Source organism: Megalobrama amblycephala, linkage group LG8 (assembly GCF_018812025.1).
Source record: "Megalobrama amblycephala isolate DHTTF-2021 linkage group LG8, ASM1881202v1, whole genome shotgun sequence".
In the NCBI taxonomy this organism is placed as follows: domain Eukaryota; kingdom Metazoa; phylum Chordata; class Actinopteri; order Cypriniformes; family Xenocyprididae; genus Megalobrama; species Megalobrama amblycephala.
Window position 1 is genome coordinate 9,140,558 of NC_063051.1, and position 56,734 is coordinate 9,197,291.

Consider the following 56,734-nt stretch of genomic DNA (forward strand, 5'->3'; position numbering starts at 1 on the left):
TGATGATGTGTTTACTGGCGCGAGGGCGGGGCAACCTGTCACTCACGTGAGATCCACCAATAGCAAGCCACAACCATCCAATCAATTATTGATGGACAAAATCAAGTCAACTTTTCATGAGGACTTTAAAGGGTTAGTTTACCCAAGAATGAAAATTCTGTCACCCTCATGTCGTTCCACACCCGCAAGACCTTCGTTTATCTTCGGAACACAAATTAAGATATTTTTGATGAAATCTGAGAGGTATATGATTCCTTCATAGACAGCAATTACATTTTTCATCAAAAATATCTGTGTGGAACGACATGAGGGTGAGTAATAAATGATAGAATTTTCATTTTTTGGAGAACTAACCCTTTAAAGGTATGCTATGAAATTCTGGGCTCTCTAATGCATTTATGTTTTTTTGCAAGTTTACTTGCAGAGAAATGTTTTTGTCTGTTTGCTCTTCTACATACATGAATCTGATGGTTTTGGGTACCCAGTCGCCTGTAATCACTAATTTCCTAGTAAGCACTAGAAAGAAGTCCCCCTAACATATTCATTCAAGTTAACAAGTTCAAGTTAATGAGATTATCCTACAGGGTGTTTTATCAAAAAAATCATTTCCAAGGACAAGGAAAAGGTCAACTTGTATCTTAAGTTTTAGTATTAGGCAGATCTTGTATTTCATATCTCACCTTTATGTTGTCATAAATCATCATCTATGGAAAACCTGCTTAAAAACATCAGCCTAATTGCAATGCCATAAAGCCCCTGAAGAAGTTTTAGTCAAAACCGATGCTAGGGTTTCCCCAGGAGTATAAGAGCACTCTAGATCACGTACATGATTAAACAAGCTTGAAAATGAAATTGAAAACACGTTCTAGCTCTCTGGCTGCAGTCGTCACCTTGACTTGCTTCAAGCTGAGGATAATGATTAAAATGCAATCCAAAGCAATTAGCTATATAGCTACTCGGTTTCAAAATATATCAGCCAATTTGTCAAGATTTCATCATATCTGAATGATTGGGCCAAATAGCGTCCAGTTGATTGAACTTTCTGGGAACTGAGATATGCATCAGGGTATTGGGTGACTAATTGTTAGGGTTTCCTTGGCAATGAAATTGGACTTGCATAACAATATGCGATCACAAGGTAGAGATCAGCTTTTTGACCTCCTTTTTACACATTTTGGGCTTGTTTTATTTAAACATTTTACTGTTTAAAGCTGTTCTTTGACTGCCAAACCTAAATGTGTTTATTTTCAGAGTGCATGAAGATGCATCACACTAGGTTTGACCTGATGATTTCAAGCTCATTGGTTGGTTCTCATGTTTTTTTTTTAACAAATTGGGATCATATGGGTTTCAGAAGTCTTTGAATGTTGTGTACAAGCCCGGTGGACCTACTTTTTAATTACTACTATGTTGCTTTTTGTCTTTTCAGAGCTTGCAAGTCTGGCAAGTTACATGTGGTAAAAAGTGTAAACAGTGCTAAACATGCGGATTTGAAATGACGTGAAGGTGAGTAAATGATGACAGAAATTTACATTTTGGATGAAATGAGAACAACAGGTAAGACCGTAGCATACACAACATAGGCAGTTGTCTAGGGCATAAAAAGTCGGGGGATCCACATGAGAGGTATGTCCTGTTCTCCCTCAAACAAAAGCAAGAGCACCCTCAGCTGATACTGTAATAATATCAGAGTGTAAAATATAGAGCATCAAATGGTTTATATTTAGTACAATGTGTGTTTGCACCGTTGAGCAATGAAGCCAATCACAGACAAATCTGTTGAGCTGTTGAATTCACTGACCAATCAGAGGTGTTTAAGTTAGTCAGAATCTACTCGCCACTCAAAGCTGGAGTTTTTGTTCAGTTCTGCACACTCACAAATCCTCTCATTATAATAAACAAAGTGTAGACACGATGCATGTAAGAGGCCCTGCTTACACCTGGTATTAAGATCTGTTTTGGGCGATCGTATCACAAGTACACAAGGGAGATTTTCTTTAATCAAAATAACTTCCCTCCCTCTTGCCCCTCCCTTCTTTCCTCTGATGATGTGTTTACTGCCGCAAGGGCGGGGCAACCTGTCACTCACGTGAGATCCACCAATAGCAAACCACAACCTTCCAATCAATTATTGATGGACAAAATCAAGTCAACTTCAACTTTTCATGAGGACTTTAAAGGGTTAGTTCACCCAAAAATGAAAATTCTGTCATTAATTACTCACTCTCATGTCGTTCCACACCCGCAAGACCTTCGGTCATCTTCAAAACACAAATTAAGATATTTCTGATGAAATATATGACTCCACCATAGACAGCAATTTAATTTTGCATCAAAAATTTCTGTGTGAGGGTGAGTAATAAATGACAGAATTTTCATTTTTGGGTAAACTAACCCTTTAAACTCCCTTTACACCTGTATTTAGCTTTTTCCACTTGTGATCGGAACGACCAAAATGCATCTTGATACCAGGTGGAAACAGGGCCTGAGATTTACTGTGTAGTGTAGACAGCTTCGATGATTATAATGGAACTTTATGAGATCGCGATGAACTGAGATGAGTGACAGCTTTTTAATGATTTAAAATGGAGCGCACTTTGCTTGCGTTTATTCCAATTAACATCTTTTTAGTACTTTAGATTACAATATGTTTACAATAACAATGCTGACATTAACGAAAAAATGTAATAGTTGACAACATGTTTTGTTGGACTAAGTTAAAAAACACTGCCTGCATCATGACGTTATTATAATACATCACCATAACGTGTGGATTATAATAATATGGATTATAATCCATTTCAAATCTGGAAGTTTTAATCCGTTTTAATCTGGAAGTGCAGTGTATTTCTTTTCTAAACGTAAGCTTCTGTAATGTATTTCAGTTATATTGCTACTTGCTTTTACTTGACCAAAAAACTCCAGAGTGTTTTCTTTTAAAAGGAAGCATGACTAGGACTGTAGTCTAAAGCCGGGCACACATTTAACGACTAGCTGAAACATTCTAAGACTGTGCTCAACATACAAGCGATTTTTTCCTGCGACTGAAGCCTATTTAAATACTTACACATGGAATTTGAACACAGACTGTAATCGCAGACTGAACGCAACTGGCTCTGACTGGACTCGTTTGAGTGCGATCAGTCATAAGTATCAAGTTACATTCATAATCGGCCTTAAGTGTGTGCACGGCTTAAAGCATTCATGAATTGCAATCATTTAAAGGACGTAGCACGTCTTTTCAAAAGATGTAATATAAGTCTAAGGTGTCCCCTGAATGTGTCTGTGAAGTTTCAGCTCAAAATACCCCATAGATTTTTTTAAATAAATTTTTTTAACTGCCTATTTTGGGGCATCATTAAATATGTGCCGATTCAGGCTGCGCGGCCCCTTTAAATCGCTCGCTCCCTGCCCTCCCGAGATCTCGACTATAAGTTCAGTTATACAGTGCATAAGTGCATAACAAAGTTCACACAGCTAATATAACCCTCAAATGGATCTTTACAAGATGTTTGTCATTCATGCTGCATGCATGCATCGATTCCTGTGAGTAGCCTATAGTATTTATTTGGATGTTTACATTTGATTCTGAATGAGTTTGAGGCTATATATGCTCTGTGGCTAACAGGCTAATGCTACACTGTTGGAGAGATTTACAAAGAATGAAGTTGTGTTTATGAATTATACAGACTGCAAGTGTTTAAAAATGAAAATAGTGACGGCTCTTGTCTCCGTGAATACAGTAATAAACGATGGTAACTTTAACCACATTTAACAGTAGCTACATTAGCAACATGCTAATGAAACATTTAGAAAGACAATTTACAAATATCACTAAAAATATCATGTAATCATGGATCATGTCAGTTATTATCGCTTGCTTGCTTACCTAGTCTGATGATTCAGCTGTGCACAGATCCAGACGTTAATACTGGATGCCAATGTTCCCTCTAAGCTGTTCGCGCGTGCGCGGCCGCGCAGAAGAAATAATTGCCGCGCAGAGAACATACATGAAAATGATTGTAGTATTTTAAATGATAAATAATTGCAGTGCTCTGGACAACCGCTATATAGTTATTGTCGCTATAGAGTTGGAACCGGTGAATGCGGTTTACAGGTATCATAGAAAGAGAACGATTGAGCGCGTGTGAGCTGGCTGGCCCTGAGCCAAAACAGTAGCGGTAAGAATACTGTAATGTTTGCGGACTAAATACCTCAATACGAGAGGCAACGCGAAGCGAAAAGAAATGTGAAATAAAACGTCATGTTTTAATGAAAAGTGGCGGAAATAATGGATGATGGGCACAGAATGAACAAAACTCTGAGACATTTACACTCACACACCCACCACAGGTGAAGCGTGCAAACTCAAAATACATCAGTGATATACCTCAGTCTAAACAGATTTTTGTGTGTGGTGGTGGTGTGGGTTTCAGGGATGTTTAGATAACTATAAAAGATTTAACATGTTCACTTTTCTTAAAATGATTTAGCTATCATCTGTTTAAATGCTTTAATTTGTTTTCACTTTATAATATATTAAAACAAATGGAAGCATTTAAACTGATATAATACTGTATATCAGTTTAAATACTGAAATATTATATTATATTTTATTATATTATAATGTAAGCCTAATAAAAAATTGATCTCACAAGGGGATTGTTTAGGGCTCCTTGCCACGAAAAATCTTGAAACCTCCTGGTATATAAAATCTGGGAAATTCATAAGCAATAAACATGTAATTTTGATGGTTTAACACTGTCTGTTGTTAATATCTGACTGTACAAAAACACATTATGGTTGTTCCAAACCATCATTGTAACTGCTCATATTATATTATTATAAAGAATTGAACTGTCCTGCAGGAGTAACCTAAAATGTGCTTAATTTAGTGACTGAACTGCTTGTTTTCAAACATATTATTTAATAAATCACTGAGTTACATCAAGGGTCAAATAAAATAGAAACGGCACATTAAAGTTGAATGTTACAGTTGCATAATAAAACCATTTTTGTGTGTGTGTGTGTTTACGTTCATTGTACAGGTCTGATATAAAGTATGTTTTTGCTCAGGTGGCCAAAATGTGCGCTCAACAGAGAAAAGTTTTGCCCAGCGAGAAAAAAAATTAGAGGGAACATTGCTGGCTGCCCTTGTGTAATGCCTTGAACATGAGCTGGCATATGCAAATATTGGGGTCATACATATTAATGATCCCGACTGTTACGCAACAGTCGGTGTTATGTTGAGATTCGCCTGTTTTCCGGAGGTCTTTTAAACAAATGAGATTTATATAAGAAGGAGGAAGCAATGGAGTTTGAAACTCAGCGTATGTCTTTTCCATGTACTGAACTCTTGTTATTCAACTATTCCAAGATAAATTCAATTTTTGATTCTAGGGCACCTTTAAGTATTTCATTTTCCAGTGCATGCTCAAAAATGCGCATGACAGGCTAGTTTATTGCACTTTTTCGTCAATTTGTAGTTTGTTTAATTCTTGTGTGATTCCTTTTTCCAGATTTTTTGTTGTTTATTATCACCATTTATTCATATTTATGTTACAGTTTTTCCCTATTCATGTTATATTATAGTAAATTGCAGTTCATAAGAGAAGCATTTGCAGTAATTTTTTGGGGGGTGGAGTTGGCTTGTCTATCTAAAATCTCACCTAGGGCACCAACAGAGCCTGGCTCGGCCCTGGATAGCAAGGAGATGATTAATTTATTTATTGAGCATTGCAATTCTAGCACTTTAATAAGATCTATTTTTAAAGCCTGCTCAGCAAAATATAAATTTCTGTCTTAGCCTAATGAAGGGTTTTATGAGGTCTTTAATGCATTACCATGGGCAATCATAAACGCTACTGATTCATCATAGGGGAAGTGAATTAATCATCCTTATCATCACACTCAGACAGCCCAAACTGAGACTGTCATACTGTTCTGATGGTTTTATTTTTGTAAGGCTTCAAGAGTGAGTGTGTGTGTATTTGTGCAGGTGGAGAACATTACTGAGAGAGTGAGGCACGTTTTGACCTAATCTTTGAAAATGAGAGAGAACAAGGGCGAAAAAGAAAGCACAGATTGCCTAAAAAAAGTATGATTATGGTTTATTCATCAGTATTGTTTTCAGTTCGTCTAATCTTTCTGACATAAATGCCGCCTGAATAAATCTTCACACGTTTGATCTCTCAAAGAATGATTTTTATGTAGGAGAAATGGCCTATATGTAAGCAAATATCTACTTAATTAGTTTTCAAATTTCACCATTTCTTACCTTTGGAGTCCAACAAAAAAATGCTGTTGCTTATGTTTCTGACACGTGATGGCAATTTTACGGGTTTCTTAAACATTTTAGCCGTATTTATGAGGTAATTCCTTTGAAACCGGTATCGGTACAACAAACCTCGCACATGTAAGCATGACCTAAATGTCATATGTGCTTCAAAATCACTGTTGTATTTCAACAAAGCACGCTTTGATTCAACAGAGGCTGAAAGGGGAAAATTAACCTTTAGGATAATTTACTATTATCATCATCTGTACTATAAACAATGTCGTAACTTGGAACCACGAACGCATGCATGATAAATCAGCAGATTACTGATAAATTATGCAGCCAATTGCTAGCTGGAAGCTAGCGGTCCCTTTAGGCATGATAAGAGCTTTCATTATGAGTACCAGCAGTGTTAATACTGCAGTGTCAGACGTCAGACCCCCAAAAAACATAACATCACATTTCCCCCAACAATTACCTTGGGTGGGAGTAGTTTTGGTCATGCCTCAAAGTTTGCCTTGTGCGATGGACTAAAGCAAGGTTATGTGTGCCATTCAGAAATCAAGTTAGAATAATTATTTAATTATTAAATTATTATATAATTTATATAGCACCTTTAAAGCTGGCTTCTCAAGGCACTTACACAGAAAACAGAAAAATGATGAAAATGAAAATAAACCTGCATAATAAGAGAATAAAATAAAAATACTAAAAATATATTTTAAGATGTAGATTTAAATAATTATTTTTTATTTACTTTTTAAATGAAATGGCAATTTAGATTACAAATAAATGAAATTTAAATAGAATGAAATTCAATTTAATTCATATAACTGACAAGCAAACAAATAAACACATCATATGGGGAATTTCTTAAAGGGTTAGTTCACCCAAAAATGAAAATTCTGTCATTTATTACTCACGCTCATGTCGTTCCACACCCGTAAGACCTTCGTTAATCTTCGGAACTCAAATTAAGATATTTTTGTTGAAATAATATTATAAAGCAACGAGAGCCAAATTTTTGGTGAGCCAAAAAAAAACTAAATAACAACTTATAAAGTGATGGCCGATTTCAAAACACTGCTTCAGGAAGCTTCAGAGCATAATGAATCAGTGTATCGAATCTGCTGTTCGGAGCGCCAAAGTCACGTGATTTCAGCCGTTGGCAGTTTGACACGCGATCTGAATCATGATTCGACACACTGATTAATTTATGCTCTGATGCTTCATGAAGCAGTGTTTTGAAATCGGCCATCACTAAATAAGTCGTTATTTAGTGTTTTTTTTTGCCGCACCAAAAATATTCTTGTCGCTTTATAATATTAATATTGAACCACTGTACTCACATGAACTGATTTAAATATGTTTTTAGTACCTTTATGGATCTTGAGAGAGGAAATGTCATTGCTGGCTATGCAGGCCTCACGGAGCCATCGGATTTCAACAAAAATATCTTAATTTGTGTTCTGAAGATTAACGAAGGTCTTACGGGTGTGGAACGGCATGAGGGTGAGTAATAAATAACAGAATTTTCATTTTTGGGTTTCCATGGTTTATACAAAATAAAACCGGAAACCGAGGGTAACGTGGGTATGATGTCATTGATTGATGATGCTGGGACATGGTCTCTGTGTCCTGGTAAAAATTGCTTATTTCTCTGGATTTAAACATTCTTGGAAACATTTGGGATAATGTAAGTACACAAGTCAACAAAATATATAACATTGTTCTAGTGGTTTTTGGATATTTTAATCCAAAAATCTTACATATTGTACCTTTAAATGATCTCAGTAATCAATATTTGAAATGCCAAATATAAAGTTGTGTCAGGAACTTTATGTAAAAGTAACAGAGGAACATCAGTGAAAACAGCTTACATCATCTGCACAATGCAAGACAAGAGGTCCTTCAGTCAGCTGAGACACCAACCAGTCACAGAGATCGATCATTGTCTGACAAATTGCCTTTGAGACATTTCATCACATTCTTGACCTGTACATTAACCCTTTTAATTGACTTAATATATTTTCTGGGTGTGAAACACCATATTAGGTTTATTTATACAAAATCAGGTCCCTATGATTAATATATGCCTTACATAACCGCTCTGTAAATCGCAAACCATTTACACAATTAATGCAATTAAATCCTACAGTTTGAGGGATGACAGGGGCTCCATAAAAGGACAACACTGGAACTGTCCGAAAAGATGACCTTGAGTGAATTTTCAGGGCAGATGATTTCTGACAGGGAGCTGTTTTTTTCTCCGCTGGTCATTTCTGGTCTGAATTAGGCTCTTTTTGTTGTTGTAGAACAAAAATTCTACATTAGGTAACTAAATCTAGTGTAGCCCTTACAAACCCAGCGGCCCTGACCGAATCAGGGCAACAGCCAAAGCAATACTCACAGACATGGCAGTTGTATTGTATAATGTGACATTTCCTGATTGAAGGGTAAGTGGGTGGCTGACAAATAACATGAACTTCTGTTCAACATCAAGATTTTAGGTTAAAGTAATTTGAATGTGTGAGGGAAAATATATAATTTACATGATTTGTAATCAGGTCGTTTTCAGGTGCTATTTATGCGCTGTGTGTTTCTGACTTGTGATATAATCAACAGGATACTGAACTAAATTGCATTATTTGATGTTTATCATAGATTTAACACAGTTTAGTGTGAAATGCAGAATTTAAAAAAAAGACAAAAAAAAATCTTTGTTAAAAGATTTAGGGGCCGTTGACACTACACCGTTTTCAACTAAAAACGGTTACTTTTTATGCGTTTTGGCTGTTCATTTGCACGAGAATGGCGTTTTGGGGAACTGAAAATGCAAACTTTTGAAAAAACGTTTTTTAAAACGATGCCGTTATCATGTAGATGTAAACTACAAAAACACGAATTTGTGAAAATGGTGACGTCATGCGCATGCGTATTACATGTTTAGTCTATCGATGTGTAGTGTTTCTTTACAAAGTGACATCGCCAACTACTGGCCTGGCAGCATAATACAGCGTTTTTAGTCATTTTCGCGGTTCTGTGTGAACGTCGTTTTTGGGAACGTTGTCATCTGTACACGAAAAATGCAAAGGAAAAACTTTTTCATCTTTAGTACATCGTTGTAAACTTACCCTTATTTTAAATGTTTGTTTTTCATTGGCATACCCGCCAATTTTTCATTTGCAAGTTGTATTCTATTTTATTAAAATTAAAATGTCATGCTTTCAGTGTCTATATGTATATTTCTTTCTAAAATGCTTTAAGTATTTTTTGGAGCTTTTTTGACCAAATGGTTCAAACTTTCATATATTCTACTCTCTCTCTCTCTCTCTCTCTCTCTCTCTCTATATATATATATATATATATATATATATATAGAGAGAGAGAGAGAGAGAGAGAGAGAGAGAGAGAGAGAGAGATTTAAAATGACAAAAAAATACTATAAATTTTTAAGTAATAATAAAATAACTTTCCCTTAACTTTTATGGCATGTTTCCTGAGAATAACCTGACAACCTTTTTTTCAGTTCACCTAAATATTCCTGCGGTGTAAAAAATAAATCACCTAAGTACACTGTGTAGTCTCTCAATTAATACAGCATGATCTCATAAAAACTGCATACATAAAATTATAAAACTGTTCTTTTAAAAAAGATGTTCAAACTAATTTTAGATGGTGTATAGCATTTCACTCTGCATATCAACCGCCCAGTTTACTCTTATTAAACTACATAACATTTAAAGGGCATTAATGTTGTCAATCCATGGCAATTACAAAAGGTCAGGATTATGCTGGAAATGGTTCAAAAATGCTGATCCGTATTGTAAAAGAGCCGTGTTAATCTTGCCAAGCACCTCACATAAAACTGAGTTGGAGGCTCAATAAAACACAGCTATCCTTGAGTGGAGCAGAGCTATGTGCAATGTGTGAAAACAAACATCAGATCAATCCGGCTGTGGTATTCCCAAAGGAAAGGTGAATAGCTACGTGTAAAGTTTCACCTTCGGAAAAGGGCCCTTAAGTTTCAGTAATTGCAAGGAGCGTTCTGGCATTGGCCCTCTCTCTCTCGTGTGTTTCCCATGAGAATGATTTCAGTCGGGGCAAAGAGTCACTCAGTTTGACCTCTATCCCCAAGAGCACAGCCTCACCACAAACTGAACCAAAATAAGAATTATGTAAAAATAAACAAGTGGGTAAGGGGCATAGTGCATTAAAAAGTCTCATGAAAAGTAACATCAGTCTGCAGACTGAAAAAAGCTTGCAGAACATTTGTATGTAATCAAAAAATGAAGTTGTACTTGTACAACCACTTAAAATGACAAATTGCCATTTCTGCTTCAGAATCCCGTCTTAAAACATTTTATATATATATAATATTTTATTCTGAATGACTGCAGATCAAATAATTTTGGCCAAACTATAAACCTGTGAACGTTTTTAAACGTGTACATCACTCATCTTCAAAGCAGGATTGTACAAAATTCTGAATTGAAGAACTGGCTCCCTTTTAAATCATTAGTGTAATTTTGGATTTAACTCCCACAGGAAGTTGAATTCCGAATTCCAATGGACTCGATGCACCACCGCTTCAGTATTTAGACTCTGCATCTATCCATCTGTCTGTCCGTTTGTCTGTCTGTCTGTCTGTCTGTCTGTTCATTCATCCATCCACCCACCCATCCATTCATCCATCCATCCTTCCACTTTCCATCCTCCCGTCCGTCCTTCCATCCATCCATCCATCCATTTATCAATCAATCAATCAATCCATCCATCCTTCCATCCATCCGTCTGTCCATCCATCCATCCATCCATCCATCCATCCATCCATCCATCCACTTATTAGTCAATCCATCCATCATCCATCAATCCATCCATCCATCCATCCATCCATCCATCCATCCATCCATCCATCCATCCATCATCCATCCATCATCCATCATCCATCATCCATCCGTCCATCCATCCATCCATCTGTCCATCCATCCATCCATCCATCCACTTATTAGTCAATCCATCCATCATCCATCATCCATCATCCATCAATCCATCCTCCATCCATCCATCCATCCATCCATCCATCCACTTATTAGTCAATCCATCCATCATCCATCCGTCCGTCCATCCATCCATCCATCTGTCCGTCCATCCATCCATCCATCCATCCATCTATCCATCCACTTATTAGTCAATCCATCCATCATCCATCAATCCATCCTTCCATCCATCCATACATACATCCATCCATCCATCCATCCATCCGTCCATCCATCATCCATCCATCCATCCATCCATCTGTCCGTCCATCCATCCATCCATCCATCCGTCCATCCGTCCGTCCGTCCATCCATCCATCCATCCATCCATCCATCCATCCATCCATCCATCCATCCATCTGAAATTCACTTCCTTTTAATTCTACTTCCTACATTCAAAATTAAATTACAATTCTGCATCTATTTTCCTACCTCAGTTCAAATTCCGGAATTGAATTAGAATTCCAAAGGCATTCCAAATCCCTATTTTAATGGTGCAGAACTAGACCACAAAATACTACTTTAGAAAGAATTTTGTTGTTGTTAATGAGCAAAATTTGACCCATAATCAGTTTTAGAACAGGGAGAATAAACTCTCTATATCCTTCAGGCTGTGGGGGTGAGGAGGAGACGAGAGACAGAACGTGTGTTAATAGACCTCCCTCAGGCTCCCCCCGCTCCTCCACACACTCCCTCGCTCCCAGATAAGAGGACAGAACTCTCTCACTCTGGTCATTTCACACACCGCTCTGGGATAGGAAGGAGAGTTCTCCTCTTTTGTTTACTTTTCTCTCGTGTTAAGAGCCTACAGATTGGAAGACTCATTTAGACGGGCTGTCTCTGTTTCTCCTTGAATTCTTTCATTGCCTTCTTATCTGTCTGTGAGAGTCTGTTGTAGTTACTCAAGGGTCAGTGCCTGTGCCCAGTTCCTCAGGGGAACCTCGTGGAAACCAGGAACTTCTCCAGCATCAAAGGTCCTGCAGCCAAGAACGCAGTCCAACTGTGAAGGAAAGAAGAGAAAAGAGTCAAAAAAGCCTCTTCATCTCCATCCAACCATGTTTTCCTTCATCAAAAGAGCGTGAGCTACTGAGTTGGCGCTTTCTCTTGACCACAGGTGGCCTTTCCTTTTGCTCTCGCTGCCATGAGGCTTGCCAGAGGCGGTTGGCATTTGGCACTGCTGCTGGCATTGATTGGCCTGGTGAGTTCCGGAAACGGGAACGGTCAGGGGAGACGTGGAGGAGGCGAGAGGCGGAGAAAGCTTCACCGCGTGCAGCACGGCCAGTGCAGCTACACCTTCATCCTTCCGGAGATGGAGAGCTGTCAAGGTGGAGCAGACCAGACCAGCGTGGTTCAGCGTGACTCCCCACCGGCGGACGGCGAATGGTCTGCTCAGAAGCTGCAGCATCTGGAGACGGCCATGGAAAACAACACGCAGTGGCTGCAGAAGGTGAGAATGACTTTATAATGAGACACAGGTGACTGGCGTCATTACGTCCTTCACTTCCTCAAACCTGGCAGTATTTCAGTAGAGGTGTAATGCTGCATTCATGTCATGTTGGGAATGATTGTATTTATGAGTTGCACACATTTTTTAAAGCCTCAAGTCTGAAGCATGCTGATTACAAAATCATGGCAGAAGCAATTGGTATTCATCATAATTAAGTTTAAATGGTTAATGTTGACGGTGCAGTTTAGATTATACACAATTTGGCATTCTGATGATGAAGAACTTGCCAGAAAATACTACTCATTTAGCCGGTTTGTGAAGCGACAGGCTTGTTCAACACAACTACACTTCCCATCATTCTCTGTGGCAGCACTAGAACACTAAAACACAGGATAATACATAAATTACTCAATCCACATCCTTTGGTGCACTAGTGCCAAAAAAGCTTCCTGTCTTTGAGGAAAAGGCAAAACAAATATGAAGTTGACCAATATTATAAATCTTCTCAGACCTTGAACATCATAATTATGACTTTTAAACTCATAAATAGGACTTCCCAGGAGAACTTGAAGGCAGCCTAACACTGCATTGATGCATTGCGATCTGACAAGCATCAGAATGTAATGATTGATTATAATTACTATAACAATATTCAATGAATTCTGCATTAATTTCTTATCCAAAATACAATTACTGAGCCTATAATTTTTGTGTAAAGTGAAAAGTTAATTGTCTGAAAAGTAAATTTAAAAAGGTAAAAGTAAATGATCTCCTTAGAGTGTCTTCAGCATAATAAAATAATGAACAAGCTGCAGATTTTATGATACATTGCATCATTTAATAAATGATCATAATCAAAATGAATGCCGGTCAGAGCAAACATTCACACCCCTTCTTCAGATGTAAAAACCTGTAGCCCATTTATATGCAGATGGGTGAACTGTTGCAGATGCTGGCCAAATGGCCAGAGTAGACGTTGGCTGAGTTGGTTTGAGAAGCTGAGCGATGCAAATACATTTATCAAAATAGGACGGAAAGAAAGATCTGGTTGAACACTCAATGCTGCATCGTTTCCAAAAACACAACCTGTTGAAAGCGACTCAGTCATTTGACGGATTCCAAGACCTCCAATGCTTTTGGAACTGTCATGTGTGATTCCCATTAACAGAACTCTATTTGCAATTTCAGCTAAGTGCATTGACTAAGCACCATTTCAAACATCAAAGTGAGCTTGCAAGAACTTTCACATCTGAATAAATAGATCAAACACTAATTTCACTAATAATGGAGAAGTGGCAATTAAACAGGAGCCAGATGACAAAACCAGAGAAGCATTTGATCTGCATAAGTGACTGCAGAATGATGTATTACTCCATTCAAATGTGAAGAATGCAAGTCTTGATTGGCACTTCAAGGGAACTTTGCTCGGTGACATTAATTGAGCTAATGAATAGATGAAGTGCTGCGATGTAGTGAAAGTTTGCTGTGTGTGTGCGCATGTTTTGCATCTGTGTCTATGTGTTCGGTGCACCACCCAAGTTGACAATCAATACGGCTCAAAGGGAGACAGCTTGCACCTCTACAGGAAAGAGACACGACCCTTGACTCTGTTTAAGAAGAGGTCAGATTGCGATAAGAGTCATTTAATTATAAACACTTGCTGCTTTCGTTGCATTCATGCCTTTATGAATTAAATCGGTGGTAAATAACAAGGAGCATGAAATGTTTAAACAGGCCTATATAATCAACTCAAAGAAGCTCTCATTTAACCCCTCAAGATGAGAGTATACAAATTTTTACCAAATTTATGCATTTACACACAGTGAGGTCCGAAAGTCAGTGACCATTTTAAGCAGAAAAATGTCAAATGAAGATTAATTTTTAAGATTTCTAAGTAATTTCTGAAATTATTTTACATTTATTTGCTGATAATGTAATATGTAATAAAGAAAAGTATTCAAACAGAAACAAGCAAAAAGAAGAGCTTTGACCCCACTGTATATAACTTGTACAAATAATATGTACATACATGTAAATATGAATATTTAAAACTCTTTATAAACTATATATTTAAACAGGCCCCTCACAGTGCTGACTTCAATGTTAGGTATTCCGCAAGCTTATTAAAATCCTTTGAGGGCTTGGTACATGTGTTGCTCTGGCTGTATAATTGGGCAAAATGTTTATGGAGGAGGAGTGTTTAGTTTACAGGCAAATGACTGAAACTAAACGGATATGCTCTCTTAGATTGCTCCTGCTGCTCACCCCTTACCTGATAACTGCATTCACAAGCAATGGGAGACATGCCATGTATTTGACTCCATTAACAGGAAGGCGAGGGGAGGGGAGGGGGGCCATATATAGACTATAGGAGTATATGGAAAGCATGAGGAGCCATTTGAAGTCTTTGCTTATTTTTTGTGTAATGGCCATGGACCAAATATCTCCCTGGAAAAGAGTTCTTCAAAGGCCAAGGGATTAGCGATAGTACGTCCCATTTAGAGCAGCTTGAGATATGGCAAAGCCTCAGACCCCTTTGAGTGGGAGCCTCATTGGATGCAGAATAACAAAAAAGAACCTTCTAAACTTCAATTCACAACATTTTGGCTCAATGCTTTGATTGGTATAGAAAAAAAAAATGTTGAAGCTGAGGAAAAGAAAAAATTGTTAATGTGAAGCTGAGAAAAAACATCTTCATATAACAACATTTTAGCCATTTTTAAAATCATATGCTCTCGTTTATTCTTTATCTAATTCTGTGCATTAGTGGTGGAGATTTTGCAGTGACTTTTCTGCATGTTACATCGTTATACCAGTAGGTGGCAACACCACGACCGTGACTGTATTTATGAGCGAATCTTTGAATAATTTATCAACCAATTCATTCAAAATGATTCATTTAGGAACGAAACAAGTGTCTTATAGGTGCGTCGCAATTCAGAGGCTGCATCCTTCAAAGGCTATATTTGAAGGCAGATTGTTTCAACTTGGCACGATCAGGGTTGTTCCAATTTGAAGTCTCCTTCAAATGCATCCTTCACTTTGCGGGCAATGAAGGATACAACAGATGGATCCTATGCGTCCTACCCTACCCCAGAATCCATTGCACAGTGGTGACAACAGGATTTTTTTTGAGAAAAATCGCCAGATTACTATTAAATGTAAGTATTGGGTACCAACTTACTTGAATAATCTAATGTATCAACAATATATATATATATATATATATATATATATATATATATATATATATATATATATATATATAAGCGGTTCAAATGTCTTACCAAGATGCAATTTTATATAATTTATGTTCTTTATTATGAACATAAAGGCAACAAGGTGAACATATTTAGACAGGTTTTGAACCCAGTTTTGTTATGAGGCAGTAGAATATAAAAAGTCCACAAACGTTACTACTGCTCATCAACAACAACTGTCAGATGCTAGGAGACTAGAACAGTCCTAGACTGTCCTATTTAACAATGCTTGGCCTGACCTTTCACAGCCTTCGAAGGATGCAGCCTCTGAATTGGGACTACCTTTGTTGTGTGTAGAAAGGTAGTTCTAAACAAAGCAGCAGAAGAACGCAGTGGTGTTGCGTTGCTGAAAGCAGAATCCATGTTTTTGAATGAATCAGTTGAATGAATGATTCAATGACTCATAAGCTGCATATATATATATATATATATATATATATATATATATACAGTATTGTGTATATATACTAGTTTTTTGCTTAAATCAAATGCAACTCTCCTCAATAAGCTGCAAGATTTGAGGTATGATTCATGTCTGTAGCGCAAATTGTGCAGGACAAGGATGCACCAAAGTTTAATACTTATTGTTAGGGGTTTGTTGAAATGCCTAACCCTAAGTTTGAGCAATAATAATTATGATGCTTGCCTAATTACTGACAATAAAACACGATGCCAATGGTCGACAGGCCTCACAATTGAAACAAGACCTGCAATTTAGTAACGGCTGTACATTCATCACTCTGCAATCAATGCTCTTTTCCAAGGACGCTGTAAAAACAACATTTAGAGCCAAACTTTAAACTTTTTGAAAAAAGGTGGCTCAATTATTATTTTATAAAAGAGCCACTTAGAAATGAAAGTTAGAAAGTAAATACTAAAAGAAGAAAATAACAGTAAAACTCAGCATGTGATTGGTTTTAGTACGTGCTGTTCCTCCTAATGCAACATTACATTAACAAGCCTCTAGCGTCTTGGCTAATGTTTTTTTTTTTTTTTCGTCTTCTTTTTTCTTTGGCCTATTGTGCATATCATTCCTCACTGGAGAAATGAGAGAGATAGACGGAATGAAGGATCGCTAGAGGAGAGGATGGGAAAACTCGAAGCCTGCTGAGTTTATAGTGTCTCGGCGCTGTCTTTAATGATCCTGTAAAACGCGGTTGCAGGGCTTCCTTGGGAGTCGAGCGAGGGCTGGACTGGTGATTACTCCCGCTATCAACGTGCCGAATCTGAGCCGTACACATCAAACGCTCACTCAGCACACATTATCCTGCGAAGAATGTTCTCTGAGAGCTCGAAATAAAAGTCTTACCCTTGTAGGAGACTCACAAATGTTAGCAAATCTGATTGTTGTGTTGATTGTGACCTAACCTTTGGTCCAGAAGTAATGCCATTTTTGATTAGCTGTATATTCACTCGAGTCTGCTGTAAAAAATTTTGACAGCTATGAATGATTCCTTAAACCAAATGCCTTTTAATTGCATTTAAGTATTATAATATCCTCTTTGAACTCTAAACGTTCTGGATCTCTGCAGAAGTCCAGTGGCACAGCAAGACATTGAGTTCGGATAATACTCACAACGGGAGTGATGTGTTAAATGTGTGTGTTCTTGTCTCTGATAAATGTCGTCTCTATTTATGCATGCTCGTATATTGAGTTTGGCTCAGATCACAGCAGAAGGCTTCGCTTTGTTAAACAAACATTGTGCTCGTGTTTATCATTCTTGGGGAAGTGTCTTTGAGAGCAAAGAGAGATGCCGGGCTTGGAGAAGAGCTGGACGTGGGCTCGCTTGTGTTGCCTTCACTGACATCAGTCAACATTAGGAGATCTCCCCTGGAGCCAGAACTCCTACAGAGCGACAACAGCCTCACTGATAGCGCTGAACTTTAACTTTTCAGGCGCTTTGGCAGCTGCATTGTATGCACTTCATCTACTGAACACATTCAGCTGTCAATATTAGTGAAATGGTGCTACGATTGGAGACCTTACATTGTTGTTTTGCTCCCTAATTGAAGTAACTAAGTAGATGTTTGCAGTTTCTAGAAAAATGTAAGTGGCGTTTGCTCATGCAAAAAGACCGTCATGATGGTATAGGGTGTTGGTATGCAGTTGTTATGGTATTTTTATCATAACAGTCACACTGGAAAGATATAGTCACATTTACAGGAAATAAAGTTGCAATTATGAGATATATACAGTATGCTGGAATTATGAGCCATAAGGTCATTTTGAGCTTTCACAGTTTTCAATTGTCTGTAAGTAAAAAGAAAAATAACATGTTATTCAAAAAAAGTAACTCTGGTTTGAAGAAAATTCTAAAAATCACATATAACTTGTTTCTTTCAGAGATTCAATTCTTACAGTAGCAACGGTGAAAAAAGTTCATATACGATAAGTTAATGTTAAATGTGTTTTGTGTTGCATTTGTACGTTTGTATGTGGTTTGACTTTGAACTAGTGTCAGTGTCCTGGCTCAAAATCGGATTTTAGGCTCAATTATGGAATATGGAAGCAAACGACAGCATTTGTAGAACTGAAAACGCTGTTTTTGGCTTGGTCGAAAGGATTTCATTCGTCCGCCCTTGAATGTACTTTTACTATTCCCTTTAGTACAGCAGATGCCTTTCAATGCAAAACAAGCCCTTCATCAAGTACAAAACTCATTTTTAAACTATGATTCATCTTTTGGCCTGTTAATCTTCTAAAACATCTTAATTAATCATATTCTATTACATTTTGAAGGCTAAACCATGGTACAGTGCTAATTAGAACATACAGCAATTATTTCTTCGACATACTTGATAAATGCGGTTCTGTAATGATTTTGCTATATGTGAATATTGACATTATTCTACTTCAAGGACTTTGTCACGGCATTTAACTACACAATCATGCTATAATATCATAATCCTACGTCCTAATCATGCTTATATCCTGGAGTTTGTCTCAGTAATGATATGAGGCCAAAAGCAAACATTGCTCGAGTAAGCATGTTCTTTGTCTAGCTTCACAAGTGTCCTGAGACATGAGGTTATGGGTTCTTGAGTCAGCACTTCTCATTCTTTGCTCTTGTGCATGCATCTACATTCAACATCATGCTATTCATGTAAAAGCTAAAAAACAACCTTATTGTTGCAGTTTCGGTTGGTAACACTAGATGCACAGAAACTGCACACTTAAAGCCGCGTGTAAATGATTTTTGCTGTTGTATGAGCTTGCAGACAATATTTTTCCATCAGGAAAAATTGTGTCGATTGTCGGTGCTCCAATTGTTGTGGCTGACATCATGGAAGAAGAATCATGAGCCAAACCGAGTACCTTGCGACCACCTCCCAAGCTCCCAATAATTTTTAAACATGTTTAAAAAAGTCAGCCTGAATTTGACTCTCCCTTATTCCCAAATCATACAACATACATACAAACCCGATTCCAAAGAAGTTGGGACACTGTACAAATTGTGAATAAAAAGGGAATGCAATAATTTACAAATCTCATAAACTTATATTTTATTCACAATAGAATATAGATACCATATCAAATGTTGAAAGTGAGACATTTTGAAATGTTATGCCAAATATTGGCTCATTTTGGATTTCATGAGAGCTACACATTCCAAAAAAGTTGGGACAGGTAGCAATAAGAGGCTGGAAAAGTTAAATGTACATATAAGGAACAGCTGGAGGACCAATTTGCAACTTATTAGGTCAATTGGCAACATGATTGGGTATAAAAAGAGCCTCTCAGAGTGGCAGTGTCTCTCAGAAGTCAAGATGGGCAGAGGATCACCAATTACCCCAATGCTGCGGCGAAAAATAGTGGAGCAATATCAGAAAGGAGTTTCTCAGAGAAAAATTGCAAAGAATTTGAAGTTATCATCATCTACAGTTCATAATATCATCCAAAGATTCAGAGAATCTGGAACAATCTCTGTGCTTAAGGGTCATGGCCAGAAAACCATACTGGATGCCCGTGATCTTCGGGCCCTTAGACGGCACTGCATCACATACAGGAATGCTACTGTAATGGAAATCACAACATGGGCTCAGGAATACTTCCAGAAAACATTGTCGGTGAACATAATCCACCATGCCATTCGCCGTTGCCGGCTAAAACTCTATAGGTCAAAAAAGAAGCCATATCTAAACATGATCCAGAAGCGCAGGCGTTTTCTCTGGGCCAAGGCTCATTTAAAATGGACTGTGGCAAAGTGGAAAACTGTTCTGTGGTCAGACGAATCAAAATTTGAAGTTCTTTTTGGAAAACTGGGATGCCATGTCATCTGGACTAAAGAGGACAAGGACAACCCAAGATGTTATCAGCGCTCAGTTCAGAAGCCTGCATCTCTGATGGTATGGGGTTGCATGAGTGCGTGTGGCATGGGCAGCTTAAACATCTGGAAAGGCACCATCAATGCTGAAAGGTATATCCAAGTTCTAGAACAACATATGCTCCCATCCAGACGTCGTCTCTTTCAGGGAAGACCTTGCATTTTCCAACATGACAATGCCAGACCACATACTGCATCAATTACAACATCATGGCTGCGTAGAAGAAGGATCCGGGTACTGAAATGGCCAGCCTGCAGTCCAGATCTTTCACCCATAGAAAACATTTGGCGCATCATAAAGAGGAAGATGCGACAAAGAAGACCTTAGACAGTTGAGCAACTAGAAGCCTGTATTAGACAAGAATGGGACAACATTCCTATTCCTAAACTTGAGCAACTTGTCTCCTCAGTCCCCAGACGTTTGCAGACTGTTATAAAAAGAAGAGGGGATGCCACACAGTGGTAAACATGGCCTTGTCCCAACTTTTTTGAGATGTGTTGATGCCATGAAATTTAAAATCAACTTATTTTTCCCTTAAAATGATACATTTTCTCAGTTTAAACATTTGATATGTCATCTATGTTGTATTCTGAATAAAATATTGAAATTTGAAACTTCCACATCATTGCATTCTGTTTTTATTCACAATTTGTACAGTGTCCCAACTTTTTTGGAATCGGGTTTGTACATCATAAAACTACATTATATAGGCTACGAGCAACCCTATAGAGTGCGCATACGGAATGACCATGCCGTTCGCTGTTATTCACCTAATCATTTACACAGCCGTCTTAGTATTTATTTTTTGATTTCTATCAGAAGCTATAGCAGCAATATTGAAAACTCAAATCTCTATATTTAGTGCCAAAACTCATATGATTGGCACTGGCTCGCCATGCAGTACAGTTGTGCCGTGTATACCAGCTGCTTTGACATGATTATCACGTTAACTGACTTGTAACGTGTGCAATGGTTCACAAGCTCCCAAGTTTCTAAACTTGCACAGTGTATGCCCGGCTTAAGATGTACAAACAATGTAAAAAATGCCTGAGACTACATTAAAAGTAAATATGTTGCATGTAAAGTAACATGTTGTGAACTAACACCTATGCATTCTTTAATTTAACCTCTTTAAGTAAAAGGCTCCAGTAAGACTGAACCTCAAAAAGCAAATTCCATCCCACACCTGGAACTATAGCTGACTCTAATTCCAGACCAGTGGCTCATTGGTCTTCTTTAAGCTGAGTTCTACAGATTACAGATGAGTGATTAGAGTCTTGAGGTTTGCTGTTTGTTCTTATGTGGCTCAGGGTTTTGTCTTGGGTTGATCAAAGGCATTTTTCTAAGTCAACTCATACTGGTAGCAGCAATTTACCCCCACCACCACCGCATATGCAGTAGCCTAAAACTGTGATAACATGTCTTCCTCGATTTCCTTTAAAAACCCAAAAAGGCATAATAATAACTAATAATAACAAAAGCGCAAGATAATAAATGTACATCCTGTTTTAGGGTCAAACATGGAGATCACATGGAAATAAATGCTTTCAACCTATCCTGTCCCCACTTGAAAACCCATTAGTGTTGCAACCCTCAACAAGCACAAAAAAGGAAAACCCTCAAGTACTGGACCATCTGTTGTGCTTTTCCTTGTGCTGAGTTACAGTTCTGTTCTTTTACAGTGTCTTGTTACACTTCTGTTTTTTTTCTCCTCGATGTGAAGGACTTTCGTATAAAATTTCAGTTTAGGCAAGTTCAGCCCAAATTTCCAACGGGACATTACACAATTGCAATAATCCATTATATGGAATAAAATGATGCTTTTACAAGAGATGCTACAGATGGGACTCTTATACCATTACCAAATATTGTAAAACTCATGTGTTTCCATGGCTGCACATCAATAATAATCACATTTGTAGATGTCTTTTCCATTACTAAAGTATCTATCTATCTATCTATCTAGCCATCCATCCATCCAGTATTTTTTTTATACCCCTTTAAATAAGAAAAGCCAGTTGCTAATGACATCATCCTCCAGGAAGTGACATCATTTTGGAGTGAAATCAGCACAGCAAAAATCAAAAAGGCTGCATCCAAAATCACGTAGTCTCTTGAGCAGGTACTTATTTTGAATAAGTAATTCTTTCATGACCGCTAAAAAAGTATGTTCTATATAGTATAAATGTGTGTAGTATGAATGTAATCCGGACGTAGCTACTACTTTCTCCATGCTGTCATTATGTCATTATCATGTGACCTACCAACGTCAGTTGTGTCACTTCACTACTGTTATTTACAAATTCTCCCCTGTGGCCTCATGGGATAGTAAAGTGTCCATCGTATGCACACTTCAGGATCTCGTCAGAAGTAGTAGGTCATAGTTTTGCCTACTCATTTGAGTACTGCGAATTTGGACATACTACTTTTGTCACATACTGTTTTTCACCTACTATATAGTAGGGAAGTATACAATTTCGGATGCAGCCTTCGTAAGTATTGAAACTGATAATTCCTGTGATGTTTTGTGATTAGATAGTTTCTGTCACTCGAAAATAAATACCCATCTTGTTTCAGTACAGAAATCAGTTTAAAAATGTCAAAACATTAGCTTCAAGCTGCCATCATCATAAGATAACTTTCAATCCCTCTACCTCTTCAGTTCCATCCTCTAAGAAATCCTGTTAGTCTAGATGTTCAGACCAAATGATGCACGTTTCTTAGCCATTTAGCCAATCGGCCTTCAGTCTCGTGTCGTCCATGTGGATGTTCCTCGGCCCTGAGCATTAGTGTTTGTTTATGTTAGCTCAGAGAGAGAGAGAGGAACCACAGTTCTCGCTGCACAGCTGCACTCCCGTCTGCCACAGGGTCAACAGCCACTCTCTGATTGGCTGCAGCTCGAGCTGAATTGCAAAGAAAACATGCTTGTCTTCTAGAGGAGCAGTAACTTTGATAATCATAATTGATGGTAGAGTCTGGCTCAATCAAATATAGTCTTAACCTATCCACCTCTGAGTAATCATAGGCCCAATATTAGAAAATGATAATTAAGCAGCAGTTTTGGAGTGGCTTGTTTATAGCATTAGAAATTTGAATAGAATTACATCATTACTAATTGTATTAAATCATATCAATATTTGCTGAGAAAGTGGGCAGTGATTAGGGGCATTATTCTGGCATGAAATAGATGAAAAGTTGCTTTAAATGTCATGTTTTATTTTGTTTTATATATATATACAGTACAGTCCAAAAGTTTGGAACCACTAAGATTTTTAATGTTTTTAAAAGAAGTTTCATCTGCTCACCAAGGCTACATTTATTTAATTAAAAATACAGTAAAAACAGTAATATTGTGAAATATTATTACAATTCAAAATAACTGTTTTCTATTTGAATATATTTCACAAAGTAATTTATTCCTGTGATGGCAAAGCTGAATTTTCAGGATCATTACTCCAGTCTTCAGTGTCACATGATCCTTCAGAAATCATTCTAATATGCTGATCTGCTGCTCAAGAAACATTTAATGTGTACAATTGTACAAAATATTTGTGTACAATATTTTTTTTCAGGATTATTTGATGAATAGAAAGTTCAAAAGAACAGTGTTTATCTGAAATCTAATCTTTTGTAACATTATAAATGTCTTTACTGGCACTTTTGATTGATTTAATGCATCCTTGCTGAATAAAAGTATTCATTTCTTTAATTTCTTTTCAAAAAAATAAAAATAAAAATTCTTACTGACCCCAAACTTTTGAACGGTAGTGTATAATGCTACAGAAGCTTTGTATTTCAGATAAATGCTGTTCTTTTGAACTTTCTATTCATCAAGGAATCCTGAAAAAAAAAGTACACAACTGTTTTCAACATTGAAAATAATCATAAATGTTTATTGAGCAGCAAATCAGCATATTAGAATGATTTCTGAAGGATCATGTGACACTGAAGACTGGAGTAACGATGCTGAAAATTTTAATTAAATAAATGTAGCCTTGGAGAGCAGATGAAACTTCTTTTAAAAACATTAAAAATCTTAGTGGTTCCAAACTTTTGGACTGTACTGTATATATATATAAATAAAAGCTAAAACTAAACTGAAAATAAAATAAATAAATAAACCTAAAAAGTAATATAAAAACAAATAGAGATGACAAAAATACATAACAAAATTAATAAAAATTAAACTACAATAAAAAATACATTAAAAATTAAAAAATAGAAGCAAATTCTTAATATAAAATAAAAACTACAATATAGAATATATATATAAAATATATATAAATATATATAAAAATACTAAAGTAACACTGGACCATTGTGCTGTGGCAATTTGTGAGTCCATGATGATGCAAAGTCAGCTTTTGCGCAAACAGAACTTTATTTGTTTATCTGAACATCGTGAACTTCACACTCACATGATGAATAGAACAACCTTTAAGCTATTAAAACAAACAAGGTTCTCATCAATAGTAACTAACTTTAACGGGTCAAACACTAACATTTCACTAACATTACACAAACAAACGTAAACTGAAAATACACTCTTCCCTGAATATAACAGAAACAATTGCACAACAGTCTGATAACTAAAATGAACAATGAACTAGGAATGCATTGCCTCATAATCCACTGCCACAGTCCAGTTTGTTAATGAATTGTTTCAATGAATCAATTGATTCAGTTAAGAAACTCAAATGATTCATTCAAATCAGCAGTCCTCAAGTTTGAATAATTTTGTTGATGTTATACTGCCAGTTGCAGATCGTTTTCAACCGTATCTGATTGCATTACCAGAAATGGCAACTTTATGCAATAAAAGTGTAAAATATGACATGATATGATATACACTATTTCCCTTTCTTGTATTCTAGTGAGTATGATTTATTGCTTTCTTCTCCAAAGGTCTCCTTAGCAGATTGCATTATCAGACTGTGCTGTAAAACATACATTTACTTTGACAGGCAAATCGTATATTTCACATCTTTTAGCACAACTCTGGATTTTGTATTTGTTTTCCATAATCTTTAAAGCCTCACCATCTGTGATGGGTTTACAGATGATAAAGTCATAACCAAATCCCTGTAATCGTAAATTTGGCTTACCACAAGTCCTTTTTGATTCATTTATGAATTCTAGTCTGAAGACGGAAGCTAATCCTGCTGTTTAATCCAAGTGGGAACAATTTATAACAGTTAACATTGAAAACTGCAGTTCCAAAAGTGATTTTTAAAATACGATGATGAACCATAACATTGTATAAGTATTTATAAGATGCAAGAGACCATGGCTAGTTGACATTCTAGTGGACATCACTCAGTTTGAGGTTATCATATTTTGAATTTTGACTTGTGTAAAACATATATTTTTTAATTTGTTTTGATTTTTTATGAAAGCTACATCATCTTCCACAACATATATCATATAATCTGTGGGGTGGGCACTTTTTTTTTCAGTGAATCTTTCTGCAGGTTACATCAATATGCCAGTAGGTGGCGACAAGGGAGTGTATTTATGAATGAATCTTTGAATTCCTATTAGTTCAAATCGCCACCCCTATAAATAGAGCACTATTTGAGGGGACAGCCATTTGTAGTGGTGTCCGAAACCATAGTGGATGTTATCAAGTGCACTCATTCAATCCCATAATGCACCACAATAACTGATGTACACTCAACGGCTAGAGAATACCCAGAAAGCACTGTGAGAGTCGCATTAAACATGCTAGTTTCCATGACAGAGTTCAAGATATATCTTTTCATTACTACTATTAAACAGCAAGCAAAAACTATGCAAAAGTCCTTCTGGCGCGCTCAGTGTTTGAATTCACTCTCTCGTTTTCATTCACTCCTTCAAGTGGACTATATTAGTGGAGTAATGTAGGGAATAGTGAATGAAGGTACATGGGGTGATTTCAAACACAGCTTTATTCTGTGATTGACTCACTACATTAGTAAGTCATTGAATTATTCATTCAACTGATTTGTTCAAAATGATTCAGGAACAGGATGCCACTACTAGGTTTGTTTGAAACTATTTGTTGGCAGAGCAAAAACAGACAAAATAACTGGTGATGTTTTGTGTAAAATGTACTCAATTACTCAAATTTTATTCAATTCTTACTGCATTTAACTTCTAGTATATTAATGACTTTTTGAGGTAACTAAAAACAATTCATGAAACAGTAAAAACAGTTGAAGCAGTTTTTGTGTGTGTGTTTTTTCTTAAACAAAATTAGACTTAAAACCTATAGGCCTGGTTAGTTCTTTCCCGTGTGACAACTAGCCCCAGTCTCTTTATACAGTATCAATTTGGAAATATTGTTTAGTCATCATAGTATCTGGTTGTGTATGAGTCAGTGGGAAGAATCTGTGCAAACGTCAGTGCTGTTGAAGTCTCCAGTGGCTGTGACAGTGGGGCAGCTCGCTGCAGCCATGCTGATTGAATTAGCAATAGGATGTTCTCAGACCCGAAGCTATTTTTGGGGCATTCAGTACAGAAGAATAGAGACAGGATCTTTGTGTTCTTTAAAAGCCTCTCTGTGTTTTCTGTGTGTGTAGATTCTCTTTGACCGGACTGCAAATGTTTGAGCAATTGGGTTGTAGTGTAAAGGGAAAATTGGAGGTATTCCAGACTCCACACATATGTACATGAACATTCACACAGGCGCACTCAACAGGGTTCCCCCTTTGACATCAGGCCAAACACTTTAGCTATTGAGGGACACATAATATCCCACTCTTTCCTTTTCTGAGTATCCGGTCTCTCTCTGGATGCTGCCTGTGTGATGAATGTTAATCGTATGCATATAGTGCAAAAACATATGATGCGTTATTAATGACCAGTGAGTATCTAATTGCTGTTGTCACATCAACACATGATTTTGAGGGCATGTTATTACTGTTTACAAATGAATTTAGCATATTTATCTGTCAGAAGGACAAGCTGGAAATATTCCTGTCCAGTCTGTTTCCTATGAGCACATTCTTGTCCCGTCACAGCACACTGTCATAATGGATTAGTGGCTCAATGCCACCATACACAGCCTGACCATCAACACAGTCATTCTTATGCACTGTTAATTCCCCATTTACAATAAACTGACACTCTGAGACCCTTTTGAAAAGATCTAGTGAAAGATGCCTATTGGAATTTCTATCATAATTTGGAACTAATCCTAAAGGGAATTCTCTTGTAGAATTTCAGTGTAGCACAAAACTAGGTCATTTAGGACACATAGTTCCCAAAAGGAGTATTACATTTTAAATACCCCTGAAGAACATTAAAAAGCAGTCTTTTAGGATTTTGTGCATTTTTACCCTACAAACTTTACAGTATTAGAATAAAGTATTAGTTCAACCTGAAATGAGAGGGTGTGTAAATGATGACAGAATTGTGAGAAAAAAGTCTAAATCGTGAGATAAAAATCATATTTACCTCTATTTTTTTTATTCAGTGGTAGAAACAGGCTTCCATAGTTTTCTACTTGAATATATTTTAAAATTTATTTAATTTCAGCAAGATTACCCCAGTCTTCAGTGTCACATGATCCTTCAGAAATCATTCTAATATGCTGATTTGCTACTAAAGAAACAATACTCATTATTATCAATGTTGAAAACAGTTGCACTGCTTAATATTTTTGTAGAGACTAATAATTTTTTTTTTTTGGATACAGGATTTTTTTGTTGAATGGAAGGTTTAAAAACAGCATTTATTTGAAATAGAAAAGTCTTAACTGTCACTTTTGATCAATTTAATGTGATAAAAGTATTAAGTTCTTAAAAAAAAAAGTAACTCCACACTTTTGAACGGTAGTGTATGCATTTGGCATATGTTTTATTCACAGTGATGGCGCACATTTATTCAGTATGTGCTTCTTCAAAATCAAACCTATGTGTTGTTATAGCATTATGCTTTGCAGGTTAAGCGACAAGAACTGTAGGATTTATTTGATTCTTAGGGGATTCAATCTCATTTGGATCCTTTAGGATTCCAAAAGGAATCCTGTGCATATTTATTTAGGAATTCCTTAATCATTCCTGTCCTTCTAAATAAGATGTTTTTCAGACACCTCTGAGTAACATTGTCTGGTACCTCTCTTGTAACAGACATTTTGGACTCTGATGTGGATTGCATGTGCAGATGTACCTGTAATGGCGTCTGTTTTACATCCTGAGCTGTGACATAAAGAGAAAAGTATTTGACCGTCTCAGACTGGTCAGTGGTGGTAACCTGGGAAATGGGATGTACACCAAATGCAGGTCTGCTCAGTACATTTGGTCTCATTCACTAATAATTGCATACATGTGTTCTTATTTATGCACTGTAAAACCAAAAAGTGAAATTAATTAAATGAAATGAGTTTGTTTCACTGAAATAATAATGAAAGTTCATGGTAAAAAGCTGCGTGAACTCAAAATTTGATTGTAGTAAGCTGAACTCAATATGATTGAGTTGCAGCAGATTTCTAATACCCAGCATGTTTTGCTTTAGACTGTATAGGGAAAATATTGAAATTAAAAGGATAGTTCACCCAAAAATGAAAATTTGATGTTTATCTGCTTACCCCCAGGGCATCCAAGATGCAGGTGACATTGTTTCTTCAGTAGAACACAAATGATGATTTTTAACTCCAACTGTTGCGGTCTCTCAGTTGTATAATGCATGTCAGTGGGAACTCCATCTATAAGAGTAAAAAAAACATGCACAGACAAATCCAAATTAAACCCTGCGGCTCGTGACGACACATTGATGTCCTAAGACACGAAACGATCAGTTTGTGCAAGAAACCAAACAGTATTTATATAATATTTTACCTCTAATACTCCACTATGTCCAACTACCTTGAGCATCCGGTGTGTGAGGTCTGAATGCACTCTGACGCCGGAAGTGATGTCTCGCACTCATTGACGTATACGCGCGAGAGATCACTATACAGCGCGTTTTCAGACCTCACACACCCGGATGCTCAAGGCAGTTGGACAAATGATGATGGAGTTCCCATTGACATGCATTATATGACTGACAGACGGCAACGGTTGGAGTTAAAAATCATCATTTGTGTTCTACTGAAGAAACAAAGTCACCTACATCTTGGATGCCCTGGGGATAAGCAGATAAACATCAACTTTTCATTTTTGGGTGAACTATCCCTTTATGTGTTATTTTGTGTATTTTTGCACAAGATTAACAGAGGGTTATTATGTGCCCTGGTGTCGGCTCTTGTGCATGCATGCATTTGCCCTTTTCTGTATCAATTTAAATGATCAATGACTGACATTTGTGACATCATTTAGCTTTTGTATGGGAAGTTAATGGAGAAAACGAAATGGCAGGTTGAAAAATCAATATGCCTCTTTAGCAAAGAGGCGAAATCGTGAAGAGCGAGTATAGACTCAACAGCACAGCATTTGTCCATCTGTTTTTAGTTTAAAAGCGAGATGTTCGAGATGATTGTTGCAGGAAATATTCCCCGCGGATCAGCCCCGGTTCTGCTTGTTGTGGCCTCGTTCAAGCCACAATTTAGTTCACTTGGTCCAAGTATTAACACAAACCTTCAACTCAGGAAGTCCTTGTGACTAAAGCAGTCCTGCTAAATTGAGCTCAAATCTAGTCATGTTAATCATGTTAGTCATGTTATTTGTTGTGCTCTTTGACCCTGAGTTTCTGTCCTAACACACAATGTCAAACTAAGGCATGAAAGGTCACGTTTGTCCAGTCATGTTTGAGAGCAGTGAGGCATGCTGGGATCTTAAAGTGGAAAGATAACATGATAAAATTGAAACTGGCAGCACACAGGGGTCTGTATAAATATCTCGTCTTCCGAGCCATATTTCTCACACCTACAGATTTACAAAATCAAATCCATAAAAGGATGTTCAAAACTCTGAATCCCGGAATATTAATAAATGGAAGGGGAAAAAAAGCTCTGTAGCTGGAATATTTTCAGTTTTTCCCAATAAAATCTAGAAGGCAGACAATGTTTGCAGACATTAAACAGGACATTATAAACACATATTTAAAAATATTTATGGAATGAATGTTTTTAGAATGAGGTTATATTTGTGAAGACAAGCAGTGGCGCTAGATGAACTTGTTTTGTTGTTGTAGGATGTTGAAAAGTTGAGCAATCCTAAAACAATGGCAAATTTTATAGTTTAGAAAGTGTCATGTATTATTTGTAATGAATACAGAATCTAACTGAAACACTTTAGCTAAGTTCCGTCAATTCAGCGAAAGGCCTTCAATTATAATCTTCAAAATAATTGAGCACTTTTAGATATTTTTCATTTTTAGATGCAATGTTTTGATTGTAATCTTTGAACAATGTTTGGAATTGCATATTACTACACTACACTCAAAAAATGAACTTTTACCAATGTTAGTTTCAAACAAACCATCCTTGTTCACATTACTTAAAAACTTAATTTAACTCACTTAATTTAACTGAGTTGTTTCTACTAAAAATGGGTATTGTCAGCTTTACTTAAAGGGTTAGTTCACCCAAAAATGGAAATGATGTAATTTATTACTCACCCTCATGTCGTTCTACCCCCAGTAAGACCTTTGTTCATCTTTGGAACACAAATTAAGATATTTTTTGATGAAATCTGATGGCTCAGTGAGCCCTCTATTGCCAGCAATGTCACTGAACCTCTTAAGATCCATAAAAGCGTCTAAAGACATATTTAAAACAGTTCATGTGACTACAGTGGTTCAACCTTAATAATATAAAGCGACGAGAATACTTTTTGTGTGGCAAAAAAAAAGCAAAATAATGACTTTTCAACAATATCTAGTGATGGCCGATTTCGGTTTTGAAGCTTCACAAATCTTTTGTTTTGAATCAGTAGTTCGGAGCACCAAAGTCACGTGATTTCAGCAGTTTGGCAGTTTGATACACGATCCAAATCACTGATTCGAAACAAAAGATTCGTAAAGCTTCTTACGGGTGTGGAACGACATGAGGGTGAGTAATTAATGACAGAATTTTCATTTTTGGGTGAACTAACCCTTTAAGTAAAGTGCTCTTACTAATTTTATGTGTGTAGAATATCTGAATTAAATATGGAAAAATATACTGTATTTCACAATCACAATGCAATATATTCACCTTAATGTTTTCCTCTTTATAATTGAACTATAACTTATATCAGCAATTTTATTCTTTTTTCTTGACTCATTATTCGATTGGGCTTTCAAAAGTTTTTACATAAAATGTTATTAAAATACAAAAGAACCATATTTATTTTCAAGGTGATAACTTGATTCCACAAGCTAAAATTGTTTGATTTAATTTAATTTATTCATTACATTAATTTGATTCATTTATATAGTTAATTTGATTTATTAAATTTCAATATTTAATTTATTGTTGGATACTGCATTGTGTTTTAAATACTTTTAAGAAAACAAATACAGCAGGCAGTATACAGTGTACTGTGTGTAATTGAACACTGCATTCCATACAAAATAGCCTGTAAGTGTAGTATTCCCTGCATTCCGAAATTTGCATACTGTGCACAGTATATCTAGTGCAAAAGTAGTATGATAGTATGAGAACATACTGTAGCTCTCCAGTAAATATGTATAACATCACAGCTGAAGACAGTCCCTTGATCAACTGCTTGGTTTTCTGCTTGTCAAAACAGACAGCAAGTTTACATATTTTTTTTTTTATAAGGGCGGAAAACCCTTCTTGTATAGACCACACAGATTTTATGGAAAAGATTCCAGAAGGACCTCGAGAACCGGTACTTTTCTCGACACAGCCTGTCAAAAATGTTTCTATATAGCGTGTTCCACCGAATATCCTGCTAAAATGCATACAGAAGATCAGTATCACTATTATTATGTAAAAGATGAAAATAATCAAGATACACATTCCCATTCACCCTCACAAAGAAAAACAGTTTCCCTCTGCAGGTCCTCTATCCTGTCAGAGCTAATTTGACATGATTTGTTGTAAAATCTGGAGTGCTGACCCCTAAAAGCACCAAAGTGAACAGTATGCACTATAGTTAGGGGTGAATAAAGGCTCTTCCTTTTTGAAAACCTGAGTAACATTGTCTGGTACCTAAAAGACAGTAAAAATAATTGACTCGTGTCAGACTCGTAAACTTCACTGTATAACTCATCTATATATCCTGCAAACCATACATTCAAAGAGGGACTCAAGCAATATCACATACTCTTTTGACTTGGACCAGTATGCAATCATCTAGCTATAGCAACTGCATAGCAACACCCTGGTAACCAGCCACAACACCTTAGTGTAGAGTTGCACCACTCGTTTTCTTCATTGTTGTGTTTTCACTGCATGGAAACAAAATGCACATATTAAATTAATTAAAGGTGCCCTAGAATCAAAAATTGAATTTACCTCGCATAGATGAATAACAAGAGTTCAGTACATGGAGAAAACATACATTGAGTTTCAAACTCCATTGCTTCCTCCTTTTTATATAAATCTCATTTGTTTAAAAGACCTCCGGAAAACAGGCGAATCTCAACATAACACCGACTGTTACATAACAGTCGGGATCATTAATATGTACGCCCCCAATATTTGCATATGCCAGCCAATGTTCAAGGCATTACACAAGGGCAGCCAGTATTAACGTCTGGATCTGTGCACAGCTGAATCATCAGACTAGGTAAGCAAATAAGGACAATAGCGAAAAATGGCAGATGGAGCAATAATAACTGACATGATCCATGATAACATGATATTTTTAGTGATATTTGTAAATTGTCTTTCTAAATGTTTCATTAGCATGTTGCTAATGTACTGTTAAATGTGGTTAAAGTTACCATCATTTATTACTGTATTCACGGAGACAAGAGCCATCGCTATTTTCATTTTTAAACACTTGCAGTCTGTATAATTCATAAACACAACTTCATTCTTTATAAATCTCTCCAACAGTGTAGCATTAGCCCGTTAGCCACAGAGCATAGCCTCAAACTCATTCAGAATCAAATGTAAACATCCAAATAAATACTATACTCACAGGAATCGATGCATGCATGCAGCATGAATGACAAACATCTTGTAAAGATCCATTTGAGGGTTATATTAGCTGTGTGAACTTTATGCACTGTATAACGGCACTTATAGTCGAGAGCTCGGGAGGGCAGGGAGCGAGAGATTTAAAGGGGCCGCGCAGCCTGAATTGGTGCATAGTTAATGATGCCCCAAAATAGGCAGTTAAAAAAAATTATTTAAAAAGCTGAAACTTCACAGACACGTTCAGGGGACACCTTAGACTTATATTACATCTTTTGAAAAGACGTTCTACGGCACCTTTAAAGATACATTCTATAAGCAAATAAATACTTTGACTCATGTGTAACACTGTGATTGACACTTTGGTCAGTATATGATGAATTCCTGACTTCTTGGGCAAAACACTGAACTGGGGCCAACACTTTTTCACAGCTCTGTGATTAGAGACCTGTCAGTAATGTATCTCCACCTCCATTATTATTATTATTATTATTATTTTACAGAATTTAAGAATAAAGTCTTTCAGATTAAAAACAATCTTTGGGCTTTCCAGACCTATATCAGTGGATGTCCAAGCAAATCCTGACAGGAAAAATAGAACTCAAGTTACACATCAGCCTCTATTTCACAGCCACTAAAATCTGATGGACATGCAAAATGCAGAATGACACTGGCTATTTCTGACAGTCTAAACCCAGTTTATAATGACAGTGAGAAACATGACACAATAAAACTAGAACATTCCCGTTATACTTCATGAGGTTGTCTACACTGCAGACCACGTTCTTGCCATGTAAACATGCGGTAAATCTCGGATTCCAAGATCATTTGATGAGTGAACACAATCAAATGTGTTAAAAAGGCTAAACATTGACAGCAGTTTTCCAGTGCATTTGTGCTGTTTTAGTCTGTTACAGTAACATGAAAGGAATAGTTCTGCCAAAAATTAAAATTATACATTCAATTTACTCACCCTCATGTGCTTCCAAACCCGCATGTCTCGAAAAAGAAGAAATTTATAGCACAATGTTCAACTGGTGAAAGTGAAGGGGTGACCACAATTGTCAAGCACAATTTTCACTGAAAAATGTCAGTCTGTTCCTCGGATGATTTCAGAAGACCTGAAAATATAGTGCACACATCATATGGACTAATGTTATTATGTTTTTATGATGCTGTTTAGAGACTGTCAGCCCCTAGTGATCATTGCATTGTATAGTAAAGAGCAGCGTGAACATTGTTCAGAACATCTTCTTTTATGTTCCATAGTTTAGTCAAGTCACCTTTATTTCTGTAGGGCTTCATACAATACAGATTGTTTCAAAGCAGCTTTGCAGTGATAACAGGAAAATGATTCAATGAGGCAAACAGAGTTCATTTCGGCTGTACAGCAGCTCTAAAAGAAAATAACGTCATTGTTCAGTGTTGATTCAGTTCCATTCTAAAGATAATCAAGTATTACATTAGTTCATTAGTTCATTTCATCTATAAAGCAGCTCTGCAGAAAACAGTGATGTCATGATCCAGCTCATTTCTCATCCAATAGTGTCTGTGAAAGAATTGGGCTAGTTTTCAGAAGCAATTGGGCACGTTTTGTTGTGAAAACCTGGCAACCCTGGCCACCACACATCGGCTGCATCTGAAAACTTAAAAATGCTGCCTTCGGAGGATGCATTCCAAGGTAGGAAGGCATCAAAGCACGTCTGAATCCAAAGTTAGCTTTACTTCCTGTCTCATGAGATGTCTTCATCTGATGGATTTTTGAAAGCAGTATAGATGTGTCCGTCCCTGCCTTTGACATCCCACAATCCTGTGCTTTCCATTCTGTGACAGCTGAGCTAAAAAAATAAAATAAATATGGCTTCTGAAAGTTGGGGTTGGTCATCAGTTTGTGTGTAAATGTACATTTTTGACCAATGTTTTCCACTTTTGATGTCATTTCTAGTGAGAAATAACTATTGTAGTAATAAAATATTCACTTATTTATCATCAAATCTCATGCTATTTTACTGTAGATCATAAAACCAATACGCTGCCTCAGAAGTCTGACCGTTTTATGGCTCTTTAATTTGTCGTGACAGATCGCTGTAGCACCTCAGTTCAAGCGGCTCGTGACCTGATCATCTCTTCCTACTAATTCATTTATACTTAATTTATATTAATTTATCTACTAACACCAGTTGACATTATAGTAGGTAAATGATGATGAAATTCTCATTTTTGGCTGAACTAACCTATTTTGAAATTTAAAGCCACGATTTTTCCTCTTTGTCGCCATCTCTTGTTTGAAACCTGCAATTGCAGTCAAATGCGGTTATCTGTATGTGCGTTGTGCCTCGGTACAGCTCGTCAAGCGCGGATGAATCTAATGCTTGCTGTCAGTCACCGCACCGGCGTGGATACTGTACTTTAGAAGCACAGATTCTGCGTCCTGAAAGTATGACCAAAATAAGAATTTTCACTGGAAAATATCATCTGAACAAGTAAGTAACATGTCAGCCACTTTTGTTCTGACCAAATGAGGAAAAAGACATTAGGCCTACAATAAATTGCGCTGCCAATGATGATTAAATCTAACGATCGCTTAGCTTGGATCATGCCAAACCATGCAAATTATTATTACTGTTATACTTTGTTCTCAAATTGTTAATGTTAACAACATCAGCATTACTATGACTATGTGTATATTAGCGTTACCTGTAGATTTCAATTTCTGTAGCCACTCAACAGTCCAAAGTCTTTTGCTGTTTGACTACGAGTGAATCTCCAGTTGTCACTGATGATTGTCATTTGGATCTTTCTGGATTACAATCCGCCATCAAAATGATAAGTTGAATTATTTCAGCTGCTGTGATAAAACCGATTAGCCTGGACTCCTTCCTTTCTGTTTACGGACGTGACGTAATGACGCACAGAGGAACCGCTGCATGCTCAAATTTCCCGCGGAAATCCACCATGTCGCTTTTATTATAAAACATTATTACAAGCTTACCGTTGTGATTCGAGCTAAGAAAATGAGATCGTTTTGAACACTGGCTGGTTATGTACTTGCTCAAAAATTGATTTTGGATAATTTTTAACCAAGAATACAAAAAAGGTATGCACTCTAAAAGAGACTTTAATAGAAGCTCACAGGAGATAAATCAACAAACGTTTCGGCTCTTCGCCTTCGTCAGTGTAACAATTTCATTCACTCTCAATGATTACATAGAAAATACACTCTAAATCCACAGGTGTTTACAATCATGATTAAAACAAATGATTAGTCCAAACTTCAGCTCAAGCGCATAACAGGTCACAATTAAATGACAAGAGTAAGCCACGTATGACAAGAAACTCACAAATCTAGCAATGATAAACAGTCAGAATAGATCCTTTGAAAACAAAAAACCAGAGTAGCTCCATCAACAACAAATGTAAATGGGGTACAATAACCCATCAGGCAGCAAGCCATTCATAAACATTGTACTCCCAAAAAAAAAAAAAAAAAAAAAAAAAATTATAAAAAACAAGAAAGGTCATAGTCTTCATTTAAACCAACAGGAGACATAGTTCTTAAATTGAACATCCAAAAAGCTTCTCTTCTCAAAAGTTTATTATCAATGTCACCACTACGGCGAGAATTCTTTACTATTTCGATACCTATACAAGTAAGTTGTTCAATGCGGTGATTAGATTCAATGAAATGTCTAGCAATCGTGGAAGTAACGTCGTGTCTGCGAATAGCTGATTTATGTTCACTAACTCGAACCCTTAGCGGTCTTGATGTTTTTCCAACATATCCCAGTGGACATGGGCACTGGAGTAAATAAATCACATTCTTACTTGAACATGTTATACATGATTTTATATGAAAAACTCTGTGTGTAGCAAGACACGTAAAGCTTTTGCATCTCAGAATAGATAATTTTTAACCAAAAAAAGTTACGGACTGCAGCTTTAAGGTTTAAACACAATTTGGCTTTTGAGCATTTCTACAGTATCTTTTGAACATGAACTACAGCAAATTTGTATGGCCCATTAGTTTTAACCAAACATTATCTTAGCATATTTCTATCTCTGTTTAGAAAGAGATTTGAGAATCCTCCTGTCTGTTATGCTCAATAATCCTCATTAGGAAATGAATACCTTACAATAATCCACTGCATTCCACCCACCATCCATAAACAAATTCTGCGGTTTGTGTCTTGGGAGGCTTTGCTAAGTGTGTCTAGAAATACCCCTGAAGGGAGAATAAGAAGAGTAGATTGAAAACTAAATGTTATGCTGGGCCAGAGAGAGAGGGTGGAAGAAAGCTGCTGATTGTTCTGTAGGTTGGCTAGTTTCTCGTGGTGTGTGGTGGATGTCGGATGAGGGGTGCGAGATGGTAGAGACGGATTCTGGATTAGAGGAGATTTATTTGATGTGGAGGTGCAGACGTCCTGCAGGGAGATCTTGCTCGGATGTTTGCTTTGCTACTGGTTTAATGAGAAGGTTAATCAAGTAATCTCTCTGTGTTCCTGTCGTTCTCTCTTTCTGAGATGTTCTGGTGGTAGAGGTTAAACTGGTTCTTTGGTTTAGAAAGAAAACAGCAGTCACAACACATTTTACTTCTACAATGATTAAAAATGTAATATAAGACTTTGTTTTATCCATTGGGAATGGATTAAATCAAGAAAAGTGGTGGCAGACCTGAATGTGAGTACAGAGGACTTTGACGTCACCCGAAAAAGAAAGTTGTTTCAGAGGCAGAGAAAGTTATTACATTTTGATGAAAGATTATGAAGACAAACAGTTTTTTTCTTTAAGATAACGTGCACTAATGAATCTTACGCAATAAGACCAGGAACATGTTTAATAAAGTAAATATAGAGTTTATTTTGATTTCATGTTGACCTAAGAGTGTATCGTCTCTCTTATTCTGTTGGTGAAAATAGATTCTGAAGGATGTTTATTTTGCTATTATTGATAGAATTTATCATTTAGTGATGATTATATAATTTATTTATGGGTGTACTATAAATCACCTTTTTTTAGCTAAATGACAAAATTGTAAAACAAAATGATGTTATAAGAGGTCCTGAATAAATACTGGAATTTATGCAGTTATTTGCATTTTATTTAAAGCTTATGAAACAGACCATACACTACAATATATATATATTTGTCCCCATTTAACCCTTAATATAGTCTAGTGGCTGAAAATCTGGGCTGTTAACAGAATAGTTATAGGTTGAAACCCCACGAGTGTTGATCCATTACCAATGTTCCCTTGAGCAAAACACTTAACCCCAGGTTGCTCCGTAAGTGTACTGTAAATCACTTTGTCAGCTAAATGACAAAATAGTAACTAGTGTTAAAACAAAACTATGATTCATTGTCATTGTGAGAGGCCATCACGAAACACTTACTGGAATTCATGCTGTTATGTTTTTGCAAATGATGTAATCTGAATGAATCTTTATGAAGCAAACAACCCAACACAATCTTTCTGAAGTGATCTCTTGTAAACATCTGCGGTACACATGAATGATCATCGTGACTGCATGCAGATTGCCTTGACTCAGCAACTCAAACTCCGAAGCGCTTTACCTTCATGTCGGTGGTGACTTACAGTACATTCTGTAAGGAAACATCCCAGGAAGCTCCAGTCAAAATGAGATGAAACATCTGGTTTTGGTTAATGCTCGTAAAGTTGATCCAACTGAATCCAGATCAGCGTTCCCAAGCTGAACTCGTCCTATGTGATTTTAATCCAAGGCAGGAAGCTCGGGTCAATTAATCGGTCAGGGCACACTGCGTCTTTGGGGAGTCAACAGCAACAGAAGAAAAACCCAACCTTTTGCATTCTTGTTTACGTTAATTAATTTTTCTAAACCAACCATCATGTCTTAATTATGACTATAATAAACAGAAGTGTATATGTCAGGGCACTGAATGTGCTTTGAAGCACTTGAAATTGAAATATGACTATTATATATTTCTAACAGACTGTCTCTACATCTTTATTCTGATGGACCACATCAAGCACATAACTTTCCCTCAGGGTTTAACCTGTTTATTTCCATTGTGATAAAATTATCCTTCATTAGTCCTTCTCTCAGGGTTCATGCGCTCTTGGTGATGCCATATTTATTTTTGCAGAGCTCAGAGTCTTTTGGGACTAAGAGGGTCACTATACCGCACCTTAGCCTGGCACTGGATCTTCTCCCTGAGGAGTTAAAAAACACTGTGTTCGATAAACTTTCCAGCTCTTGAGTCCACACTGTTGAGTGCTTCACAAAAGGGAGCATCAAAGACACATCATAGCCACAAAAGGGGCCCTTGTAAGCACCCTTCTGAATCATGCAATGACAAATGGGCCTTTACAGTTACATGCAAACGAAAACCATGAGACTGGAAATCCAAATAATATGTGACCATATGCAACAAATCTTGTTCATTCTTCTACATATTCACCAAACACATGAGAACCAATGAAGTTTATGCATGTTTTCCTCTTCCTCATGCTGTCAAGACATGTATTGTGCTTTGAGGGTCAATCCAAAATTTTCAGTTGAACCAAAAATGAAAAATCTGTCATTAATTACTCACCCTCATGTCATTCCAAACCTGTAAGAATTCCGTTTCAAAACACAAATGAAGATCTTTTTAATAAAATCTAAAAAGCTTTCTGTCCCTCCAATGACAGTTCACGCAACTGACACTTTAACGCTTCAAAAAGTGCATAAAGAGATCGCAAAAATAATCCATATGAATTGAGCGGTTTAGTCTAAATTTTCTGAAGATACTCGATCATTTTATTTGATGAACAGATTAAATTTAGGCTTTTATTCATATATAAACACTGATCAGCGAACATAAACAGATGCTCAACCACACCTGCTTGATGTGCGAGAACAAACCTCTTCTGGAATCTTGAACGTGCTGCGTAACACACGAGAATGAACCTCATTGGTTCAAGCAAAGATGCTTGAGCTTCCGTTGATGAATGTTTATATGTGAATAAAAGCCTAAGTTCAATCTGTTCATCATATAAAGTGATCGAGTCTCTTCAGAAAATTTGGACTAAACCGCTCAATACATATGGATTAGTTTTCATTGGAAAGTTTCAATTGCGTAGCTGTCCATGGAGGGACAGAAAGTTCTCAGATTTCATCAAAAAGATCTTCGTTTGTGTTCTGAAGATGAACGAAAGTCTTACAGGTTTGGAACGACAAGAGGGTGATTAAATAAAGAGCGAATTATAATTTTTCAACTTTTTCTTTAAGCAAAATGCAATATCATTATTTTCTCTTCCTTTACTCAACAGTTAGAAAACTACATCCAGCAGAAGACAGGGATGGTGCATATTCAAGCTGATGCTGTCCATAACCAGACGGCCACTATGCTGGAGATCGGCACCAATCTGCTCAGCCAAACCGCTGAACAAACCAGAAAACTCAATGTGGTTGAGGCCAAGGTAATCACATTTCACAACATAGAAATGCAGAAATGCATACTTCATCAGTGTCAATAAATACAATGAGTGCATATACATACAGTATATAAAATAACATTCAAAAGTTTGGAGTCGGTAAAATTTTTTTTCTTTTCAAAGGATCAAAAGTGACAGTAAAGACATTTACAATGTTGCAAAATATTTCTGTTTCAAATAAATGCTGTTCTTTTGAAATTTCTATTTATCATCATAGAATCCTGAAGAAAAATGTATCATGGTTTCCACGAAAATATGAAACAGCACAACTGTTTTCAACATTGACAATATTAAAAAATGTTTCTTGAGCGGCAAATCAGCATATGTGACCCTGGACCACAAAACCAGTCAGTTTTGGAAATTGAGATGTATACATCATCTGAAAGTTGAACAAATAAGCTTTCCATTGATGTATGGTTTGTTAGGATAGCACAATATTTGGTCGAGATATAACTATTTGAAAATCTGGAATCTGAGGGTGCAAAAAAATAAAAAATATTGATAAAATGGCCTTTAAAGTTGTCCAAATGAAGTCCTTAGTAATGCATATCCACTCACAAAAATACATTTTTGATATATTTACGGTATAGGAAGTTTACAAAATATCTTCATGGAACATGATCTTTACTTAATACCCTAATGATTTTTGGCTTAAAAGAAAAATCGATAATTTTGACCAGTACAATGTATTTTTGGCTATTGCTACAAATATACCTGTGCGACTTATGACTGGTTTTGTGATCCAGGGTCACATATTAGAATGATTGCTGAAGGATCATGTGACACTGAAGACTGGAAGACTGAAGACTGAAAAGGAATAAAATACATTTTAATAAATATATTCAAACAGAAAACAGTTTTAAATTGTACTAATATTTCACAATATATAACTGGGGTACAAAGGATATACTGTATATAAATATGCACTTTTCTGTCATTTTTTTCCATTGCTCTTTTCATTGTATTCCATCTGAAGGTTCTGAACCAGACATCAAGAATTGCAATTCAGTTATTAGAGAATTCACTGTCAACAAACAAACTGGAGAAGGAGCTCTTAACACAGATTTCAGAAATCTCAAAACTTCGAGACAAGAACAGGTAAGACTTTTAAAAATTTTATTAATGCCTTTATTTCTCTTATTTCTTCTTTTTCTGTTTCACAAAGTCCAAGAGCAATCTACACTAAAAACTGTAAATGAACTGTTTTAGTCAAGTTAAAGAGATTATTTAATGTGACTGTTTCAACCTAAACAATATACGTCAATGGCTGGTCCTAAAAAGCATTGAGATGGAGAGAAATTCACCAAATTCTTCCACATTCGTTTTATAGCTCTATACTTCTACTCTGTGTCGACAATTCTCTAATATTTGAGATTTTATTTCTCCCATGATATTGTAGTAGGAGAAGCATCAAAGACAAAACTGATACTTGAAAGAATCATAACTGAGGACTCCATTATGTAATTGTGCTCATTACAACTCCGAACAATCACAGAGCAATAAGATCATCCAGTGCAAGTCATTTTTAAGAGTCAGATCACATCTACAACTGCAGTGTAGAGCAACTTGTGTCTCTCTTGTTGTTCTCAAAACTATATTTTCCCATAGTCTGCCAGCTCTGAGAGCACAGCAGGGGGAAAGGCTTTGTAAAGGGAAATAATCAGCCACTTAATTGATTGTTTGTAATGTTTAATAACTACGGAGTAAGCACAGCACACAAAGCAGACCCCAGGCAAGTTTCCTTTGCACACTTCCAGAGCAGGACAAAGGGTTTTCCCAGAAAGCTTTGTACTCGGCTCTCGCTAGATTAAACAGATAACGCTTGTTGTCATTCAACTTTGTCGACCAATTGAACTGTGTTTCCAGTGATGTTTTGGTAGCTGCATGGGGGCATCAGACGTAATTATAGCAGACCGCTACGTTACAGACGAGTCAGAGCTATTCAATATTTCATGTTTGCTCGTATGAGTGAGAACAGAAAGTTTTCGACCTTTCCAAGGCAACTTACAACTGTGCAAGTGAAAGTGTTCGTAATTGCTCCCAGAATTGATGCGGGTTTAGCGAGGGTCAGCTTCATAGTATAATAGCAGCAAACAATTGCTCGGCATCGTGTACACATTACAAACTCTGGCAAGGGATTTCAACAGTCCTTGCCAATCGATTGTGTGAAAACTATTTGTGTAATCAATCATGAACAATTTATAAACATATAAGCATTGAGAACCACTAGCAACAAAAGCATGTTTAATGACTATATCTACTGTAATTTAACAAAGCAAGCATTCAGTTACATGCTCGATGGAGTTTTGATTTGCTTTCCAGTTATTTTCGGCCCCAAACCCTCGGGTGGTGTTATTTTTCAGCATTCACACACTCACTCTCTAAATCACACACAGATTGAAGTCGGCAGGATTTTGCGGAGTTCCTCAGGAACTCGTTTTTGTAGCAGTGGCTCATTGTTGTGCGGCTGTAAATTGTTTTGACAGCAGGCGTGATTGATTCATGCTATCTCCTCTGATCCAGACACTAAATCATGAACCTACATAAAGCTCAGCTGAGCGTTGATGGAAATCTGTATCTCCATTTCCCAAAGGCGCAAAGTTCAGTAGACTTATTTTACATGACATTGCAACCCGCTAGACAGTAGCAAGCAAAGAGCTAGAGTAACAATCTAACAATAGTTGGCCATTTCAAGATGACACTTTATAAGCTGTGAAAGTAAGTAAGTTGCTGGATAATGTTAACTACATTTTGACATTGCTAGGGTGTTCTGGGTGGTTGAATGTGGTTTTTAGCATTTTCCTCGATAAAATGATTACAATAGTTCAATCTTCCTGATATGAAGTGTTCGATATAATGTTTATGCACTTATATAAAAAAATTAAGCGCATACGTGTTGCAGACCTTTACACTGGTGCCAGTTCCAATTTGACAGATAAGCATTGCCGTTTCTGGTGCATACCAAAAGCGGAACGAAACTGAGCTTCTCGTTTGAACCCATGCCACATGGAGCATTTATCAGCTCGGCTCAAATCACATCGCTGTTCGAGCTAAGAGCATATGCATTTACTCGCTGACTGCCTCGATCACGTGACCACTAAACAGCACTGTGAGATCCTCGTGATTTAAACTAGTTTCTCAACAACGCTGATGCAGAGAACAGGAGAAACATTGAGCTACATCGATACACTTAGAAGGCTTTTCAATTCACAAATCACCAATATTTTGCATGCATTCACTCTAGTAACACTAACCGAAATCATTCATATTGAATTTTATTATATTATTAATGTAGACATTAAAGTCCCCCTGAAATCAAAATTTAGGTTTTCTAGCTTTTAGTATGAATATGTTAGCCTTAAGTTTATGAATAAACTGGTGTGTTCCAAAACAATGACAAAATTCACCTTTAGGAGATATAAGCATTCAAACTTACAGTCTCTCACTTCCACTAAAATGGATCACGGATTTTCACGACATCACCGCGGACTTCAGCTTTTCATCAAATCTTATGTCCAATCAAATGCTCTCTAGAATCTAAAGCGTCCCGCCCCCTACATTATAAATAGACGCTGAAGCTGCTGCTGAAATCGGTCACTTGTTCACACATATACTATTTTCTACATGTTGAATGGCACATAGTGCACTATATAGGGCATAGGGAACAATTAAGACAGTGTAAATATGCTTTCCATTGAGGCAAATGAAGTCTGGTTTCATGTTTGTGTCACGCGAATCGCAGCAGTCTGTTCCGGTCCAGAGACATGATAGCACAGAGCGGATCATAGTTAGCACAGACCACAAAATGTATCAGACCCATTTGAATTTTGCACCGAATGCTTTATTTTAAAGTGATATGGAGGAGATTTGGAGTAGAAACGGTTAGAGATTAGAAGGAAACTTAAAGGGTTAGTTCACCCAAAAATGAAAATTATGTCATTAATGACTCACCCTCATGTCGTTCCAAACCTGTAAGACCTCCGTTCATCTTCGGAACACAGTTTAAGATATTTTAGATTTAGTCCGAGAGCTTTCTGTCCCTCCATTGAAAATGTATGTACGGTATACTGTCCATGTCCAGAAAGGTAATAAAAACATCATTAAAGTAGTCCATGTAACATCAGTGGGTTAGTTAGAAGTTTTTGAAGCATCTAAAATACATTTTGGTCCAAAAATAACAAAAACTACGACTTTATTCAGCATTGTATTCTCTTCCGGGTCTGTTGTCAATCCGGGTTCACGACTCCGCAGTGACGCTGCTGACGTAAGACGCTGCTGACGTGTTATCCGGTGTGCCCGAGCTTCGTTTACAGTCTGAGGGAGACGCACGCTGTATTCAAGCTATTCTACATTGTTTGTATTTTGGTATTGCTATATTGTTTAAAATGGTGCGTAAGTGTGCATGTCGCGGATGTCCTAATCGCCAAAAACAACGACGTAAAAGTGCATTACCAACGCCGACAGATGAAAGGATTCAATGGAATCATTTCAATGGAAAGGATTCCGGAAGAGAATACAATGCTGAATAAAGTCGTAGTTTTTGTTATTTTTGGACCAATATGTATTTTCGATGCTTCAACAAATTCTAACTAACCCACTGATGTCACATGGACTACTTTGATGATGTTTTTATTACCTTTCTGGACATGGACAGTATACCGTACATACACTTTCAATGGAGGGACAGAAAGCTCTCGGACTAAATCTAAAATATCTTAAACTGTGTTCCGAAGATGAACGGAGGTCTTACGGGTGTGGAACGACATGAGGGCGAGTCATTAATGACATAATTTTCATTTTTGGGTGAACTAACCCTTTAAGCTTTACCGAGCTCAACACCAAGATATGATATAAACGAAACGCTATTGGCTATTTTAAAAAAGGGGAGGAGCTGTTCGATATGTCCCGCCATGTCTTCCTGTTTTAGTTAAAATTACGTCAACACATTGAAAAATGCTACCCGTTCCAAGGCACTTCAGTGGGCCTTTAAATGTATTAAAGGTATAATATAATGGAATATAATTACAGCATTTTTTGTTATTAAACTGTAGCAGTTTTTTCTGTTTTTCATAACAAATTTCCAACCACAGAAACAATATAGGTACTATTTACCATGGTAGTGAGGTGCAGTGTGTGGATTTACCTGTAATTGACATGATCTAAATATTATGGAAGACCAAATTTTACCCCATAAAATTTTACTTTATAAAAACAAGGGTGTTACCATTTTTACAGATTTACCTGTCTGGTTTCACCAACTTTCACTCAGGAGCGGAAATTTGCTTATAAACTAAGAAACTGAGAAATAAAGATTTGACATTGTGATTAATTATTGATATTGACTGATATGAACATTTTTATCTTGATATTTTTTTTTCATATATTTTTTTATTGCCCAGCCCTATATTCCAGCTATTTTGCTAGGTTATTCTAGAAGTAATATCACACTTCTTCTCAACAAAGCAAATGTTTTAAGGTCAATTTCATGTCTGTAGTACAAATGGCGAGGGATGGGTTAAGAGCCAAAGTTTAATAAATGTTTCGAAACAAACCCCTAATGGTTGCAAACACCATTAATTAGTTCAGAAATCTCCATCCTAATGTAAAAGTCCCAAGGTAGAGGCCCATTTGGCATTCATTCCTGCTCTCTCTAGGAATTTTGAAACATCTGGACATACTTTGAAAAGGTTTCTCTTTTGGGTTAAGGTTTTTTAATTACTACATTATATGTTGTTTCCATCAGTCGTTTGGAGAGTAAAGTCTTAGTCCTGGAGTCGCAGCAGAGGACAGAGTTGGAGGACATGAGGGAGGAGAAAGAGCGACTGCAGGACCTGGTGAAGAAACAGACAGCCGCCATTACGGCTCTGGAGAGACAGCTGAGAGCGGCCAGCAGCAATAACTCAGCCCTGCAAAGACAGCATCAGCAGCTTATGAAGTCCGTGCACACGCTTATTGGCATGGTGTCTTCTGGGACAGGTAAGAATACTCACCTCAACAAAATATACTTAAACACATCTCTACACACATACCGTCATTTTCATGTTTGCATTCGATTATCATCATAAACTGTGGGATATTAGTCCACAACAACCCAGATTGTCTATCATGCCATAGAAGTGTATGATGTCAAAGCGCAGATGTGCTGTTGGTTTCTAGTAGGCCTGTTTCACTCATGTCATATTACGGAAGCAAATGAAATACCATTTCATGTCAGTTTCAATGTTTGATTAGCTACTTTGCGGCATCGCTGCAACATTTCACTGTCTGTGAGGAAAGAGGCTACTTGTCTGAGAATGATGGTCATGTGTGAATCTTGGGCTTACAACAGCTTTTAAATCTGGTGGCAGATTCTTAACATGACCTGAAGGTTCTGGTTAATTAGCTGTTACACTAATGATAAATCGAGCAGCCGTGATTCATGGAGAGAGAGGGGATAAGCTCTCGCTAGTGATGTCTTTGGCAGCGTGCTTTCATGTCTTGGATGAAGTTCACATGCGTCACAACACACACTGATAAGCTAAATCAAGACTGCAGCATTTTATATGGACAGAAGGCATGTCAGTTTATAAATGTCTGTGTGGAGGTTCACTCGAAGAACCAATTTATTTTTAAAATAAACTCTCTCTCAGATGAACAAACACATTGTGTTTAATGTTTAAATGACTCATCCCAAAACTAGACCACTATGGACTTTTTATTTGAAAAGTTGAGGACATGTAATGAGTATGAATCTTGTTTTTTTGACAAGAGAAACCACATCGTTTTGTTGTCTCACACTATGTGGCGAATCCACAAAACAACTTAACGTGATGTTTCAGCACAGAAACCTTCATCATACTGTATGACTACTAATCATCAGCAGTTCAACTTGACCAGGGGCTAAATGTGCTGGTTTAGCACTGCACTACGTATATTTATCTTTATTTTAAGTCATTGCCATTTATTTGAGCATAAAACACCTTGTTTCTATGCTAACGAGATAAATTTCAAATCAGTGTTATTTTACTATTTTATCATTAATATACTATTGTAGTATTTATTCATGTTTTTGAATTAGATTTTATATTTTCTGTTTTCATTTGTCTTTTTTTAGTTTTTTTTTTTTTGTCTTTATAAAATTCTGTTGTTTGTTTCACTTTAAGTTTTAGTACTTCCACTTCAACTAAACAGAAAGTTTCTAAGCAACTAACTGCAATAAAATAAAGTTTTTTATATTATATTTTATTTCAGTCAACATAAGTGCAAAACACAAAATTGAAAGAATTGCAAGTTCACCCATAAATGAAAATTCTGTCATTATTTACTAACCCTCAAGCTGGGATACTCTGGGGGGTGTACTCTGGGTTCGGGCAAAATACCGAGCTCGGAGCCATCTCCTCGGACAGCACGCCAAATATGCATACTATTAGCTATCTGATTATTTGTAAGTGTGAACTTGTGAAAGAAGATATCTTGAAGAATGTGGGTAACTAAATAGCTGCTGGTCCCCATTGACTTCCTTAGTATGAAGAAAAAAAACTATGGAAGTCAATGAAGACTAGAAACTGTTTGGTTACTAACACTCTTCAAAATATGTTCAACAAAAAAAAGAAATTCATACAGGTTTGGAACAACTTGAGGGTGAGTAAATAAATGATGACAGAATATTCATTTTTGGGTGAACTATCCCTTTAAATGTTTTTAGTTAACAATAATAACACTGAAAACAGCTTTATGGGGCACAAGTTTATTATACAATGTACAGATGACGCATGCTGGATGTACACAAGAGTATATCATCTAAAGTAAACCGCTATGCCATAATGGCCTTTTCTTGGATGATTATCTTTCTTACCTTGTGAACCTCAGTGAACCTCATTATGTTTTTCCTTTACAGGCCTCTCACCAAACGAGCAGCGCTTCCGAGACTGTGCCGAGGCCTATAAATCTGGTCACAACACCAGTGGAGTCTACCACATTTTCATCGGAGACATGACTGAGCCAACCAAGGTGTGGGATGCGTTCTTTCACAAGTATGGGGAATCAGTGTGATATATCTTGGCTGTGACATACAGAACGAGGAACAGCGCAAATGTAAGAGAGTGAGACTGAGATGTATCATATGCTTCTGACAGGTCTTTTGTGATATGGTGACAAGTGGAGGTGGCTGGACAGTATTCCAACGCAGAGCTAATGGAAGTGTGAACTTCCAGAAAGGCTGGAAAGAATACAAACTGGTGAGTAGACATAAAACCAAAAATCACACAACGTTTACATGTGAACGTGAAAGACTGTCAAACAACCGCCCAGAACACTGTAGCATCATGCCATCACACTGACAAATGTTGCTCATTACATTTCTAGACAATGATGAAAATCTTTATAGATTATGTTTAAACAAAATGGTGACATTTTAAGAAATGTTTTTCTGCCTATGCTGGGAAGACTTGATTAAAAGCTTGAAATAATTCTGATGACACAGACTCAAAAACTGGCCAAAGCACAATGAAGCAAGAGTCTAAAATTGTATGTGGCAGATTGGCGCCATTGGCAGTAGATGAAATGTTTGGTACATTGTGTATTTAATAGCGGCACATTTTGCTGATATTTTAAGTGCTTAAATATGCTGAAATGGATTTAAAACTGGCAGAACTTTGTGAAACCGCAGCAGTGGAAATCAATACTGCAATTTTCTACCTTTATTGTTAATCTTGTGCCAAATGACCTTTATTTAAATAGCTGAAAAGGATAAGTTCCTTTTCTGGGAAGCAAGTAGTAATAAAAGACTGACAGTGTAGTGATTTATTTCAAGAAAACAAAACTGCCGACTTGTGTCTAATGCTGTTTGATTCAAAGTTGGATATGTGATATTACTACTTGATATCTAACCATAAATTTTTGTCCAATGATGAGAAGATGAAGTAAAAAGATCGTAGCAGAGATGATCATTTACTTTGTTTTGCACAAGAAACTTTGACTCTTTGATGCATGTTATTTGCTTAAAGTGTTTATCATTAACACCAATTATACACCAAACAGGCGTAACATTATGACCACCTTCCTAATATTGTGTTGGTCCCCCTTTTTGCTGCCGAAACAGCCCTGACCTGTAGTGCATCCTGGTGCCATGTGTTCCCTTGGTAAGAGACGCACACGCACTCGGCCATCCACGTGATGTAAAAGAAAATGTGGTTCATCAGACCAGGCCACCCTCTTTCATTGCACCGTGGTCCAGTTCTGATGCTCACGTGCCCACTGTTGGCACTTTCCGTGGTGGACAGGGGTCAGCATGGGCACCCTGACTGGGTTGCAGACCACTGCAGACCGGGAACACACCACAAGAGCTGCAGTTTTGGAGATGTTCTGACCCAATCGTCTAGCAATCACAATTTGACTCAAACTCGCTCAAATCCTTATGCTTGCCCATTTTTTCTGCTTCTAACACATCAACTTTGAGGACAAAATGTTCACTTGCTGCCTAATATATCCATCCACTAACAGGTGGCGTGATGAAGAAATAATCAGTGTTATTCACTTCACCTGTCAGTGCTCATAATGTTATGCCTGATCGGTGTATACAATCTTATGTTGGAAAATTTCCACTCAACTTCAAATGCAGTTTTATTGGTTTCCCAAATAGGAAGTTTGAAGTCCCAACTTTACAAGATGAATAGAACGCAGCATAAGTTTCGTCATATGTTGTTCTCACAGGGATTTGGTGATCCTAGCGGAGAGCACTGGTTGGGTAATGAGGCTGTTCACCTGATCACCAGTCAAGCCCAGTACTCCCTCAGAGTGGAACTTAAGGACTGGGAGGAGAATGGTGCCTATGCACTGTATGACAAATTTCAGCTGGCCAGTGAAAAACAGCAGTACAGGTATCACCTAAATACTGTAACAATTAAGATTAGTTTTAAGAGATATTTCAGATTACATGTCTTAATCGTAATCTTAAAAGTGTTTCTCTTTCTCCAGACTCTTAATAGGGAGCTACAGCGGAACATCTGGACAGCAAAGTAGCTTAGCAGCAAACGGCACAGGTTTCAGCACTCGTGATGCTGACAATGACAAGTGCGTTTGCAAGTGCGCCCTCATGATGACTGGAGGTGAGCTACTGCACATTACCTTATTCAAAAACATAGATTTAAAATATTAAATATGAAAAGCATTATTGAATGCACTGATGTAATGTTGAGGAGTACTTAACGAAAAGTAGATAATGTGACCACATTTAACCAGCTACTTTTTTCAATAAATAACAATACAGCATAAAATATTTAGTTTTTTTTTTATTATTAATATTGCATTGTATTCAAACTAATTATGGGCTACATGCTGTAAACATGATCCAAAATGTGCACTCTTTCTTTTATAATTCATTTTAGTCATTTGGTTTGTTCAGAAATTTCATTTAAAGGGATAGTTCACCTAAAAATGAAAATTGTTTATCTTTAAAAAAATAAAATTATGTTTATCTGCTTACCCCCAGGGCATCCAAGATGTAGGTGACTTTGTTTCTTCAGTAGAACACAAATAATGATTTTTAACTCCAACCGTTGCCGTCTGTCAGTCAAATAATGCTAGTGGATGGGAACTTCTACTATAAGAGTAAATAAAACTTGCATAGACAAGTCCAAATTAAACCCTGCGGATCGTGACGACACACTGATGTCCTAAGACACGAAACGATCGGTTTGTGCGATAAACCGAACGGTATTTATATCATTTTTTAACTTTAATACACCACTATATCCAACCGCGTTCAGCATTCGCTTAGTGATGTCTGATCGCGCTCTGACAGCGGCAGTGATGTCTCGCGCATAGACTTCAGTGAGTTCTAGACATCACTGCCGCTGTCAGAGCGCGATCAGACCTTACTAACGAGTGCTGAGCGCGGTTGGACATAGTGGTGTATTAGAGTTAAAAAATGATATAAATACTGTTCAGTTTCTCACACAAACCGATCGTTTCGTGTCTTAGGACATCAGTGTGTCGTCACGATCCGCAGGGTTTAATTTGGACTTGTCTATGCAATTTTTATTTACTCTTATAGTAGAAGTTCCCATCCACTAACATTATTTGACTGACAGACGGCAACGGTTGGAGTTAAAAATCATCATTTGTGTTCTACTGAAGAAACAAAGTCACCTACATCTTGGATGCCCTGGGGGTAAGCAGATAAACATCAAATTTTCATTTTTGGGTGAACTATCCCTTTAAATTAAGTAATTAAAAAACGATTTGAAGTTTGATTTATCAATTCTTTTGATTCCCCCTTTTTTATGTCTTAATACATTAATATTTATTGCAATAATTTTGCAAAATAGTAGATTTAATGAACAATTTCATACACATCTCATCCCACGCCTGCAGTTGCTAATTCTAAAACGTCATTTTAGAGCTAGTAATGGAGGCTTGAGCCATTAATAGCAGACTAATGCAGTTATTAACACAGTTATTAGAGAGAGAGATTAAGCGTGTGTGAATTACCTGAGTCTGTGCGTCTCTCAACGGTGTTCGGCAGCAGTGTCTCTATTAATAGTGAAACTGTAAGTTTATCTGCTTCAAGAACAGCGCCATTATTACCTTGCTAGTGAGAAATGTCATGTAGATTTTAAGTTGTTGAACTATTTTACTGATAAAATCATCAGAGCAGAGCGAGTGTGTCCGTACTGTATGTGCGTGCGTTTCAGTGGGAGAAAGAGAGTATGTGCTTTCTGTACATGTAATTTTGTGGAAATGATGAAAAAAAAAACATGGAAATAATTTGTCATTTTTATCCTGTTGTTTACTATATTTATTTGTTTGGTCAGTGTCGTTTTGGGTTTTGGTTCTTTTGCTGTTGTAGGCTGTGAGGACCTTTGAAATAACTGAAATCATTTAGCGAAGTGATATGGAACTGTAATGCGGTCAAGACCTGCCTGGAACTACTTTAGCCGTGCGTTTCCCTGAAAATAATTGCACGCCTTAGAATGTTCGTCCACCAATCAGATTCAAGCATTCAACAGCCCCATAGTATCAGAGCCTCTGCTTTTAAACAACAATTAAAAAAAAAAAAAAAACATTTTATTCTAGTTTCATACATTCTTTTTTTATCAACACTTGAATATCGGCAAGCTTCATAAAAAAAGCAACATTTCGAACAAAAAGCTGAGAAAATCGTGTTTTTGTCAAAGATGCTGTCTGTGTCTGAAATCGCATACTCTCTTGAGCAGGTACTTATTTTGAATAAGTATTTACTTCCTGACCACTAAAAAAGTATGTTCTATATAGTATAAGTGTGTGTAGTATGAATGTAATCTGGATGTACTACATTCGCCATGTTGTCATTATCATGTGACCTACCAGCATCTGTTGCGTCGCTTCACTGCCATTCACGAATCCTCTCGTGGCCTCATGGGATAGGAAAGTGTTTATCATATGCTGCGCACTTCAGCATCTCACCAGAAGTAGTACGTAATCCGAGTACTTTTTGCCTACTCTTTTATGAGTACTGTGAATTCGATACTACTTTTGTCACATGTCACTTACTGTAGGGAAGTATGCGATTTCAGATGGAGCCTTTGTCTGGATCAGATTGAGAACATTAATCAAAACATATGGAGTAGATGGAGACATCCCAAAGCTTCAGTCATATACCGCTTTGTGGGTTTGACATTTTTCTCTGTAACGTTAGGCAGTTTTGATTTATATGCTGTTGAATGTTTGATGATCACGTTAGCTCACAGATCTTCTTTGCCTGAAAAACTCATCAGTGGTGGAGAAAGAGTTAATTTTCATTCATACCACTGATGAAAACATCACCAGAATTGAACAAAGGCCTTGATCTTCGATTATAAATGGTCATTTGACTTAAAATGCTTGTTACATAAAGACTAATCTGATTGTAGATGGGCACTCACCAGCGCTTATTGAACGCCAGCCATCTACATTCATATCCTCTCGCTCACATTTCTTCAATTGTGGCCTGGATCTGAAGCCGAAACAGTCACGCAAAATCCCTCTGATCCTCTGCTAATCGAAGAAAACGCAACCCCGTCACAGAATTATGTAAAACACATCCAGAGTTCAGACCTGCTTTCAGCGCCCGCTATCCAAACAATTTACTCTATGGCTGCACTCGACTGCAGATCCCACACCTCTGGGCTCCAAGATAAACAGCTTTTTAATAGCGTGCATTGCGATCGATTTTGAAAGTTGTTGGAGTTAATTACCGTCGAACCGGCTGAAGACCTTCGAGTGCCCTGTATGTTTGCATTTCAAATGGTAATCAAAAGATCGAAAGATATATCCATCTGTGCTGACCGTCCAAACTAAACATGCGTTGAGGGAGGTGATACTGATTTAATCAGGGTTAGATAGACAGTGTCCTCTATGAAGAGTGAAAGTCTGGTTTTTATTGAAGAATCACAGTTTGTTTTGACAGGTCTTGCTGAGACATCGACCGCACAGTGGGAATAACGTACTCTTTGAAACACTGACAGACTGCAGTGAGAGACATAAAAAGATGTAATATTGAAGAGAGAGATGGGTCAAAAGGTCTGGTTGTTTTGAGGAGATGTAATTTTTAAGCCTGTCATTATTTGCTCACCCTCATGTCATTCCAAACCCATATGACTTTCTTTCTTCTGTGGAATGCAAAATAAAATATTTTGTCTAATCTCCAGGTTGATTTTTTTTCATTCAGTGAAAGCGTATTGTAAGTCTGTCAAGCTCCAAAGAGGGGCAAAAAGCAGCTTTAAAGTACTATAAAAATATTCTGTACAAATCATGCATTATATTCCTAAGATTTCTGAAGCCATATGATTTATGTGAAAAATATAGCAACATTAAGGCTGTTTTTTAAATACTGAACAATTATAAACTTTATAAGCACTTTTTTTTTAACAAAATTCGCAGAAGAATTACCTGAAGAATTAAACATAGATGTAAAATCAAGACTGATATTTTAGTATTTTTATATACTATCAACGTTTTTATTAAGATTTTTAATTAGATTTGTATTAATTTTGCTATGTGCTTATGAGATTTTATTAGTGTTTTTAAATTATTACCATTTAGGTTTCATATATTTCAGTTTTAGTTTTTATTTATTTCCAGTTAGTAATTTTAGTGCTGAAACTTAAACTTGCCTCACTCTGGGTTAAAAACAACCCAAGTTGGGTTAAATATGGACAAACCCAGTGACTGAGTTGTTTTGACCCAGTGGTTGGGTTAAATGTTTGACCAAACTGCTAGGTAGATTCATTTTTAATCAATAGTTGAGTTAAATAAAACTACCCAGGAGGTTGGGCAAACATCCCAATCGCTGGGTTTGTCCATATTTAACCCAATTTGGGTTATTTTTAACCTAGCATTTTTTTTTAGAGTGAAAGGCAAAATTTCTGAACTATTGTGTTGAAAATGGACAAATCCAGCGGTTGGGTTAAATGTTTGCCCAATGTGCTGGGCAGTTTTATTTAACCCAACTATTGTTTAAAAATGACTATATGACTGGCTTTAAATGAACCTAAAATAGGTTGGGAATGAAAAATCAGACACACAATTACTATAATGATCAAAAGCAATTTAATAAATGATTATTGTTTAATTATTATTCATTAAACTTAATAAATGTTAATTTATTAAACATGTTTTGGGTTCATTTTAAGGAAGCAATACAGTAATTTTTTTAACAATAGTTGTGTTAAATAAAACTACCCAGCAGGTTGAGCAAACATTTAACCCAACCGCTGAGTTAAAACAACCCTAGGTTTGTCCATTTTCAACTCAACTTGGGTTGTTTTTAAACCAGCATTTTTTTAGAGTGTGATCAAGACTCAAAGTGAAGACCTGTGAGCATTAAATTCTAAAATATTAACTTGTTAAGTATTTATCTCAGTCTCTTCTCACTTGTCATTCATTCAGGCTGGTGGTTTGATGCTTGCGGTCTGTCCAACCTTAATGGAATCTACTACACCGTGGGTCACAACATCCGCAAGCTCAATGGCATTAAGTGGCATCACTTCCGAGGACCCAGCTATTCGCTCCAGTCCACTTCAATGATGATCCGACCAGCTGATTTCTGAAGTGAATGAAGCTTGTCATGTTGTCTGAATGACAGGACTTCAAGCAGCTTGCTTTAGGACATAGAAGCAACGAGGTAGAGACAGATAAAGATGTCATTTAATGGATGAACGGTGATGTTGGAGCTGGAGCAAAGCAATCAGACTGAAAATTCAGCTTCATTCCAAAAATCTTTTTACAAATGCAAACATGCTTCACCTTCACAGCTGAAATTCATATGTCGCTCATAACCTAAAACATTCTCAGTGATGGCCACGGCGACTTTCGTTGTACTCTCATGGAGTTAGAACATTGTTTGTGGCATGAAAAAATTCCAAAGGAATACCTTTCGAACTTTATGAGACTAAAGGCTCATGAGCCTCACTAGATTCCAGAACTGTTCTGGATGTTCCAGAGGAATATCAGAGGCTCCTTCATGTCTGAGAGGTTCTATACTATTTTGTAAAAGATAATAGCTGTTATAGCGAGGCAGCTGACAATGTAGATACACTACTGTTCAAACGTTTGGGTTTTTTTAAAACATTTTTTTTTGTTGTTTTTTGTTAAAGAAAATGCTCACCAGGGCTGCATTTATTTGATAAACAACAATAAAAATAGCAATATTTTGAAATATTATTTCAATTTTAAATAGTTGTTTTATTTGAATATCATTTAAAATGTAATTTATTCCTGTGAATCAAATCTGAATTTTCAGCATCATTACTCCAATCTTCAGTGTCACATGATCCTTCAGAAATCATTCTAATATGCTGATTTGCTGCTCAAGAAACATTTATTATTATTATCAATGTTGAAAACAGTTGTGCTGCTTAATATTTTTTGTGGAAACCATGATACTATTTTTTTTTTTTTTTTTTTTTTTCAGGATTCTT

At 36.8% G+C, this 56,734-nt stretch overlaps 1 protein-coding gene across 2 annotated transcripts; it reads left to right on the forward strand.

Annotated features, from left to right (window-relative positions):
• Positions 1–11,732: 11,732 nt before the first annotated feature.
• On the forward strand, positions 11,733–56,462 carry angpt4 (angiopoietin 4). Of its 2 annotated transcripts, none has more exons than XM_048199094.1 (9): positions 11,733–12,763; positions 40,653–40,802; positions 41,794–41,915; positions 46,561–46,793; positions 48,694–48,806; positions 48,932–49,033; positions 50,508–50,674; positions 50,772–50,902; positions 55,704–56,462. In XM_048199094.1, the coding sequence occupies exons 1-9, from the start codon at positions 12,458–12,460 to the stop codon at positions 55,862–55,864; spliced, it is 1,485 nt and encodes a 494-aa protein (XP_048055051.1). In that variant the 5' UTR covers positions 11,733–12,457; the 3' UTR covers positions 55,865–56,462. The 2 variants fall into 2 exon arrangements, with proteins under 2 accessions (XP_048055051.1, XP_048055052.1); XM_048199095.1 differs by lacking the exon at positions 11,733–12,763 and adding an exon at positions 34,706–35,844.
• Positions 56,463–56,734: the final 272 nt, after the last annotated feature.

What these genes read in the sequence shown, in the direction of transcription:
- angpt4 (XM_048199094.1), top strand. Translation starts at nt 12,458, where the DNA reads ATGAGGCTTGCCAGAGGCGGTTGGCATTTGGCACTGCTGCTGGCATTG. An exon ending in CATGGTGTCTTCTGGGACAG is followed by an intron (nt 46,794 to 48,693) that starts GTAAGAATACTC and finishes TTTCCTTTACAG; the next exon opens with GCCTCTCACCAAACGAGCAG. An exon ending in GCTGGAAAGAATACAAACTG is followed by an intron (nt 49,034 to 50,507) that starts GTGAGTAGACAT and finishes TTGTTCTCACAG; the next exon opens with GGATTTGGTGATCCTAGCGG.